Genomic DNA, 60948 nt, shown 5'->3' on the forward strand with positions numbered 1-60948 from the left:
CTTTGCGCAAAAGTTACGACGGCGTCGAGTTAGTCAATCTTGCCAAATTAGCCCTCTTCGAGCCACCTCCCGCGATCATCCCCGCCGTATCCGGAATGAAATAAAGCGGAATAAACAAACCCTCATATAATCGTTTGTAACTTTAATGCTCCGTAATGAATTTAACGTGTCTTCGGTGGGGCCGAGTGCTCGGGAGAGCTCTTCGTCTTCATTTGGCGACTTCCAACGGCGCTTCTTAGCGGAAGTGTAGGCAGAGAGAACGGAAGTGATGTCATAAAGATTCCACTTACCCTTGCGAGGATAGCGACGAATAATTCTTCCAGAAACCGTCTGCTTAAATATATACCGACGATCTGCCGTGTTTGTATTGTTCTGTGGAGAGTTTTGCGTCCAAGGACTAAATTCAACGAAAGGTTAATAGAGGCAAGATTGCTGAGATAACATGTGTTTTACCTCTTTAAACGGACACACCGAGAAATTAATTGCGGCCACTAAATAACGAGGATTAAGCTAATCCGTGAATTATTATCCCTTTTCTAACGTCCACTTGACATCATTATACAACACTACGAAGGAGAAAAAGTCTACAGACAAATGTTACACTGTCAAATGCGACGAAAGTTAACACAGAAGAAGAAAATTATAAATTATGTAATTAATTCTTAATATTAATTCGATAGTATTCACTTTGTGATGAGTGGTAGTTTATCAATGTAGTAGATAATTTTTCCTAATAAACTTAAACACAAAACAAAATTTGTGAAAAGTGGTAGATATCTGTAATTGACGTGGATAATCAAGGTTTACGTAATCTACCACGATTTTTTTTTGTTCGATACCTCCCTAGAAAGTGAGTCTGTATCCATAGTAACCAGTGGGTGAAGATTCCTCTAAGGTTCACTTCACTTTCGCTCATCATTTTTCGCTCACTATCTTTCACTCACTAGTTTTCATTCACTCGTAAATTTTTCCATTTCTTTCTGATAACGTAATTTTGATTTTTTAGCCAACATTTGGTATCTCGCGGCACTTGCTTCTTTCAGGACATCACCAGAAACATATAACTCTTCATTATCCATTTCCACAATTTCCACAACGTGGACACAACCAACGTTATTGACGTTACAGAACTTTGTTCATTTTGTATTTTATTTTTTCCATAACAGCAGATCCGTCCAAAAATGTGATTCATTTGTATTTAAAATTTTGAATACAACGTTACAGATTTACTTTCTAAGGAGGTATCGAACAAAACCAAATACAGCACTCGAGAGTAAGGCCGCTTTCGTTCACGCGAATTGCGTGTTCGTCAAATTTGATTGAAAACGGACAAGAGAAAAATGTCAATTTTTCTGACTGATTATTTTTTCGTCAGCTATTATTTAACTTTGTTGCCTGTTGTATACTCGTGATACACCAAAAGCGTGGAGTAATAAGGTGCAGTTTATTTGTCATCGCAATATTAAAATAATATGCAGCAGGAATTTTACAGGAGTCGCGTTTATTTTTGTAAAACCTTTTAATTCGCCCCGCCTGATTAAAGGATATTTTTTGTGTAGGACTTGTTGCGATAATTAATTAAACACTGACATAACAACATGTCTGGCAAACAATTGCATCGAAAACACGGAACGGTAATTTATGCTCGCTGCAACTCCGGAACAGTATCCGATTTATCCGCAAACAATCGACGATTTAGAATTTTTATTTGTCCCAACCGCCATGACACGCAAATTATGTGCAAAAATCGACTCGACCGTAAACATTTACATAAATTCCGTTGTTCATACAATTTCATAAGCAAATAATTTTGTTGTCATGTATTTTTAATCGAAACCCGGCCTCGCAGGAGTTGCGACCGAATCAATCAATCCCCGTTGAATTTTGATTATTATTTAACATGAAACGGGTGGGTAGGCATTATTGATAAAGCTTCTGGTGAAGTGGAAGCAAGAAAATTCGCTCTGTATTGATTCGGATGTCATCAATGAACGCCAAAGATCCGAATCGGTAAATGAATTCATGTGAAACATTTAAAAGGCGACTTAAGAATTCGGGCAATAACTCGTCGGAGCAAATTCTCGAACTTTCTATTTTAAATTTCAGGATCTGGGGGCGTCTTAATTAACGTACAGGGAAACACCTGCGCGGCCTCTGATTAATAAAGAAGGATTTCCAATCCCGCTGTGTCTTTGGATGCGATAGACTGATGGCGTGTCAGAGTGAGTTAAATATTGTACCGTTGTTTAAAGTTTGACGACGAGCACCCAACAATAGCAATTTACACCACAACTTTTAAATCAAAATACGATTTTTGCAGGAAAGCGCTTGCGCCCGCAGGAGAAGAATTAAGCAACGTGGAATACAACAAACTTGAGAAAAGGGTAAGGTAGGAGCGAAGACGTTATGACTGGTACTTAAAAATATATAACTTTACATTGTAAACGTCTCCTAAGTAATAATAGTAAAGCTTTTTCGCTTCATAAAATACTTTTAGTTCTCTCTTTATTTCTCATTTCTTGTGTGAGTGGCACATTTGTAAACGGAGGTGTTTCACGGAGTTATGTTACTTCATTTCGTAACAAATTACATCTACAATTTTTTGCCGTAAATTACACGGGGGATTTGTGCATGCCTTTTGTAACCTGGCACAGGGGGGTGTTAAATTCCGGCACAATTTTTTTTATTGCCCAAAAAATGTAAAATGTTAGTTGGAAGATTAAACGGCGAGGTCAGAACAAAATTTTATTATGAAATTTATTACATGTTTAAATAATAATTCTACCAAAACTCGAAATGTAAAATTCATCTATTTATTAACTGATTTTACAATTACTTCTAAAAATTAACGCTTACTTTCCAAATCCAAACATTTATCCAAGCACCATTAAAACTGCACAAGCATGAAAATTTATATAAAATATTCATAAAGAATTTGTACTAAGACTGTTGAACAAATAAAAATCACATTTATACAGGGTGTATTAAAAATGACACAAGATTTAACTGGTGATCTTGCAAGTGGATTTGTGTTACTTTGAGAGCAGTAAGAGATCTATCAGTCTACCAAATTATTGACAATTTTATAAAGAACTTTATTACAAGTACTCACCAAATATACAGAGAGACTAGGTTAAACCTACTTTACAAAACATTATAATCAATCCTACCTAACCTTAGTGGATAAATAAATAAACCGAGTTTTCAAAATTTACGTTGAACGTAAAGACGAAGAATATGAACGTTGTAAATTGGATACCATACCACCGCACCATATTCCAATCTAAATCTGATTGATGAACAAAACAAGAGCAACGGAGTTGAGGAGTTCGAGAAATCTCTGCGGTTTCTATATATAAAACCACACGAAGTAAATGTTTTAGAAATAGTTTTATTAATGCAGTTCGTAAACTGGAAATTTTCGTAAAATATAATACCCAGAGATGTTTATAAAAGTTTCCAAACTAGTTACGACCACAGTATCAATACAGTTAATAATTTTTTATTTTCTGAATATGATACCACATAACATTTGGCTTTATTGATAAATAAGCAACTGCTGTCATACCAATCATATATCCGTATACGATCCCAATCATTTTGCAGATTGATAGAATCCTAATGAGTTAATGACGAAATGGATTTGACGAAAATGTTTTATTAAATCGTCTTCGTACAGTACTTTGTTACAAGATATTATTTGCACGGTTTCATTAATAAAAAAAAGCAATGGATCTAAATTTGCTTCCTGGGGACATCACATTTTGAAGGGAACGCATCCGAGAGGTGATTTCGACACCTTACAAACTACTCTATGTCTTGTAAATAAGACTTCAACAAAGTAAATCCTGGTACTTAAGAACCAAAACTATACAACTTTTGTAGCAATACAGAATTATCAGTTGCATCAAAATCTTTTTGTAAGTCGGTGTAAACATTGTCCACCTCATCCCGGTTCTCCAATACTTCCAATACGCATTGACTGAAGCAAAACAGATTAGTAATGCTTGATCTTTTCTAACAAATCCCTGCTGAAAAGGGGTGATAACACTAGTAACTCCAGAGTAAATTCTTTTGAAAAGAAATGATTCAGAAACCCTCACAAAGTGGAAAAGATGAATGTCGCTCTGTAATTTTCTATTAGCTTAGTTAGGGTCTTCTTTCGTAAAGAATGGAGTGACAGAAACATAAACAGTAAAGAAATTAATAAAGTAAATAATCATTTGACAGGGCTAGATGTACAATCTTTAAGAAGAAAATTATCATTTATCATCTATACTGGCAGTCGTATTGTCTTTTCGTTTCTTTTGATGATGAGGAACGTTTAAAATTTAGCTTCGTAGCTAGTTGAATTATTGCTCTTGTCAAAGAGCATCTTCTGACCTCTAACAGAAAAATGTGATAGTTGTCAAGTGCAGTAATATTTAAACTATCACTATAATGTCAAAAGTTCGTATGTTCTTCCTAGATAACTCTACAGAGACACGCACTCTTCAATTTGAATGTTGATAATACATTTTTCCCGATAACGTTTTTATGGATCAGTCGATTTAGATAATTTTTGAGTCAACGTATTATCATTTGAAGCTATTTGGAACATTGCGCCTTTAGAAAGTCTGAAGCAGAGCATTTCTATCACGTTCGTTTTCAAATTCTTTAATCTTTTTCGTGCGAAAAAGGTATACTCGCAACAGCAATACTACCTCCTCCTCTCAAACACGTGGCTCATTAATTATGCCCTTAAGGGTCTTTGGTTCGGGGATGATTTTCAGCACAGGTAAGACAATGAGGCTTGCTAGTGGGAACCGAAATTTAGGCCCTTGGCAAAACCCTGTGCAAAAATGTATTCCTACATTTGATGTCAATAAAATTAACCATTTTCAAGATAAACACACTTAAAGAACAACTTTATAATTTTGTTTGTCCACTCTTATATCCAATTACGCGATGCCGTGATGATACACATTGGATGTTAATCCCGAAGAACCAAGCTATCTAACACTGAAATAATTAACAAAATCGGTCAAGTGGTTCTCGAGTTTACCAGAAATATGGTGAGAGACGCACTAGTAATTTTATTTATTTATTATTTTTTGAAAAACTTTTGGCCCTATTTTCTCGAAAAATATCAAGATTTGTATAAGGCATTATGAACTCAATTGTTACTTTTTATGAGGTTCTATCACAGGTTAAAATATCTGCACTACTTTCAAAATCACCCTGTACATACAGGGTGTTATTGAAAGTTGTACAGATATTTTAACCACGAGCTACTGGCTTCATGTAGAACTCGGAAAAAATATTTAAAACATTCTATGTCAAAAAATAAAACGACATTAATTTTTTGAGCTACAATTTTTTAAAATTGCTTTTAGTTTTCTACGTTGTCCTATAACCTCGTAGGTAAAATTTCGGCACATTTTAAAAATACACCCTGTATATCAGGTTTTATAAAATGTACGCCAATGCGAAGTAACCTATAGGAAAGATGCTTTAAAACAAGGAAACCGCATTGGTGTACGTTTTATAAAATATGATATACAGGGTGTATTTTTAAAATGTGCCGAAATTTTACCTACGAGGTTGTTTGACAACGTAGAAGACTAAAAGCAATTAAAAAAATTGTAGCTCAAAAAATAAATGTCATTTTATTTTTTGACATAGAATTTTTTAGATATTTTTTCCGAGTTCTACATGAAGCCAGTAGCTCGTGGTTAAAATATCTGTACAACTTTCAATAACACCCTGTATAGATCAGTTGTTAGAGTTATTGTTAGAAACTGTCAACAAATTATTGTAATTTAAAATCTCAATACGCTCCTTGGTAAACATATTCCCGTTCTGTCTGCTGTGTTTGTTAAAGAGCCGGAGTTTGCTGAAGTAATATTAAAAAAAAAAAAACAAGAATCGATTTATTTTTGGATATATTGCCGAGACAGCGTAAAGCTTCTTGCGTCGTACACAGTTCTTCTCACTAGAAAAATCCAATCCATCAAACTTATCTTTATAGCGTGCCATCTAGAAAGTATATATTTTCAAATTTCAATTATATTACTTGCTGACGTAAAGACAAGTCGGAATATGTCATGAAACAATAAAGATTATGTTTGAAAATCTTGCGATCTGCTCGAATTCCCCGAGGCCGTGATTGCAACATCGCCCATCTAATATATTTCCTGTGGCCGGGATTTCAGACTTATTCGTCTAATACAATCGACTGTTGCCGCAGATGGCAAATAATAAAAATAAATGAGGTCGCAGACATAATTTCTCGACTGGTACATTTAGACAAACTAATTAAAACGGTATCATCATGGACCGTGGGGTGTTGATTTAGTGTGATCGCCCTGCGTTGTTGTGTGATTTTTATGCCCCCATTTGGGGCCATTTAAATCGAGAAGCTCGTTAAATAAGCCGCGAAACGAATTTATTTCGGCCGGGGGTGGCAAAAAATAAAATGTGCGAGATATATATAAAATTCCGTATCTTTATGGACAATATTCATGTTTAATGAGGGTCCGCCCTGTCTCGAATATATCTAAATTTATTCATGGTGTAGCTGTGCTACTACATATTTGAGCATCGAGGAACGCTTAGTCCAATCTTTCGTATCAAAAGCAATAAGGCGGGTCTCCAAATCCGATTGGAAACCTCAGCAGATTATTGGGATTCGTTCAGTCGTCCTCTGGGCAGGAGCCGAAGCGACAGGGCCAGAGGTAAATCCTTCCCATGGGACAGGGGAAGATTTCAAAGAACTTCCAAGCGCCGTCGACAGAGTTCACTCGACGCTATCTTCAAATATGATGCTCTTCTTAATATGTTCCTTGAAGGATTTGGAGTTTGAATGGACTCCCCGTTCAATCAATAAAATTCTACGCGAGGGTAATTCCGCCACTGGAATAGACTCGGTCATATTTTTTTCAATCGTTGTTTTTCGTTGAGGGTCATTGGCAAAAAAGTACTCAATTAAAAATTTTATCCACACGAAATGGAAGACGAGGTTGAGTTGACTACTTTTTCGAGTTGTAATTTAAAACTGATTTTCAAATCCTTCAACGATCTTTTTTTTTATGCATAAATATTGACGAAAACAATATAAGAAAAAAAGATGTAACGAGATGAAAAGCTAAAAATCAGTCGTTTTCATTTTAAGTTGGTTTCAGTTTTACACATTGCCATCAGTGTGATTGATTGATGACAGTAATACTGAGTTGATAAGAAAATAAAATAAATTGAAATTTCTAATAGGTACATCGAAGGTTATTTTGCAGCATTGTCAATGAAAAGAAACTTTTAATTAGGTAATCGGTTACACTTTTCTTGAAATTTATAAGCAATAAAATAGTTAAGGTAACAATAGTTGCATTAATATAAAAAATTGAGAGACTCTACTGCAAGTGTGGAAAGGAATTTATTACAAAACGAGCATGAAACTTATCATACGAGTTTTGTAATGGCCATTTCCCACGTGTATTACATACTACATATGTATTTTCTGTTTTCTGTTCTTCCGTTCCGTCTAACATTTGCTAGCATTCAGTTACTCTCATTTAACTATTGTCGATTGTTACTGAATGTCCAGATAAAACCATATAACATATAACAAATTATATTTTATGAAATATTACTGTCGGTTTTCCAACTCCTCGCGGTAGATACTGTTTATACAGGGTGTCCCAGAGTTGCGAAAAAGCTCCATAACTTGTTTGTTATTAAAGATATCAACTTTTTCTTTATTCTAGATGATAGCTAAGCTTCTACTGCATATTCGGAAAATATTGCGGTATATATACAGAGTGTCCCAATATTATAAAAACACTAAAGTTATGTTTTTTTAAATGGAAACTACCCAGTTTGATTTTATTTTTGAACTCTATGCTAAATTATGAATAAAATTTATACAGGTCGTTTTTACTTACCTGCCATCGTTTTTGATCAGTGGCGCTTTTTTTACCAGAATTTCGAATTGCAGGGGTCCCTTCGAAAATTCGTACCTTCCAAATCGTTGCACACAAATTAAAATGAATGACGCTGTTTGATTTCTGAATGTTTGCTGCATCTGCTGAGTGTTTACTCAACAACCTGCTTAGTCTGCGATTTTTTAAACATAACGAACTAAAAATGTCAAAAATTCATTTTTTTCAAATGGCACCCCGTATTTATTATTGCACTGGTGGAAAGCTTTTTTGACAAGCTTTTGAACAATATAAAGTTTGTATAGTCGAATCTGAAAATCTAGGGTGCTATCCTAAAATCGCTAAATTTGATGCAATTTTTCCGTTAAAAAGACAATACAAAAATCTAGTAGGCCTAACAAAAGATAATCACACAATATGGTCACTCCATAAAGATGAATCAACCAACAAAACAGTGTTTAACAATTAAACGTTTAATTATTTTAGTGATTTTTAGTGTTTTTAGTATTTTTAAGATAGCACCCTAGATTTTCACATTCGGCATACAAACCCTATACAGTTGGAAAGCTTGTCAAAAAAGCTTTCGACCAGTGCAATAATAAATGCAGGGTGCCATTTGAAAACAATGAGTTTTTGACATTTTTAGTTTGTTATATTTAAAAAATCGCAGTAGGCATATGCGACCAAGCACATTATTGAGTAAACACTTAACAGATGCGGCAAACATTCAGGAATCAGTTGTCAATTATTTTAATTTATGTGCAACGATTTGGATGGTACGAATTTTCGAAGGGACCCCTGCACTATTTAGGGTGCTATCTTAAAATCACTAATAACAAATAAGTTGTGGAGCTTTTTCGCAACTCTGGGACACCTGTATGTAATAATTAAATTTAGAATTAATTTATTAGAGGCACATTTACTTTAAGGCAAGCTCAGCTTGATAATTTCGTCATAAATTAAATTTTAATAGTTAACATGCAGCACATCCGCATATTTTTTTTACGTAACGCAACACTTCCACAGCAGCGAATATAGGAAATTACCCTCGGCGAAGTCCAATAACACGGTACATCATTCAGTCTCTATATTACCGTAACAACAACGTACCACTTAGTTTTATTTTATTTTCTAGCAGTTTCCTATATTTGCAAGTCATTAATTTGTAGTTAAAAGCCCTTAGCTCATGAAAATACGTTAAACGACATATGAGCTCGTCGCCCTACGAGACTAACGAGAAAATTTATATTATGCCATGAATCTGACGCTATATTACAACTTTACTGCTTAAATGAAAATTTTAATAATGCGAATTTTACGGTGCCTTGCAATTAGGTGAACGTACCCGGAAAACTTAATACAACGTAATTCCCTCTATTTTTCCTTTAACTGCAAATGTGAAGTGCTTCCTTTAAGATGCAATATTAAACGTTCATAATACTGATCATAATAATTTCATTAAAGGAGGATACTAAAATGAGAAAAATAGAATACTAGCAACATACCGCATACGTGGAATAAACTTTGACATCATACAGGGTGTAATGGCACTCCAAGTAACCAATTTATCTATGATTTTTTCCGAAAGCTTTCCGTCTCAAAGTTAAAAACCCCTATTTGGCTGTGTTTACATGATTCGTCATAATGAACCATAACAAAGTTACTCGATTAAAAAAAAAAAAACACGATTCTTTGATGGTGTTAATCAAACATGCCTGCACCTACTGCTTCATATGTCTTCACACGACAAGTCATCTATACTTAATTCCGGTCAATGATCTGGCCACAGCATGAGTCAGTAACGTTCTGTTCATTTTTTCAAAATTTTGTTTAACTATTTTTCATAGTGCGGTGGAGCTCCATCATTTAGAATATCAGATAGTCAAGAGCATCTTCCACAACTCGTTTCAAAGACAATCTAAATAGGCTGCAGCAACTAAACACCGCAGTAAAATATGCATTAAACCCTTCAACTATCTTGTGTAAACGTTAATTGAAGAGAATTCCTGGAAAGCACGTTAGATTAAATGATGATTTTCATCACATTATACATGTGTTATGGATCATAGTGTATGGTTTGTCTGTAGTTAAAATCAACTCAAAAAGTTTGGTTCTTCATCCATTTTCCACTGACAAAATGGTATTCGGCGAAGCTTCAAGCTTCAAGATTCAACCTGAAGAATATAAACACGTTGGACATAATATGAAGGTAATCCTCGTTCATACAGAGTGTGATAAAACTGATACATAATAAATGAGGAAATTGCAGAATTTCACGTTCTGCTTCCTAAACGTGGATGTCTCATATTGTGAATTGTAGAACTAAATTTCTATTCGTGAAGTAGCCTTTGAACAATAGAAATACCGAGTACTGTGGCCAAGCGCATAGCGCGCCACTTTACATTCAGGAGGTCCCGGGTTCTAACCCCGGAGTCGCCTGACCAGATGTGGGTTTTTTTCAGAGGTTTCCCCACACCATCACATCATGGTATGTCTCATATCACAGATAATGCGAATGCTGGATCACTATCAACCTCTCAGTGCCTAGCACCTTCCTTCCGCACCCATCCTCATCGTATCCATCCCGAATCTTCCCGTCAATGTGGCTGAAAAGGCTCTGGAAAGCCTCAGCAGCCCCGCCCCCTTTCGGGGGGAATGGAAGATGTATCCTTTCCTTTTAGAAATGTACGCGAATCAGCAATTTCGCGGTGTAGAAATCATTCCATCTAGAAACATGGCGCTTGCGCTGCACTACGAGTATGCGAGTATAAGTCACAATGGTGAAGCAAACTAAAATATTTTTATTATCCATAACAACTGATTTTTTTTCCAAATTTCTATCCACTACCTACCACAGTTTTCGTAATCGTTGTAAGTTGTTTGTCACCATACTAAGGAGTTTTTTCATTTTTTATTACATGATAGTTCTATCTCCTTCCACTCCACATTCGATTCTCAAAAGTCTTGATAACGTTGTAAATTGTGAAAAGAGACCTCTCCTTCCTAAGAAATGCTCTACGACAACTTTCCCGTTACTTCTGTCAATAAGTTTGACCCAAGGTAATGGAAGGAGATGAACACTTTCTAATAGAAGTGAATGTGTCAACTAAATTTTTTTGCGCTATCGATTTATTTTCACTCGTTTCCCATTTTGTTCCCAAGTACAATAAGATCAGCTTATCTACGTCGGTTGTTATGGAAATAACGAAATAACAGAACTGTTATGGATGGCAGTAGACCTGTTACAACGGTCCAGGGTGCTGTCATGGAAACAATTTTGCCAGTTGATGGCCAAAGAATTTCTTTTATCTTGAGTGACAAGTTTCTAAACTTCTTTTTGCTGCAACGACTTTATTGGGTTGTTTATTATACTCAATCAATGATCAATATTAGCCACTAAGAATTTACTAATTACGCTAATTATGAAGAGAAATAATATAAATATGTTCCAAATAGCTTTCAGATTCAGATGATCTTGAAAAAGTTACCACTTTACAACAATCACATCACCATTTCCACTTCAAGTTTTATTTGTTTATAAAAATAAAATACAGCCCCCGTCCTGTGACTTATTGGTCCAACGAGATATCTTGCGTTAGACGTGATTCACTTAGATTAATAAGATTTGGATCAGAGAAAATAAACCTATTTATTCTTTTTCGTTCAGAAATTTCGCACAGTTCGAATAAATTATTATTGCAGAGCTCCTTTGCCTACTCAGTAATTGCTATGCCAATTCTTTTTCTTTACTTTTTTTTTTAATTATTTCGATTTAATTCTTTTAATTGCATACTAACACATTAGTCACTCATTACTAACCACAATTTGTAATTGCTTAAGTGTGGCCCTCCCTAATCGATAAAAATTAACGATTTGCGTTAGAGTGTTGTGGACCTGTTTCAAACAACTACAAATTCGAAAAGTTTTTCCATTAGATAAAATCACGGATGCCGTTTCCTCGTTATTGGACTTTTCAACGCAAACAGATATACTGTCCCGCACACTCAATTATAACATTCGGTTATAACCTGCTCTGCGAGGTCTAATAAGCAAGAGGCTGTAATATAATCTCTAGCCGAGGACTCGTTCTATGGCTAACTGTTATTTCATGCATTGTTCTCAGGACGCTATCATGCGTATCGCTCCAATATAGAGGAGGCCCCGGGCCAGAGACCTGATTAAGATGAGGCAAATTGAGGCTGTTCCATCTTGAATTGTGGTTGGCGAAGGCTGATAAAGAACTCGGAACGCGAATAAAGTTGTTATTCTTTAGACTACGGGACGTGTTTAATTATTGAATGAGCCAATCGGTCCTTTGCACCCCTCTTAGCTCACTTATTTTCTTGTTATGAAACACTCGCAGTTATGCCCGGCCTTTATTATCCTTATAATTGCGGGGATTACGCTCAGATAACATCGCCAAGTTTCAAATTAAACCACTTTCGACCAGACCACTTACGCTCAAACGAAAAATTTCGAATCGATGCCGGTGCCGTTTGCCACGGTTAGGGTTAATCAGAAATTGCTACTTCTAATCCTGACTTCTCTTTAGAATTTGCCAGTGTTAGTCATATGGGCCCCAGTCGTGAAACTAAAATGGAATTGCTATAAGAGAGAAACAAATTCACCATGTGGAGTTATTAACTTCCTGAAGTAAACGTGTTAGGTGTTTTTAATAGAATCAGATCTTGTTTCTAATGCAACATAAATTATTATTGTGCTGCAATATACTGTCAAATGCGTGTTTCCATCCGTGCTCATAATGCAATAATGAACACGCCATAAACTCAACTGCACTAGAATAATAAGGAATTGTAGTGGAAGCGAATCTTATTATTAAAATCTACAACTCGCTTTGTATTTCAACTCGCACTTATTTGAGGTAATTGAACATCTTGTATTTCATGTCATAACAGCGAAAGAGTCGGCAACCGAACAATAAACACAAATAAAATAACTTACTAGATGAGAAATGAAAAGTTAATTGATTTAGGTATAACAGTATTAAAAATAACTATCTTAGCTTAAAACATCCTTCCTTTGTGATTATTAACAAATAGTTCTGGTAATAGTGGACATAACGTTAGATGTAATAATAGTAGATTATATCATTAAGAGTAGAAGTGAGCCTTTTTGTGCTAAGACCAGAGATTGAAGACCGAGACGAACTGGAGGTCGGCAACTGGGCGAATAACAAAAAGACCTTTTCCTCTGAATGATATATACTATTTTTGCTTCAAACGTCCGTAAAATATGACATTGCACTGCTGCATTGATAATGCTAAAGTGTCACTTCATTGTCATGGCATCTAACGAGCTGACCAGAGTCCGTGAAATTGTTATCTCCGCTGAGGAGCGTCCGTGAAGTTATTATCTTCGCTGAGGGCGTCCGTGAAGTTATTATCTCCGCTGATGAGCGGCTGTAAAGTAAACTAGCTAAATTATTTGAAATTCCTACCTGGTTTCTTAACATGTCTTAAATAATTTGTTATGAAGGTTTGAAGAAAAAATAGTACTTACATGTTATTCTCACAAAAAATAATCTGACATGACCTCATTTATTTTCTTTTGCTGCAGTTACAGTAAAATGACAATTTTCAAACTTACAATTTTCAAATTTTAAGGCACCAGTAATTCCTAGTTCTCTTGCTATTATTAGTACTTGAAGGTTCAATAATATTAGCAAAATCTACTAAAGTGTAAAGTTTACTTTTTAACGTTGAACGGCCATCTTGCTATTTTGGATTTTGACATCTGCCATCGTGCACTTGGGCGACTCGGTCGAGAGCCGCCTGTAGACGTTTCAAGTCCGATTACAAAAAAAAAAGCCACTTCAACCATTTCTATAGAGATACGCAAAGTCACGATTTTCTACATATTTATGAAAATTTGATGGAAATGTACACAATTTTTTATTCATTAGATATTGATGGGGATTGACTAGTTGTTTTTGGTCGATGACGATAATGAAACAGAAAAGCTTAGTGGACAATTTTTCCCCTTTGTTAATGTCCCCCTGACTGAAAAAAAAATACTCCGGTACATTTTCACTTTTCCAGCAAGCACTTTCCCACACCCTCTAAGTCAACAAAGCATTTGTTGCTTCCGAAATTCGACCAGAATTTATCGTTTATATAAAATATCTGGCCGCAATTTGGATACAATTTGGTTACATTAATTTCATTTATCGTCCAAATTAATATATTTGTATCATTTCATTAAATTTCAGCAACAGCCGAGCGTAATTTTAGGGTCGCCAGTTTTAAGTTTAATGCAAATATTTGCGGCTATTGAACCAATTGCAAATTCATTTGTCGACATTAAAACATAATGGCTCGATCGTTTTATAATTTTGATTAATATTTTCGCAAACGTTCGTAGCCATTGTTTACACTTTAATATTTTATAGCATGCCGCTAGTAATGGCCGATGTTGATTATTTAAAGTGACTGCGATTGCGAGCACCGAACAGATTGTTTTAAACGGTTAAATTGGCGAGAAGTCGCGACCTCGCGGGCTAAATTTCAAGATCATCCCCCAATTATATTAATCCGGAAGTTTCCTTAACTCGGGGAAATCAAGCTAAAGCAATTTTAGATGCCCCCAGAGACGCGGGAGCATGTAGGGATACTTAAGGTTCTTACCCCCGCAGACAAGGCGCGAAGCACATACATTTACGCGGTTTCCCCCTGAAATATCGTGCCCCTACGTTATAATTGAAATTTTAACACGAATTCCATTTGTGTTTATATTTTATGGGGATTTATATTTTTGAATTAAGTTTCTGGACAATTTATTACGTTTTCGACCTCAGTAAACTAGATTCCTGGGGATTATGTATGAAAAGGAGTAATCGTCTGGCTGTAATGAGGGGTTGTCAGTGGCCGGTGAATTATTTTGTTGAGTAATAATAGAGCAAGTAGCTACAAAGCCTCTCTTTCCCTGATACATTGCCAAGCGAAATTGGGCTTTCGTGATGGGTAAACATAACCCACATGGTCAGATTTTAATTGAACAGCAATTTCAACAAGTTTATTGTTTTATACGTGATAGTGAATTTTTTTTAGTAATGTTACAATATACAAGGGTGTCTCGGCAAAATGAAAAATTCACACAACGATTCAAGTTCAACGATTCAACTTGGAAATCAAAACATTTAAACATAAATGAGCAAAAATAATTTTGGAAAAAAAAAAATGACTTCATGGAAATCGTAACACCTTGAAGATGTGAACGGATTCTATTCAAGTTTTCCTAAAATGTAAAATGGAGATTGGGCGTCCTACATCTTCTTTCAACTCATGACAAGTATCCTGTGTTGTAGATAACCTGTCTCTTGAAGTTAGCTCTAAGACGGCGTTCTTCACTACCTGAAAAAACTATCTTATCTAAAATTTCCCAAAGGGAAAAAGACCGGGTTTACTCCATACAATCAGGGAGTAAAGTTGATCAGGTCGCAAAAAATCATTTCGAGCCCGTTTAGTTTATTAAAATCACGTAATTTATTTCATTTCTTTCTTTTTCAGTTTTCTTGTTACACAACTGTTATTATCTAGAATCAGAAGTTTTGAGTTCTTTTCAGATTTATCTAACAACAAATTGTGTAAATTCGATTTGATCCTAACAAAATTAAAATTTGAAAATTTCTATGTAGCTGTGATGAAATTAGCTGTAACATAGAAAGTTCTGATTTAAAATAACGAATTTTGAATTTAATAAAACTGATTGTGCATTTTAGTCAAGAAGGAGGGGAGAAAGATGGCGGAGAGAATGATCTAAGAAAAAATAACAGCGGTAAACTTGGGTTTTGAATTGTGAAGTAGCTGCAGATTATACCTTTCACGATGTTTTGGCATAAGGGAAGGCTATGATTTCATTTTTTAACGTTGGATACATGTTTGATTTCTATCATCTCTGCTGTCACTAAAGTAGGTGAGTACAAGATAAATATGTAGCACGGATAGCAAAGGAAGAAACAACGACCCAATTGAAATGGCACAGGGGAAAACCCCTGTGCCACCTATTATAACTTCGAGATATACCTAGTTGTGAATTTATGGCTTGAGTCTATTTTGAAATATACTCCTGAAATTTGCCAACATTTTTGTAAATATTGTGAAGAACTTATTTCGGAAGATTGGGCAAAATTAATGTGAAATCTTTTATTTGAAAACGTTCTTCCTTTAATAATTTCATTAGGAAAATGTGACTCGGAATTTGATTGGGAGTTTGATGCAGGTAATGATGATTCAGAATTTTCTAATGAAATTATGGAAGTTGAATAGTTTTGTTCTTTTTTGTTATAGACGATGGGTGTGTAAATATTTTGCAGAAAGATTCGAATAAAGTAAGGCTTTTATTCATTATTTGCTCCTTTGGCCTTCCTGTTATCTAGGGCGGGGGACTACCCAGTGCCTATCGTGCTCAACTATCTGGGAACCCAGTCGTAGAGCATAAAGAGTTAAATCAAGGTGTAAAATTCAAATCCACGATCCCATGACTCGCATCTTATATTTATTTTAAGGTTCTTTCAGTGTTTACAAATTTATTTGTTTAGTTCGTTCATTTATTATTATCTAACCAAATTTCAGTAGAAAACTTAAATAAAAAATACATCAAAATCATTGATTAAATTGATCTATTTTTGAAACTAAAGACCACTAAATAAAGCACGATTGCTTGCTAAATAAAATTTAAGTTCAATAATTTCCTTTAAATAACTGTTCAAACAGTGCAGCTTCTAGAAGAACCTTAATAAAAGATAAAAAAAAACACAACGTAATATGAATAGATTTCTTTTCTCAAAAATTTTGTTTCGTTTATGCAAGAATATCATTCGAAAAGTAAATGAGCAGAAGATGTCCTCGAAACCGGAAATATTTTTGTTTTCACATTTTGTGATAGTGTCGTTATCCATTAAATTTTAAGGTGATATTTATTTCAACCAGTAAAATAATTTACTAATTTAAGGCAAAATAGTTTTCGAAAATTAAAGCATCTCTTTTTCTGATTACAATAAAACATAGAAACAATTATGAACTGAAGAAATTCATTGTGGATGATATAAAAACAGTAAGTGTAATATTTTTCCCCAGAATGGCAGTTTGTATAGTGTCACAGGAGAGGTATTAAACCATTTCAGATAAAAAGAAAACACACTGTGTCCTGGGGTGCACACAATCATTTTTCCGTTGGCTCTGAAAGTAAAAAAAAACTTAATTTAAATGTTCGTTGAATATTATTTTTCTTATGTATTATTGACTCTCTCGGGGGGATTTTTACAACGTTTTTGCTATGACTACAAGTACATGCAAGTAAGTGATTGTAGAAATGGCCCAGTTACGAAGCTGGTAGCAGAAAAGAAACTATAATGTGCTTAGGTAATATGCTCACAATGATGTTCCAGATGAATGACCTGGTCAAATATACATTTGAAAACATTGAAATAGTATATTATGATACAAGTTTATAAGGAAGCCTTTAAAGCACGCGCTACGAGTTTAAGAGCACGACGCGTAGCGGAGTGCTTTTAACGTCGCAAGCTAACTTTAGCCCGTGAGTTAAAAGCCTGTTGCTAAATTCACCTCGTGACTAAAGCGCACAAAGTTACAGCTTGTCAAGGGGTATTTAAAAAATCACTTAGCGTCATGAAAACATATGCGATAAATGGCATTTTAAACATGGGAGTAGAAAAAATTTTATGGACAAAATAGTCTCTAAAAAGATAATATGGTATAATTTAGTGTAATACTTAGATGAAATTTGCGGATATGCTAAAATTTTATCTAAAGATTTGATTTAAAAAAAAGTTGTATTTAATGAAATCCAACAATAAAGAATGAAGTTTGGGTTTTTGTTTGCAAGGCAGGATGTATAAAATAAAAAAAAAAACAGTAATCGATGGTTCAATATTTTTAATGCTCTTGATTTTACAAATCTAAACATTATCACATAACATTACATATCAAAAATTTGCTAGGTAGGTATGAACAAAATTCTATTAATACTAATAATAATAATGTAATTGAAAATAAAATAAAATTATAAATGCATAACTAAAAATTAATAAAATGCTCACCTAACTCTTTCAACCTAATTGTTTCCTTTTTCAAATATTTATAATGGGTGGAAATTAAACACTTTTGTAACAATCCTATTGACTTGGGGAACCTCCTTCTAGGCGTGGACTTTTCTTCGGTTTTCTTCTTCCATGTAGTCTTCTCCAATCGTTTCCTGGCAATTATTTTCTTCTGTACCATTTGTTTTTCTATTTTTGTCACCACCATCTGCATCAGTATTAATTTCTCTTCAAAAGTTAATTTCCTCTTTAAGTAGTCTTGTTGTTGTGTTGTAGACAGTTTAAATTTGTCTTGTATTGATTTCACAACTTCTGCATCGATCACAATAATTACTTTGTAGGTAGACGTGGCCATCTTTCCAATAGTTCTGATCAACTGAGTCAATGCAAATAGGACGTCCTGTTTTATAGGTTCACCCCTCCAACTTTATTTACAAAAGGACCGTAGTTTTTAAATCCACATAATGACAAAAATTACACGAAATTGAAGAGCAATAAGCACTTCTTGGATGATGGAATAACTTACAGGAACTGAAATATTTTTTAAAATTATTTAAAAATAATTTTTGCAAAATCCCTGACTATCTTACTTTGACAAAATTAGTAACTGCTTATTTTTAGAATAATGTTTTTTAAATTCTTGATTTAAATGACTTCAAAAACGTTTATTTAAACATTACTTGAGCATATGACAAAAATTTCTTTAAACATTGGATCAAATCTCCTCGTTAAGTGGTTTAAGATTCTAACGTACAACTAACACAGTGGACATCTAAAAAGTCTGATAGATAAGATTATGAAGAAGAAAAGATTTCTAAAATCTACATTCTGAGTTTTGGCTAATTGATTTTTGTCTTCCAAAAAGGACATACGCTTTGCAACTTGGCATACAAGGTATTCCAAAGCTCTCCCAAAGCGGCCCAAGAAGAGAGAATAGACATCCCTTCAGGTAGCACAACCTTAAGAAATCATCATTATACTGGATTTTAATCAAGGTCATCCTCATCACACAGCTGGCATTATTGTTTAATATTACATGCATCGAACTTTACATTAGTTTTGGAAATAGTAGTTTATTTAACGAGTTCGTGTAGAAATTTGGCTTTTTTTTTGGCACGCGTGGGCCTTTAAAACGCTCGTTTCACTCGCGTTTTAAAGGCCCACGAGTGCCAAAAAAAGCCCAATTTACACAGCAACGAGTTGAATACAACGTTTTTTTGTCCAATGAGCCCCTTAAAGGCTCCAAATCGCTTAAAATCTTTAAAATTAGCTTGACGTTTCGTTCTGACAAGTTGTGACATTCTGACAGTGTCGAACAAAAACATAATTTGTTTGCATCAGACAATATTTTATTTTTTCCTGTTATTCCATTTATCTCATATTAATATTTGACCATCTTACCGCGAATCGGTAAGAAAGATCAGGAGCAGGTGCTTCTTTTTACCTGGACAGGGTTATTAAAGGCACCACAGATTGTAGTTATATAAGTAGGTGTTGATTGTAAACACCCATAAAATCTCACTACGTAGTAAATAATAAAAAAAAAACAAATTAATTAAATAAATAACATCTTGTCAACGAAGGATGTCCTTCATTTTCCTCTGCAGGTTTTACCTCAATCTTATCTTCTATTATACAGTGTGGAAATTACTTATGGAGTAAATTCAGTAATTTCAAAACTAATGACGTTTGTCGAAAAGGCTGAAACACGTCAATTTCTGTTTTTTCTTATGCTTATTTTAAGTTGCTTCACTTGTTCATGACGTCATCCATTTTTGAGCTATGACGTCATCACTATTTTTTTCAAATGACAACCTCCACTTTTTTCTTCTCTTTCTGATAGACCTTCCCACTATTTAAACGAAGAATTAAAAACTTTGATACCTTAAATAACAATTTTTTTGAGAAAATGACAAATTTTACTTCACAAATTTTATTTCATTTTTTATGTACCTGATTTGTTTTCTACGTGGTTATTTAAAACAGATGTCACCTTTTAATATTGAGCAACTTAGAGAAATCAAATGTTGTCCCATAGATCTTTGATATGAAGACCATAGATTTGATGAATCATTTTCAAAACAAATTAGAACTGTCAACAATTGTAAATTTCTATAGATTTGTGAAAATCTAGAAACAACTAGAAATTAAAATGTAACTATAAATACGGACAGTCCATCGGTCCCCCTCCTCCACCTTCACCCTTCTTTAGTCCATTAAACACCAACAGAGGAAAAGCGAACAGGAACATGGTAGGGATTCAGCGAATATTACTTAAGGTAGTTTAGATCAATTTTACTTTAGTTTTTGTATCGTCATTCTGATGACGACAGCATTACCCGTAGTAGTCCATTAATTTCATTATCATAAAAATAATGTGAATATTTTAAGTCGTTCATGGTATTTGATAAAAGTTACATAACTATGGGATCGTGTAGCGAAACTCTGAAAGCCATTAGGGAGCAGCTGAAATCTATTCCGAAGCACGAAAACTTACGAAAACGGAGAGTGGCGAAAGAAAAATTGTTGCTGGCGCTAAAAATTGTAGAGCTGGAAAGAGTTTACTGAAAAGATGCCTACTTGGGTCCCACAATAAACAAGTAAAAAAAGAATGCCAAAAATTAAACGAACAAGGTAAGCTTCCCTTTGTGTTACTAATTAATAAATTAACGATTTTGGTTCTATTTATTTTCAGTTAACCAGTTGCGAATGATCGAGTCAGCTAAGCAAGATTTGTGACCGCATTCAAGTATTTTAATTCAAATTAATATTAAAATGTGCTGCAACAAATGTATAATTATAAAGTCCTCGTCGAAAAATAGTCAATTTTGACTTAAATTGTAAATCATTTTACAATAGGAGAGAAAATCGTCTTTTGTAATTACCATAAATAAGTAGGGGTTGTTAATTTACCTGATGTTTGCCCTTCCTTGAGTCGGCACTGTACAACAAAGAGGCAATAAAATTAGAGGGTATAACGGAATTATTCATGGTAGTTATAAGACGATTTTCTCTCCTATTGTAAAATGATTTACAATTTAAGTCAAGATTGACTATTTTTCGACGAGGACTTTACACACAGCGTTCACATACAAGGATTTATTTAGATTTTTGTAGCTTAGTATTTTGCGGATCTATTAAAGACATTTTGTTATCTGCATATAAATATGTGTGTTTGTAGTTTTTCTTCTATCTATAGCTCTTTGCAGGAATTTCTAGTAGCAAAAAATCTTAAATTGAAATGTTGTTTCTGCTTATATTTTGTAGGAGCCTACTTGATAATCATCGTAAACTTCATAAACTATGTCAATCGATAAGCGCCAACAAATAACTATTAAAAAAAATAATAAAATAAAACAGAATAAATAATAAAAATAAATAAACTAAAAAAATATATACATAGTCTTTCAAACTTCATCAGGAACTGAAATATTTAGTTCCATATTTTGTACTACAAATATTCCCGTTGGAGAAAATACTCCTTATGACACCTTCACAACATTCAAGAATTTTTAAACTAAAAACAAAAACAAAATCCTACATCAGAATGTCACACATTTTCCCATAGCAGATCAAATAGAAATGAAGCCTACCTATTTATAATTTCCGGTACGAAGGAAATCGTGGATCACAATCGCATGGGTACTTTCTTTCAGCAAAATATCAATTGGCACGAACAACCTGTAGCAAAATGCTTCAAGAGAAAGACTAGTACGGTCAGTATGACATTATGATGGGAAAGTTTTGCAACATATCGGAAGAATCCTGGAGTATTTCCTTTTGGAGTACATGGTCAGGTCTAGACTTAGGCTGGGTACAACCAGTATAAATGACTTTATCATTCCTGAAGTCGGATAAACCTCGTTTGTTAGATACCTGTACATAGGCTAGTTATAACGGGTGTTTTTTTTTTAAATTTGGCGTCGAAGTAGGCGTTAAAGTGTCGATTGTAAACGCACTATACAGGTTACGGATCACGGATCAGCTGTTTAAATCTTAGGCTTTTACACGAGTGGTGCGATCACAATCGACTCTCCAACGCCTACTTGGACGCCAAATTAAAAAAAAACAAACACCCTTTACTTATAGCTAGCTTATACAGAGTGTCCCACCTAAGACTTTTATGTCTTATGTCTCTATTATTTGTACATAGATAATAAAATTTAACAGATAGATAATTCAAAAGATGGAGATTAATATCGCGTTACTCAAGTACCTCCAGTCTTAAAAATGTCATTTGAACTCCTCCCTTTATTTGTGAATCGTTTAAGGTTTATACCAAACTGTAGAACAATGATAAACAATGACTTCCGCAAAAATTTGTCTCCTAAAGGCAGTCGTACTACAAGAAAAGGAGGAAAAACCGAGTTAATTTTCCAAAATGTTTTTAATAAACGCGCATATCAATGAAACAAATTATCATCATTGTGAAATTTTGGACATTCCTGCAATTTATGACACTTCTGTGACATTTTTGTCAACATTACCATTGATACACATACAGAACACGTAGGGAGTTATTAAATCACACTCCTATTAAACAATTCAAACGCAAATATTACATCGCTAACATCGCTAGATTTTACTGATCCTAAGGTTTGAATTTTTCTAAACCAGCATTGCGCTAGGTAACAGTAGCATTTGGCCAAGCACTACCAACTGCCTTGTGTACGGTAACTTCAATATTTGTGATCACTCTTTTAGGTTTAAAACATAGTTCGAACTCGTTACACTTTTCAACAATATATGAAGTACCTGGATATAACTATTCTGTGGATTAGTTTGGCAACAGACAAAAAAAATCAAAGGTACATAATGATCTTTTTTGTAGCCAGGCAATGTAAACATTTGATAAAAGGAAATTCTGGAATATTGGAATGTGCCATCAACGTAAATATTATCGACCTTACCAAGAAAATACAGGTTTGCAAAACAACTAAGTATGAAGGTTTAATCTCTTTGGCCTTCGGTCACTACCTGGAAGATCTTAATCCCTTTGGTAGCGACAGGTGGTCCAACTCGATCAGATTAACACAAATTCCAGATGGTGATCCAACTCTCTGATTTGTTATAGTATAAACATGGTTTTATATTATTTTTGGATGTTTGTGGTTTATCTAATCTAATGGTTAGTAGTAGCATACATTGGTCCGGAACCATGTTTCAGCTTGTAAGATTTTACATTATTCAGCTCTGTTTTGACAAACATATTGTTAATACAACTGCCCTTTGGAATATTGTTATTACTCGGTCTAGTGACATTACGAAAGAAAGGTCCTACCAGCCAGATTTTGTAGTTCTAAAAGACCCACATTAAAATCATCTAACATGATAGGTATAATTTTTCGTTGTGCAAGTTTTCAAAGTAGTTAAAAGTTGTTTTTGTCCACATCATGGCATTAATTTATACAGAGCTGTTGATATTGGGGTAAACGCCCAGTTTCAGAACATACGATTACATCAAGTTTTAAACTCTCAATAAAAACTAACAATTTGAAGTTAGTTGCTAATCCCCTTATATTTATATGAATTATTGGGAGCTCATTAATATTTAAGCTATTATTGAGTGATAATAGCTGTTCTTGCCTTTTGAAGTAACAATTCACTGTGCTATCATCAGGAATGTCTTTCCAAATGCTAAGTTAAAAAGATGTCGCTTCCATCTTGGGCAAGCATGGTAAGAAATGTGATAAAGCTAATGTCTCAATGTCATAATAGCAATGAAAATTCAGAAACCTAACACATACCTATTTTTGCACTGACTGCCTTTTCTCGGTCCAAAAAATGTTGGAGATTGCTTTGCCATCAAACTAGGTGCGATACAACCAGTGTAACGATTAACTATTTGACAGAAACTTACATAGCAGAAGATTCAACATTTCTTCCTCATTTATGTGGGCAGAACAGTAACAAGAACAACAAATGCATGGGAATCTCTTCATTCCATATTTAATGCAAGTTTCAATGTTTCGCATCCAAATATTTTTCTATTTATAGATATCCTAATTCATTTTCAAATAAACACTTACATCAAACAGAAAGGTGCAACCTAAGCTCCCAAAATATTTGATTGTAAAATAATAATAGGTAATAAAATATTACGGTTACTTCTTTATATTTTCTCCCAACTCCGTTTCTAGCGAGTGCGAGCAATTTTTGTTCATTTTATGAAGTGTCTTGTTTCTAATATATGACCAAATTTGAGCATGATAAAAAAGTCACTATGTAGTAAACATTAATTTGGTGTTTCTCTCTACCTGAAAGTTAACATATCACTTGCCGTAATTAAATTTTTCCCAAATTGAAATTCTCAAAAATGTTTTACTGCAACAGTCTTTTCTCTGGCCGTTTATTACCCATGTACCTACTTACCCACCTGTTTTATTTATCGGGCTGGTTACAATTTCCAAGAACAGCCCCAAATTTAATTTGAATAATAAATCAAGACTTTGTACTTATGCCCACAAAATATTTTTGGAAACCTAAGAATATAATTTACCAAATATAATTTTCCTAGCATTGTATTTTGAACTTTTTTGCAAAATAGAAAAAATATTGTATTACACTCGTTTTATAAGCCATTTTGTCGCACTTGTTTGCTTTAAAGCACTCCTCGCTGCGCTCCTCGTGCTCTAAAAAACGCGTGCGATAAAATGGTGTCTTATAAAACTCGTATAATGATTGATTGTATTGGTAGGAGACATTTTGCATGATGACTGAACCAAAGTAAATGGAGGAGCCATTTTTTATAAATTAACCCTGCTCACCATTAGAGCTTTTGTAGTTAGTTGTAAGGATAACGAACTGATAAATAGCTTTATTACTCCACAATCACAATAATATATAAATCATAATTTCTTGATTTATCTTCAGAACTTATTTTAATTTAAGCATACCTATATGATGAAGAAGAAAATAATTCTTGTAGAATTTAATTGTTAAAAATTAATACTTATGAGTTATGATAAATAACATAGTCCATTTTTTAATTATAGTCCGATGGATCAATTAATAAGCAGAGCAACTGTTATATTGCTATCTCTTTTCAACATAATGTAAAATGGTCGTTGAAAAATAGTCAATTTTGACTTAAATTGTAAATCATTTTACAAAAGGCAAGAAAATGGTCTTATAACCACCATAAATAATTCCATAAATAAGTAGGGGTTGTTAATTTACCTGATGCTTGTCCTTCCTTGAGTCGGCACTGCACAACAAAGGGGCAATAAAATTAGAGGGTCCAATGGAATTATTTATGGTAGTTATACGATTTTCTCTCCTATTGTAAAATGATTTATAATTTAAGTCAAAATTGACTATTTTTCGACGAGGACTTTAAACCAAACTATGTATTGGATTTTTGTACGTATTTTATTAAGTCCGTCCCACTATGCATCTCGCTTTAACATGAGTGCGATTAGAGCAAGACGCGAATTGTACGTTTATTCCACTCGCGACGTCAAATTTTTAGGTTAGGTCGTGACTACATTTGTGATAATTTTGTTTAATTTTGCTTGAAATTTCTGCCGTATGATGCCAAGGAAAAGCTACGCAACTCTTTCTTGAACAGCAGCCACTGGCAGAAGCGGACCATTAGATATTATTTCGTTCCTTTGTAAAATACATTAACAAATTTCTTATTAGCGTGTAAGGGCATTAGCTTACATGGCATTGCCGAAACAAAATCTAGGAAGAAAGAAAGACAGTCCAAACTTAGTTGTTTAGTGTCGTTTTCAACAACTTTTAATAATATACCTATTAGTTGATAAATAGTTATCAAATATTGGTAGCACCATGCACTGCTGTCAAATGTCGGAAGCAGACGCAGGTCATGTCGACTTCTTGATTCGGACTAAGCTCATCGGACTATAATAAAAAAAGGACTATATTTCAAGTTATCAAAGTTGAACAATTTTACTGTGGGAACATTTACATTCATATTACCTACCACATTCTCTCCCCTAAAGTTTTGCTTAATAGCAATTGTCTATTTTATGTTAACAGAGCAAGGTTTTTCGGGTCAACTGCCGTTGAATTATTTTAAATATTTAGAAAATTGAATTTAGTTGTTTTAAATAGTAACACTCCAAGAAAAAGAATAACTTGCAGGCTATTTATTTCAGATCGAGTGGTCTAGAGCAATCATTGTCAAAAATAAATATTAACAAAATATCAAGTAAAAATTTATAGTTTTAGACTATACCTAACGTCAAAATGTTATTTAAAATAATATTTGCCTTGTTCATGGAGGTGCTATAATCCCGTTAACCGTGGTCCGCTGCGGCAGTTCAACATATGCATCGTTATATCGTGCCTTCAAAAATAATTATATTTAGAGTAGGCGTTGACTACGTTTTAATTCTGTTAACAGTGTAGATAATTTCGTAGGCAACCAATTATTCTCCGAAGTTACACAGGTTGCATAGTAAGTTTTGTCCCAATTTCATATTAAAATTTTGACATTTGACATTCGTTCTCTTTCCCGTTTTCAAATTGAGTTGTGTTTGTGATTTTATTCGTTTTATTCCTCGTCTTGCGTACAAAAAATCAGTTCTTGTCAGAACTAAAACGAAATCTGCGTCAGTGTTTTACTGTTTTTCGACATTTTTGTGAACAATGGCTTTCACTGAACAACATAAAGTCTTCATGGTAATCTGATGGTAATATCTTACTTTCGAAATGGTATGAAAATCGATGGAGTTTGGCAGTATTCCCTTGCGTTACGTATGGAACAGTTTGGAGAAGAATTCCCAGACATTGCAGTGGAATATACGCAGTTTCGACAAACATTAAACATTTCCTTAAAGAATTTTCAAGAAAATGGATCTGTGGGATGAAAACCTGGAAGCGGCAGGCCAAAGAAAAGAACTCCACAAGTGATTGAAGAGGCGAGACAAGCATTGGAAGAAGCCCCAGGCACTTCAATTGAGCATTTATCACAACAACTTGGTGTGTCTATTGGTACCTGTCATTCAATTGTGAAAAAGGATCTTCACCTATTTCCCTACCGTCTCACATCTGTTCAAGAATTACATCCAGTTGATCTCCCCCAAAGATTAGAATATTATCAATGGTTTCTGAATACTTTAGATGTTCACCTTGATAAAACCTTTTACACTGATGAAGCCTACTTCCATCTTAGTGGATATGTCAACTCTCAAAATACAAGAATGTGGAGTTCAGAAAATCCACATTTTTTCATTGAAACACCCCAGTACCCCCAGAAAGTAGGCGTTTGGGCTGCTATTAGCCAACACAGAATTATTGGTCCAATCTTTCTTGAAGGTAACAATTGTAATAATGTTTTAGTAATTAAATAATAATCAATGTTTTTTAGAAAATATCAATGCTGCAAGATACAGAAATGAAATTTTGACTCCATTTTTATAACAACAGAATTATAAGCCGTAATACACCAAACAACTGGCCCCCTACATCATGTGATTTCTTCTTGTGGCCACACATCAAAAATTCAATTTACACAACACCCATAAATGATTTGGCAGAACTACGAAATAGGATAACACAGAAAATTAATGAAATTAATAATAATCCTATTGTTTTAGAAAATGTAACTAATGCAATTAGATGAAGGACTAGGTTGTGTTTACAAGAACAGGGTGCACATTTTCAACACTTACTCTAAATTATGTATAAAATTGTTATCTCCTGTTCTGTGAGGTTATGTGCAATACTTAATTTACAATTCTTATTAGTGTTCACAGCAATGTTAATGTTATGTTTTCTTTTATGGTTTAAAGAAATAAATGAATTGATACGACTAAACTATTTGTCACTTTGCTTAAGGTGGGTACTTTCAGACTGTCTGTTTAGTTCCATGTTCAGTTTCAGTTTTCATTCAATATAAATACTGAAACTGAATGGAGAATATGAACTAACCGTGTAACATCCCATTTACTTGTTCCCTTCATGTTAACAGTTACTTGACTTTGGTGCTTTTGAAATTTTGCGATCTTATTCGACTTTCCATTCGAATTTGGGGTATTTTTCTGCTGAAGATTAACTAAAATTTGCAGCAATGCCTCACAAAAATTTCGAAAGCTAAAACATCATCTTCCGTATATTGGCGAAAAGCCATTAGTTAGCAAATAATTTGTGATTGGAATGATGTTTGGATTATTTATTAATGTGAATTTCAATAATCTGAGATGAATGCACTACAAAAATTAAAAATATTTTCTAACCTAATTTTATTTCGTTAAATGTCAGACCAGACGATTCTTGTGTCATTTTCTACGCTGTAAAAATGTTGCAAACAATTGAACTTCCATAGGTTGCTCTAAATATAAATTTATTTGAAGGCACGTTATGAGCCACGTCCTTCTCAACAAAGAATCCACAAAAAAAACACAGTGTATCTCCAACAATTCTTGTTGTTGTTTTCTATTATCTAGAATTTTTTCTTTTTCCTTAATTGACAGTGATAATAAGGTTCATAGTTTGCCAGTACGACTGGCAGTACTATAAACCATCAGATATTCATGATCATGAGTTCACTAAGAATCTCTAGTGTTCTACATTTTTGATGAAGGGTATATGACATGGAAACTTATTCTCCTATTAGGGATAGTTCCTTCAATAAAATTACCAAACCTCGTTTCCAATCAGTTACGAACCTGCCACATACACGTCATCTGCAGATATTATTGCGTTGTTGTTGCCATCAAAAAACTAATGTCAGAAAGTGATTGTCAATATTTTTTCGCAAATTAAGGTTGTAGTTTGAGGTTGAGACTCATTGCCATCGTAGTTTGGGGCTGAGATCTACAGCCTCATTAAACTCCCTTGGCCTTCGTTCAGTAGAGATACTTCGATAAAGGCGATATTCGGCTGTTCACTTGAGACACCTTGGGGAGCACCGTAAAAAATGGAACCTGGAAGAAAAACCCGCTCTGTTCACAGATAAGAGTATCTTAATGATAACCCTTGATTTGTTAGTCATCTGTGATTCCTGTTGTTTAATGTTTTTAATGATTTTACCAATTCATTTTGTTTTCATCATTCCTTTCTGAGTAGTCTTCAAAATTTAATTTTTGTTACTAACATGCCTAATTTACGTAGTTTATTGTGGGATTACAAATCTGAAAATTACTTTCAATTTCTGACTACACAATAATAATTGTGCAAAACAAAAACAAAGAGAAATAAAAGAAAACAAATTTATATTATACATTTTGAATCTTTTTTGTTTCTTTAAATTTTCGAGAACCTGTTCAATTAGTTTGAAACCTTCTTAAGCTCTCTCTCGCTCACACATTTAGTTTCTACGAAACCATTTTCTGCTTCTCTGAGTTCTCTGTATTCCTCTTTTACTTTGTTTTGTTACTTTTCTAACCACAAGTGCTACGATTTTTGTTATTATCAACGATCAAGAATTTTGTTTGTAATTTGCAGTTTTCGCCCTTTAACCACATAAGAATTTAACAAAAATTTGAGAATGAGACAAAGAGTCACTTAATGTAGCGAAAATTGATTTGATGTTTCTCTCAAACTGCTTGCTTAATTTGCTAACCTCAAATTCAGTAATATCGGGTGTTTTTTTTTAATTTCACCTCAAAGTAGACGTTGAAGAGTCGACTGTGAACGGTACCACTCGTGTAAAAATGTAAGATTTAAACAGCTGATCCGTGATCCGTAATCCGTATAGTGATTTCACAATCGACTCTTCAACACCTACTTTGAGGTGAAATTTAAAAAAAACACCCGATACAGATATTTCCTCATATATCTAAAATTGACAGAAATGTGGAACAATGGTCTCATTGCAATCTTTTTCTCCATGAACATTTATAACCCTTATGGGTTTTTCCTACGGACACGTGTTCTATCACCAGTTTTATGGATTATTGTGCCGACAGAGATATTGGGAAACATAAAAATGTTCAATTAACAAAAATCCGCCTCTAATAATAAATGGTGCTTAAGGAAGTTTCGGTGAAATTAGCAGAAATTTAAAAAATCTTAATTTAACGAACATCATCGGACCATTACAATAGGGATGATAAAAGGAATTCTGTTATTTCCAGTTCTAAAACCATACATCAATTACTACGTTTTTAAGATTATGAAGATAGTAGAAATAGAATAATAACAAAATTACCATTTAAAATATTATTTATTTCGTACTGTTGATTAGTTCGTCTTAGCTGACATCCTCAATAAAGTTAATTTAAATAAATATAAAACTGGATGTACAGAATTATTTTTTGTTAACAAAAATAAACATAATTACTCTTGTTATGCCCACATTAAACTATTTATTTTTTTAAGCAAATAACTGTGTAAATAATATAAAATTCACCTGCTCTTCTTTTAGTAATTTAAATATCACTTTTTGTAAGATTTTTTGACGTAAATATACAAATTTATTAATATTGGAACAGGAGATACAGCATGAGGCCAAATTTACTTATCAATCATTCATTACGAATATTTCTATCTAGCAATTAATTATTTATTTTTTTATACTGGGTGTCCCAAAATTCTCGGAACAGCTTAGCAGTATAGTCCAGTTTTCACCCTTTTGCGATGACGTCATTATCTAGTAACTTCACGTATGTTTGAGCTAGGAAATGTTTCTATGGAAATAATCGAAAGGAGTAATGTCATAGGAGGTAAATATTAAAATTTGTGACTGACGGCATGGCCAGCTCCATTAAACCTATGATTATGGCCATCCCAATTTCCCTAAATTAACGACATTTCAAAGAATGCCGTGGAGTGCGGTCAACTAGCCCCCTCTATCTAATTTCACAAAAACAACAATTAACCGCTAACTTTCAAAAATTTATCAAGCTAACATTTTCACTTACTTTTGAGTTTAAAATGAGCAAAAAGAAGGGTTTTGTTTGTGGAAACATTAATAAATCATTAAAATTTAAATTTATATTTAAAATTTACGGCCAAAAGTACATAACGTGCATCAGATTCCTTTTACAAGAATCAGGGTTTTATTACGTTCTGACACGATCTTTCAGCTCAGATGCTGTAGAGGCTACTTTTTCGCACGTAAGGCTAAGAGGTGGTTCTAATGATGCTATGGATGCTAGAACAGCTGAGTATGCAATGCGCCAAATTTTGCGCTGTGGCATTGTCAAAGCATCGAAATTCTCGAATACGACAGAAAATATAAATTTGGTCAGTTTTGCAAGAATACAAAATTTAATTAGTAGAGACAGAACCAAAAATTTGTTAATACCATTGGAAATACGAATTCAAATTCAAGCATTCCGTCAAATTACTCTCCCTGTCGAAAACATTTCTTCTGCATCAGTGGCTTTTTTAGCAGGATATATTTAAAAAAAAATAAATGACAAATTCCATTGCGACGGCTGTCTTGCACCACTAATTTCAAGGGATATTCCTGGACCATTGCTTCGGCTCATTTTTTTTCAAGATCGAGGAGGTTTAACGTATCCTAATAAAATATTTATGGGACTTGTAAAACAGATCGCTGTCATAACCCAAAAGTTTATAGTGTTGAGGAGGGTTGTGGCTAAGACAGAAAAAGCCATAGCCAGGAAGAAGTTATCAAAATCATCAAAGAACAAAAAATGTGGTAAGAAATCTTCACGTTTTTGAAAACCGAAGAGTTCACTCAAAATTTGACTGTCTGTATTGCACTACCGACGTGTCAAAGAAGAAGATAATAAACTGAAAGAATTGGGTAAGTTCCTTGTAAGTTGTTGATGATAGAAAATAACTGTATAACTGTTTTCAGTTCGTGGCCTTGCTAGGATTGAAGAAGAACAAGTTTTTCATTAAAATTTATTAATCGTGAAAATTAAGAAAATATTTAATTTAGTTTCTAAGTATGTGTATGTAAATGTATAGAAAATACATACCTAAGAAATTTTGTATAATATGTATATAACTACTTGAAGCAAAGTACATATTATTTAAAAATTATTTTAGAATTTTTTGAATGTTTAAGTTTAAAATATTTAATTTTGTAAATCGATATGTGTGCATGAATAACTAAAACAAAAGTAGTTCATTAAAGATATTTCTTTAAGATACGCGATAATGTTTATAATTTACTACCAGGGTAGCTGAAATCTTGATAGTTGCCAAATGTTTTTAAAGATACTATTAATTCGTCAAATTTATTAATTTAAGTTCTTTGTGCAAATCCCCTGACCTGACCCAACTATAATAAAATTTTATCAACTGGATCAAAAAGAATCGTACTTATTAGATTCCTGTTTTTTGCGTTAACTATAAACGTAGCAAACAAATAACCCCAGATTGCGAATTTAATGGCTTAGAAATTTATGAGCAGTGTAGGCGGAGGAGCTAAGTTACCCTGGTCCCAGTGGAACCCACAACCACCCCATCTACCCGAATAACGAGGATCAACATCGACACCCCAACAACGCCATCAACCAGATCGAAGACCCAATCCGCGAAAACCGGTGATCCGAAACCTGGTTCTAACAAACCCAAAACCCCTTCAAAATGCCCCCTGCAAGAAATCCACGAAGTCCCCAATAACCCCCACTTCGATGACGCAAGTAAAAAAACGCGTCAACAACTTCCGTCGCAACCCCGCAATCATCTCTTCCTCCCCTACCCGAAAAACGACTCTCTCGTTATCGAGGTTGTTCCGGACGAGGTGAAAGCCCTCATTGTTGAAAAAGAAAAAGGCATCGGAATCTGACGAACTCAGAGCCCTTGTATTGAAAAACCCCCCTCAGTCCGCCATTACTGCAATCTTTAATAACTGTACCATGGTCATCTTGCCCAAGCTGGGTAAAGACCCAAGCAACCCCTTTCATACCGCTTAATTTTCCTCTTGAATATTGCAGGGAAAATTTTTTAGAGAATCCTCTCTAACCCCCTGAAAAACTTCCTTAAAACCAACAACCTCTTTCACTCTCCTTTCCATTGTATGCTATAGATTTTCCTGTTACAGATAACCCCAAGACGAAGACTAGACTATTCGCCGACGACACAAGTCCTAATCCATCCTGATAACTAGGGCCCGGATTTTAGGCAATTAAAAAGTCGGAAATAGGTGCCTAAAATAGTCCCTTAAACTACTGCAAATAGTCCCTTAAAAACTGAAAATAAGCCATACTAGGTCCTTAAAGTTGTGGTTAATTAAATTAAAAAATGTGTTTTTAAAGTTTTAAGTAGGTACACACAACAAGATATTTACTAATTATTTTTTATTAATTAATATACAATACTACAAGTTTGTTAGTTATTTACATTGTTACGTATTTACATTGCATACAAGATATTGCTCTAAATTTTCTACTTTAAAACATTGTCGGTTATCCACCAAAATGGACTTATATTTTGAAAAACTTCTTTCTACCTCGCAAGAGGTAATGGGCGCAAATTTGTAATAAATTTCTTCCATTTTGGTGTCATGTTCCGGCACATCTTCACCTCTAAAAATTCTTGCCAATTCTAGAAGAAATTTGTATCCAGGATTTTTTTCAGTAACATCTTCAAGTTTTTTTAATGCTACTGCTGCTACAGGGCCTGGAGATTTTTTTAGGGAGGTAAATACGTTTTCAACAATTTTGATTGAATCGGTTAAAGGTAACCCATTTTTTTCCAATTGAGTAATACTTTCGCAGATTATTTTAAAATTACTGCGAACATAAATTAATTGGTTTTTTATTCCGGGTTTCTTCATTATAGACTGTGCTTTTTGAATAGCAACAGCAGAACTTCCATCAAAGGACATGACAACCTGTGAGTAGTTAAAAACACTTTAACAATCAATTAATTTGCTTATCTTTTATATACTTACTTCTTTAATGGAATCAAAGTGTTCGCTGTAAAACATAGCAGCCTGAAGCCATGTTCCCCATCGTGTTAAAATTGGCTGTGGAGGCAGTGGCATTTCTTTTAGTTTTTCTTTGTACATTTCAACTCTCAAAGGTGCCTTAACGAAAATTTTTTTCACGTTCGAAATTAAATTATCCACATCTTCATATTGATAGCGAATTTTTTCAGCCACTAGATTTAAAGCATGCGCTAAGCATGTGACATGCACAATTTTTGGATAAAACACCTTAAGGTGTCTACCAGATTTTATCATATATGGTGCTCCATCCGTTACAAACAAAAGAAACTTTTCAGCAACAACTCTGGTACTCCACAAGATTTCTACGCATAGAAATTTTAAATCAAAATAAATTTAAAAAAGTGAAAAACCCTTACCTAAAGATTGATTTACGAATCTAGCTATTGTCTCATGATTTGTTCTTTCTAATTGTTTAGACGCCAAAAGATAAGATTTTCCAGGTTCATCTTCTGAAAGTTTCCCAACCAGACAATTCGCCACATATCGCCCAAGTGCATCTGTTGTTTCGTCAACTGAAACCCATATGTTAAAAGGATCCAGCTCATTCCGAATGCGGTCAATAGTCTAAAAGTGAAAATAATTTTAAATTAAATATTAAAAGATAGTATGTTCATACATCTTTGTAGCATTTTGGTAAATAATTTTTCCGTAAAGTAGACTCATCCGGAATTTTTCTACCACAATATTTTGTCAGAAAATTCTGAAACGCAGGATTTTGTAGTTTGTGCCATGGTATATTGGCAGCTAAAAAGACGTTACAAAGTTCCATATTGAATGTACTATTTGCCGATTCCTCCAAGTTCTGTGTCAGCAACGTTTGCCGAAGCGGTGTCATAATGTTCTCTTTATGGATGGCCGTTTGCTCATGCTGTTGCAAGTGACATTTTTTTTCGCATATAAACTACAAAAAATAAAATTTTCAAATAAGTAAAAAATATAAAATGACATATTTTTAATTATGCTTAACTTACCAGTTTACCACAAGCTTTACAAAACATTTCTCGGGTTGATTTTATTTCATATAAATCTTTCTTGCTTGTCCACTGTAATATTTTTTCGCGTAAACTAATTTTTTGTTTCGGCATTATGTTCACTTTAAACAGGTTCACAAGAAACACGACCACTGCACGGAGATAAAGTAAACGAGAAATGACAAATTTGTAATGCTTATATTTACGTCTCCCACCAAATTTCAGAGGAGATGGTTAATTTTATATTTCTTAAATTTTTAGAAAATGACACCCTTAAGGTTTCTCTTATTGTTTCACTTCGGGATTTTAATTTTCGTTTTTATGGCAAGGACCATTTTATAAACGTTAAAGCTTCTAACAATACCTAAGTATCAGAAAACATTAGACCGCGTATACCTGCACCCCTTCGAACAGAGGCAAACAGATAAACTCTGTAATTTATGCCAGTCCAGTCTAATGGTTTGTGGTACTTAGGTATTGTCGGAGTATTTACCGCTGACATCATGGTCCCAACCGTAAAAGCGAAAAAGTAATTCCTGTATTGTACTGCACTTTGTACATTTCAGTAATTACATCTCCTTAAATTTTAAAATCATAAAGCATTGTAAATTTTATTGAGGTACCACTTTTACATTTTCAATACCGTAAACTTCCCAGAATTCGAAAATTGGGAAAAAACCGCAAAAATGAAATTGATTTTTGGTCATTTTAGGCATGTTCAGGCAGTTAAAAGGTAAAATAGGTATTTAAAGGGCATTTTAGGCCGAATAGGCAGAATCAAATATGGCTCTAATTACTCTAATTAAGCCAGAAATCATTTATAGACAAGTTTCATACATGTGCCTTAAAAAATAAAAATAGTCCATTTTGCCTAAAATCCGGGCCCTAATTATCACTTACCTATTAGTCTAAGTACAACATGACATGTAATACATAAAATCTAGAAATAAATATTTTTTTATTTGATTTGATTTGAATTGTCTATGTAACCGTTTTTTTTCACTATAATTTTGAATGTTTAAAATTAGATTTCTGTTAGGATTCATTTATTTAACATTTTAATTTCCATCCTTCACCCCTTTCTATTCCTCTTCCATATCTCTTTTGTCCATTTAATCTCTTCTTTCCTGCCCTTCCATCCAATAGGCGAAACAAATGACCGATGGTGGGGCTGCAATCGTTTGACCAATATGGCCGTCGTAAGAAGTATATTACGTTATTTCGTTTCTGTTTTTGTTATTGTGTACGATGGTGTTCCTTATTTCAATGTATTAACAAACCTGGTAAAATGAAATCATTTTGATGAAAATGCAGCGAACAAACTTTCGAAAATTTACTTGCCGGTTTTCCCATTTTCACCTTAAGCATCCATGCTTTATGTCTATCAACTTTTTCTTTTAATCCAAATGTGTTAAAATGTACCAATTTAATGAAAAATTAAGGAAGATTAAACATTCACATTGAATAAATTTTTGAGGTTATAAACCTTCTTGTTAGTTATTAGCCGTTCACGATTGTTTTAAACACGCAGCAGGCCAAGATATGTTTTTGTTGGATTGCCGTCAGGTCCTGTCATATAACGTTTCGTTTTTAAATATTCAATATTCGCCTTGTTGTCAATTCCGTCATGTGTTGTATTGATAACATAATTACATAACATTTTTGATTTACAATGCAAAAAAAATTTCCGATAATAATGCGGAATCTGGAAAAGTGCCCCGAATGCTTGCAGCGTTTCCACGTTGAATAGCAAGGGAAATCCTCTCGAAAAGGAATTTCTTTAATTTTGAATCGCCTGATTCCGCAATAAGTCGGTTTCCGATGACATTAATGAAATCTATGGCTTCTTTGCACCAAGAGCCTAAAGTTTCCGTCATTAATACATTAGGAATGTTCTTAAACGAGAACTGCGATACAAATATATAAATATGTTTCATTTCAATTAAAGTTTTGTATTATTGTTCTTAATGCGTTCACTTATTTAAAAAATGTGGCAAACTGGCAGCGATGCTCGCGCTCGGTTCAATATAACCTAAAATAGATTTATTATGGCAAATCATAATATTGCCAACTAAAATGTCAGATTTTCAATAGTAATACAACGAGTGGGTACGAAATTGCCGGAAATTTTCGATCTCAGATACGAGTATTTGTTTCGGCGACAATTTTCACGAGTGAGCGAAGCGAACAAGTGAAAATTGTCTTAAGAAACAAATACGAGTGGTCTGAGGAGAAAAATTCCGGCAATTTCGTACCCACGAGTTTGTATTCGGCGTGACAATTCACCGAGCGAAGATTGAAAAATTCAATAAAATAGAAAATAAAATATCCTAGTGGAAACATTTTGTTGGAAATTTTTGGTGGCAATTTTCACTAGTGAAAATTTCCGCGGCAATTTTTTTAAAACAAACGTGATTGGTCCGTACTGATCAATTTCGTAAATCTGATTGGTCGAGAGAATGCGAGTTGAATTGTCATAGATATAGTCCGAATTTGAAACAATTTAAATGGTATATGTAGGCGGATAATTTGTTTTTTACTGGAAATGAGTGGAATGATAAATCTCGATTCCTTCCCTTTTTACTATGGCACCCATAAATACAACAGTTAGAAAAAAAAATTTGTTACACAGTCTAGGACTGGTTTACAAATCTATGAGGGTCATGATGACAAACTCAATAGACCGGGACCAATGGCTTAACGTGACTTCCGAATTACGAGACAGAATATATTAACACTCATTTTTCACAATAACAATAAAGTAAAAATACAACTAAATAGTCAATACACATGTAACAACCACGAGGTATACTTCACAAAGTAATTCACCCAGGTTCCGACAGAGGTCACTTTAGAACATTTCGTTCGCCTATACCTGTTGTCTCCTCGTTCCTGCATCTAAATCTCGCCATCATTTTTCTTTCTCTCACACTTTTTCCCCAGATACTCCCCAATTTCCTCTGTCATACACCTTTCACACCTCCTGTTGTATCTGGACTCTTTGATTCTGTCCCTCCTTTCTTGCTTGTCTGTGTCTTGGTACCTACCTTTCACACAGTTGTACATTCATCCATCTTCCTTTTGCTCTTAATCTTTCCAATTCTTCACTGGCATACCCGTTTCTCTGATAGTATTTCTCTCTCTCCTTCTTCTTTGTGTTTTTCTCTTTTCTCTCCAGCATTCCGTTAGTATCCTGCACTCTTTCCTTCCATCCATTTTGCCGTCAAACTTTGCCGCTCTCTTTCCGGCTTTCACTCTCAGCCTATTCCTCTTAGACTTTGCCCTCACTATGTAATCTGGCGTTACTCTGTCCACTCCTAGCACACCTCTCAAATATTTTTCTTGCAGTTTCACCAGCTCTTCTTGTTCCTTCTATCCCCAAGTCTCTGCCCCGTACATCAATAGGTATACTCTCTCTCATGCTGTCAACCATCATCATTCTCCTCCTGAAATCACCTCTCCACTTTCTCTCTCCTATTGCCCAAACATATCTCATTACCTTACTTGCTTTCCTCACTATCTCTCTGATATATGTCTTATCCGTGGCTCTTTCATTGAATGTGTAACCCTAGTATTTGCACTTCTTTATTTGTTCTGGTTTACTTCCTTCCCAGTTTCACTCACTCTCTTCACTCTTTCTCTTTCTCTTATTGAACAGCATCATTTTCGTCTTCTCACATTCACTCCTAGCCTTTTTTTCCTGACATACTTTCCCTGACTCTTCATCATTTCCTTCATTTCTCTTTCAATCTGTGCCAGTATTACCAAGTCATCCGCAAATGCCAGTCTCCAAACTTTCTCTATACCTACCATACTCTCCCTCGCTTGTGCTTTCCTTAATATTTCATTCGTATCTACCACATACGAGTATATCGTAAATAGCAGGACGCTAAGCGGACAGCCCTGTCTCACTCCCTTTGTCGTCTCAAGCCATTCGCCTTGTTTCTCTTCCACCTTCACTTTGTTTTTTGTTCTTCTCCTCAATCTTCTGTTTAAAAAACAGATTCTAAAACTAACGTGCGGTGTTACCACACCATTTCGAATTAGTTTGTTTATTCATCCATTTTATCCAATTTTTATCTATGAAATTAGACCGTGATTTATGTTCAAATTTTTGGTGTGGAATGGTTGAACATTTTTCTACTTTAGTGTCGTTTTTTATCAAAATACATAGTAAATAGTGTTTTTCGGCTATGGTCAAAATTGTGAATTAACTTTTAATTGCCGTAGGTGACCAGTCGGTCAAAAGAATTGAAAAAAAAATACAGAAGATTGATGAATTTAAGTAAAGGAAATACTGACAGAACTACCTTAATGAGGAAGGTATTACGGCTGTGTTTAAATTTCTAAAATGACAAGAAAGTATTAGGAGAAGTGGTTTCCTATTTCGATAAAAAATAATCTAAACAAACCCAGAATCACATTCAAATTAAAACATTTGCCGAACAGAATTCAAAAATGGCTCAAGATTAAACCTGTAGCGTGGCAAATTCAGAAAATTGAGACAAATTCGGTTTCATAGAGAACAAAATGTGCAGCATTATTTTACAGAATATTTATGATATACCGGGTATCAACCACCAAACCTGGCCATAGGCACATTACACATATTAAAATAATATATGAGTTGCTATGAAACATATTCTTGTTTCGTCAAATTTGCCCAATAACTGAGCGTAATACTGCTCCGTGATCGTTCTTCCCTTTTCCAAATTTCAAAAGTATTTCTACTTTCTACGTTACCTACATCAAAAGTTTCCTGATGGCATTGTTTGTACGGATGATAATTATAGCTGTCAATATGACATTACACAATAATATATTTCATAGCAACTCATATATTATTTTAATATGTGTAATGTGCCTATGGCCAGGTTTGGTGGTTGATACCCGGTATAAATATTTCATATTAAAATTGAGTTAATTATTTTATCCAACACCTGTTTATTATGAAGTCATAATAATGCCGATTTTGAATATATTATCAGGTCTATAAAACACTAGTGGACTTATGAACCCATGATTAAACTGTTTTTACAATTAATGAGTTTAGAGAGAAGTGAACAGTTTATTGAACATCAAAAGGAATAAAATTTGTTACAGAAGGAGGTGTTGCATAAAACTATGTATTGCACTCGTGCCTTAACACTTAACAGCAAATATGTCACTCAAGAACTCGAGCAATCTCTCGTGGCTAAGCATTTCTTTCGTCGATTATTTGCCTTATAAGACACTTGTATAATAAATAGCTATTATGTAATTAGATATTCTATGCATTTTACATTGAAGCATATTGATCTTTGCTATTAAATTAATTAGTAATTTATGTCAAGTATCATCATGTCTTATCACGGCATTAAGCAAGCAGGTATTAATTAGGTAATTATTACTTAATTATATCCACTACTCAATTTATTAAAAGCTATACAAGCATACATCTTTGCTTTTTAGTGCTTTGTTAAATAATAAAAGGACTGCTAAAATTTTGTGCAAGCGTTTAATAACGAATTATTATTATTAAAACATTTTTAGTACCAAAAGGTGGCAAAAGTACAAGAAAGAAAAATTTGAATACACAGTTAATTTAATTATTAAAAGTAAACAAGGAAAACAATTAAACACATCGATTTTTTTACCAAAATTCGCTCTGAGACGTTTTAAAATCCCCTATGAAAGAGAATTTTCCACTAAATCTGTTATAAAATGTTTGCAACTTACATTTCCTTCTATGTTAAAATTGAAGCGGTCGACGGCCACTTTTACAAAATGTTCTATTACAGCAAACCCGTCCACTTCACTCGTAGGTTTTCACCATTCAGTTGCACATTGAACCAGGATTTTTTTTGTATTGCACCACTTTTCAGTATATATTTAATCTCCTTTTTCTCATCGTACAACCTATCCATCACCATGCCCTTCTTCTTCTTCTTCTTAGCGTCACACTCTATTTTCGTGGAGATTTCTTGAAAATAATTTTTCACGAACTGCAGAGGATGCAGAGGGACCATGTTCTTCAATGCCACAAAACAACAACTGAAACAAAAAAATTAACCTTATCTTCGAGATAAATTTGTACTCGTCAGTGTCGGTTTCACTCCGCAATGGATTTAGAAGTGTTCAATGTGCAAGCGACAAGTTGGTCGATTTGTAGCCACAGCAACTTTGTCATCGACCATTTAATAGATAATGAGACAAAAACCAACTTCGACAAAAAGATGCAGTATGTGGAGCCCACGATAAGAAAATTACATCCGAATGCTGACGAAGAGACGATTCAAGGCCTCTCGCGACTGTACATTTTTGAAGAAAAGGAAGAGAGAAAGTTAGAGTTGAAAAAGGAAAGGGCCCGGTTTAAGAACAGAATTGGAAAACAAAATCTCGAACAATATCTTCGAATTGATCCAGTGATGGATAAGGTACGAAGGAACCGGTGCACTTTGCTAAAGATATGTTTTGTAAGAAATGCCCAAAAACAGAAAAAAGACAAATCTGTAAGTGTTTTTTGCTATGTATTTTTGGTTTTTATTTAAAATTACTTGAAGGTTGCAGATTTAAAGGAAGAGTGACGGTTGAGAACAACACAATGATTTGGATCGGAGGAAATGAAGGCAAGGCTGTCTTAATTTTTTCTAATTAATTGTTTTAATTCATAATTGACTAGCGGGTGTAACACTGTATATATGTTTACAAATAACAGAATGTTGTAATGTCAAGTATAGGTCTAGTTTATTAAATATGTATATATATGTGTGTAAATATTTCGTAAGCACAAATGTTATATTTTAGTGTTAAGTTCATTTTTGTTGGCAATTTCTTGTTAGTCTGTTAAATGAAATATCTTTTGTAACAGTTCCAGTTCCTATTTTTAGGTCTGAGATAATTAAAATTTCAGTGAATATCCTGTAAAATTTATTATTAACTTAATTAAGGAGATTAGTCCGCCATAATCGCGGACCAGATTTTATGTAAAATGCATGTTTTAAATGAAACTTTAATAACTACACCAACTACATTAATTAAAACAGATTGGAGCTTTTATATGGTGGGGTCATAAAAACATTGTAAATTATGGTGGTCAGCTTTAATGTGGACACAATACTTATGGAACACAAAAAATATTTATTACGAGCTTTTTGTGTTCGAAGCTCTTAACATGATTAAATTCACATTTGAAAACCTTACAATTCATAAAGCATTTAGTTTAATTAATTTATTATTACATATTATTCTAGACGAATCTGAAATTAAAGGAAAAGGTGAATTTCTTTGAAGTCAGTTGTTTTCGTGGATATAAAATAAATGTTTGGCTAAATCTAGTCTTGCATCCCGAAACAATCAAAAATATAAACGCAAGAAAGTATTGAAAATTCGGAAATATGAAGAAAAATTTCTGAACTAGTGACAGATAAGGAACGTAATGAAGTACATAAATAAGTGAGCCGCCCCACCAGCACCCAGAAGCTGACGTAATCTTAAGCAATATTCCTGGGGCAGGACTAAGTGTCCCGATTTTGATGGCGGATGTGAGTGTGGCGAATAGCAAAATTGTGGCGAAGGAATGGCATTTCCGGGATTAAATAAAAGCTGCTTATTTCCATCCTATATCTCCCCGGTTTCCCAGACCTTTCATAAGGCGCAATTCATAGAAGGTAATCATATCATATCGGGATATTAAAGTCGTTCGATAACTGATTTATGAAGTCGGAGTCTGGCCTGTTCTCGCTTCAGCCCGACCTTCCAGAAATGCAACGATAAATTTCCCGGTCCCGTTACCGGAATTGTAGATTTCCCGTTACAGTTTTATTGCGAGACTCGGACAGGGCGTGAAATTGAAAAACTTTCTTACAAAAATGGTCCGCAGAGAGATGATATCTCTCACATGAAACAATTACTGACTGCATTCGCTGACATTGGCATCTGTTCATGCTCAGGACCTCACCAGGATGCACCGGGGGTGGGGCCAATTGATTGCTCTTTCAGCGAGGACTTGCAACTTTCACAAGGATAACTCTGCTAATAATACGGTGACAGCGCCATTCCCGGCTCAAGTTGTTACATGACCCCCAGTCGATAAAGACAAAACAATACGGACTATTTCATCGAGGTTTCTTTGGTTCCTGTTTAATGGCCTCGTAAAATCGTCAGTGAACGGTGCTGTCTTGGCTCAAGGATGGGAAGTAATTATGTTAAACTGTAATTACGAAGAGGATTTCGTTGACACTTTAGCATTTTCATGAAAACAACTTTGAATGATTATCAAATGAAGAATATTAATATTCAATAATAATTAGACAGGAAGGCACATCTCAAACCGACACAATTATGCAAATTTATTTAAAGTCGGAGATAAAATGTCGCAGCATTAGGGGAGAGTGGGCAAAGCAAATCATTCCATCAAATTCTTAACCAAAAACTAGTTTACTCCAACATTTTGGATCGATCAGAAATCATAAATCGTTAGGTGGTATCCTAAAATTAAAAAAATAATTCAAGGTTAGTTGTAATTCTCTTCATCAGTTTCTTTAACGAGGGTTAAAAATGATGACTTAGGAATATCGAAGAGATCATTCTTAAGGACTTGTAGGGATTCTTAAATTATTTCATTGCTCATTTAAAATACGCCTGAGCGTGTATAAATAGAACTTTTAAAAACGCGCGTTTTTTAAAGTTTGCATGGCATCATCAACAATCCGAGAGGACCGGAGAAACGTGAAGTCTAAATATTAACTTATTAATGATTGATCTGACAGGAGTACCCTGTAACGTCGAATAAAATACTACTAACAAACGTTTCAAAAGCTTTAATAAAATATTCAACAATCTTAATCTTTTAAATGAATGTGAATAATATAGTTGAGATTAAGTGACAGATTGGAAATTAATTTTGGTTTTTTTCATTTTCCATGTCAACGAAAGATACAGTGTGGAGTAAAATGATTTACATCTGGTTACCTTTGCATTACCCTTGTAAAAATACAAAATGCCGCTCTAAAAAAAAAAAGAAAGCCAAACCTCGAAATATATATCCAAATTCCAAATGTGATTTATTGCGAAGGGATGATAAGAATGCAAAGTTGAGAATGAAATTAAAAAGGAGCTAACAAAAGCAAGTCACAGCTAGTGTTGAAAGTGGCCACCAACGTTTGTTAATTCAATTTAATAAATTGTAACAATTGTCAATTCGATTGATGACATTTATTGACAGAACAATAGTTCGGCACTCCGAAAAAAAAGGTAGAGCGGTACAGGAAAATTTACATGTGCAAAAATTCTAAAGGTAACTAGGTGTAAATCATTTTATTCTACACTGTATATTCATGTCACATCAGTAACATCACTAATGTTTTCACGTTTTTATTTCCATTTTTTGTAATATTTGTAATATTTTCAAAGTGTACCAATAAAAAAAAAAGCGTAAAGTATTCGTGGATAACTGGTCTTTAAAACACTCTATTTCGAACACTCCGGCTGCGCCGTCGTGCCCGAAAAATCGCGCGTGTTTTAAAGACCTTTTTATCCACTTATACTTTAATATACTAAGTATACCTTGTAAATGTAAAGCACGTGGTCACAAAATGGCTGCTGGAGGTACCGAACGTACCTCCGGCTACTTTGGAAATCAAATTCCGAGTGAATCAAAAAAGCCTTGTTTCCCGTCCCGCATTCGGTTTTGTCATTTCTGGCGCACCCCACTTTCGCAACCCCTACTTGACCAAAGTGACCAATCAGCTCGGTTCTACTTTACGCCGATCGCGACATCTTTTCGATATCTCCAGAACTTTTGAAATTACAGCTTCCGTTTTTCCACCATTATTTTAAATGTTTAAATTTAGACTTTTTGTAGGACCCACAGACAATTAAACTATAGTAAGACTGTCAAGAGGGATTACATTTTTGGTGACGCGCTCAAGTGGCGCTGCCCGAGCGTTAGGCCAAACTAATGTATAACAAGTTGCATATCTGACTAGTTTCTGTATACCTAGTTGCCTATTTTTTTTCAATTTATTTAAATTGATACTTATCTAAAAAAAATAAAAACGACTAATTAAGTATTAAACATTTTAATACAAATTCTAACATATACAACAAATTAGTAGTTCATTAAACGAGTTTGTGTGTAAATTGGGATTTTTTGGGCATGAGTGGGCTAGTTTAAAAGGCGAGTGAAACTGAATTGAAGGGTAGAATTAGTTCAATAATTTGATTTTGCGTTAACTTTTAAAATTTCTGGAGATAATGTTAGGATCGTGCAAAAGATTTTTTAATTTTGAAATTGTTTTTTGCTGATATCGGTCCATATAATAAATGTTTCTACCTTTTGCAGTAAGACTACTAACTTTCTTGCATTCAAGTACTTACAACACACTAGAAGATTTTGTTGGGTGTCTATTTTGGGCCTTGGGCATAACAGGAAGGATTAGATTCTCTACAGTGGGATTTTCAGTAATCGTAGAATTTTCAATTTGTACAGCTGGTCTAACATTGTTTATTGAAGTTTGTTTTGTCTTCACGAAGAAAAATCGACGGTAGGGCGTATTTATGGAGTTTTGCTTTTTGAGTAAAGAAATTGTTGCTAAAATGTTTCTCGCAAGTAAAGACATTATCTGTTTTAAAGGGTGGTGCAACATTTACCTAAAGCTTCTATCCATCGTTTCTTTTGTTCTTCTAATTGTTGAAATTTAAAATGTTTATTTTTTATCGCCGATCTTGTTGTTTACAAAGCATTTATGTTTCATTTTTCACGAAATTGCGATCTGAAAAACCATATTTCGTACTTTTTCAAAAAGAAAAAGATAACTTACCAAATAAAAAAAGATTACGAAAAATTATCTCAAGATACTGGTTTGGAGTAATTTATTTTGTAGAACAATTTATAAAATTTATTGACTAAACCTTGACAGAAATTAGAAAATTCAAAATTACTGATGACATTATTAATTAATATTCAAATCAACCTTCTTTTTAAACGGAAATTCCCGATCGGATTAACGAGTAAATTCGGTAATTTAGTTTGGCCTAACATATAGTACCTTAGGCCTAACGCTAGAGCAGCGCTAGTGTTGTCAGTGTCTCCCATGTTTTATACGGGTTTTGAAAGTCTTAATTCTGTTGATGGTCTGTGGTAGGACCAGACTGAATGTACACTGGCGGCCATTAATTTGGAAGCACCAAGATTTTTTTATTGTAAATTGTTTGTCACTTTGACAATATTATTGACATATCAATTTCGGCTGTGACAGTCTGTTGAATGTGCTCAACGATGACATGGGTGACATGAGTTCATGACATAACGCTTACACTATCAAATATTAGAAATATCCAGTAAACTAGATTAGGCATGTGTTTCCAAATTAAAGGCCGCCACTGTACATAATTTGTTGTTGAATTAGAACTCTGAAGAAGAACACTAAATTACTGACTCTATACAATAATAAAAATCAGCACCAAGAATTAAACAGAATTAAAATGAAACAAACAGAATTAAAATGAAACAAATTCACATTATTTTGAAATCTAAATTGAACTTGAAACGCTGTTACGCAAGTGCCATGTCATGCAACTAAATTCCGTTGATCTGCTACTTCTAAAATTGTTCTACATTGGTCTGATTCCCCAAAACTGTTCTAATTAATTCGTAATTTTCATTCTCTCTCTCTCTCACTCATACCTCTGATTTCTACAACTACCTGCCTTTACCGTTACCTTGTTGTCTGTTTTCTACCGACTCCCTTTCTACTTTGCTTTGTTACTTTTCTAACTAAAAGTGCAAACGATTCTAGTTCTTTTCTACGATAAAGCGCTCTGTTTCTAATTTGCCATTCTCGCCCTTTGATTACAAATATGCCCCAAATTTGAGAATGTTAAAAAAAGTAAATTAACCTAATGAACATTGATTTGGTGGTTCTCTCAATTTGAAACCTGCTAACATCAAATTGATTAATTCAATTATCCCCTGATTTTAACTGGACTCCCCAAATTGTCGAACGAGTAAATTTTGCAATGTTTCTTTTCCCATGAAAACTGTTATCTTTGTATTGTGTTCGGACCGGGTGCGTACCTGCATTTTCAAAGAAAGGTTGGCAGATTTCACTTGAGGAATGTGGTACCGCTCTTGCCGACAAAGGCATCAATAAAATTTACAACAGACGAGCATTTCCGTCGCAAATGAACGGTATTTAAAACATTTCGTTGAAATTATTTAAAAAATTAAAATTCTTAATTTATCGAACCTATTCGGACCGTTACAGTACGTTTCTCTTTTTCAACTTTCTTATCTGCCTTACCATGTCTTCCGCTGTGATTTCTGTTTCCTCGGGCGCCATCTGCTTCCCTTTCATTTGTGTTCCTGCCGTTCCCTCTTCCTTTCTCCCTTCCAGCACTGATTCCTTTTGCTTTTTCTCTTGGTTTATGTATTTCCATACCTCCCTGTCTGTTCTTATTTCCTTTATCTCTTCTGCTCCCTCTCCCCCCTCTGCTTCTTCTTTTCTCTACATCTTTCTCCCTGTATCTTCTTTCGCTTCTAGAATCCTGCTTCTGTCGATCTTGTTCCTCATTCATTCTCTCAATGCCTTCTTTTTCAATCATTCACATTCTCTGTCCCACCATCCATTTTTCCTTCCTGCCCCTTTTGTTCCCCTGACTGTCACCTCCTTTTTCGTCGTCGCTTTCTCGATTACTTCCTTCAGTTCTGCCGCCATCTTCTCCACATCCTGCTCCACAAATGTTGCTGTTTCTAGTCTCCCGCTGTACTCTTCTACTCTTTGTTCATCCCATACCTTTATTATCACCTTCTTCTGCTCCTCCCTTGCTTTTCCTTGTCCCCTTTCTTCGTGGTCCGACTCTACTTTCTCTTCTATTCTGAATTCTTCTACCCTTTCCCATGCTTCTTTGTTCATTATTCCGTAATCTATCACTGTTTCCACTCTGCTACCTATGTATGTCCATTTCCCTCCTTCCTCCCCTTGTTTGTTCCTGTTCAACACTTCCCATCCATTTTCTTCGATCCATTCCATCAGTCTCTTCCCCTCTGCATTTTACACCTTGTCTTTGGATTTTCTTTTACCATCCCCCCTCTCCTCTTCCCAGTTTCATATTCTCCTATGAGCTTACATTCTTCCCTGTTTTCTTTCATTGCGTCTGCGACACGTCTTCTTGTTTTCTTCACCTCTGTATATATATATTCGTATGAAGGAAAATACAATTAAAATTCGAAATTTACAAAATAATTATGTTAAATTATATGTTTTTAATTTGTTGTAGCCAATTTAGGGCGTCTTCGGTAAGTAGATGGAGTTTGGAGAAACCTTGCTGAATTTAGTAAGGGGACATTCTTCCACAATGTGTTGGATGGTTTCTTTTTCTGCAGCGCATACTGTATACTTTTGTCATTATTTTTCACCATTTATTGCCTATATGAACGTTTCATTCCATGCATCCTTCTTCTTCTCCCTTTTTTTGTCGCTTTTTTTTAATTTCTAATTTCACCCCTGTTGCCAGCTTTCTTGTTTTTTATTTTTGCCACTTGACATTCCCATTCTTGATGTTTATAAAAGATGTTTTTGTAGTCGTTTTTAAAATTCATGAAGGAAACAATTGTTTGAGTGAGTTAAGAAGTACAGAGCGCCCAGAAATGTGGTAGCAAGTTTTTCGATTGGTTCCGCAAGATGACACTTTTTTAAAGAGACCTTTTTTATGCATGGCAACGCCGCTATCTAAATTGAGATAAATAAATGTCAAGAATTGTCAAACGTAAAACACTCAAATTTAAATTTTATTGAAAATGTTCAAATTGACCACCATTATGCTCAATGCATAACTGAACCCTTCGAGGAACATTTCGATAAATTTTAGTGCACAAGTCGGGGGTAAAAATTGTTCGGAAAACCTCCTTAACATATTCTTTTGAAAAAATTCAAAAATTGAATGTTGCAAGATTGAACAAATTTGGCTTTTCGAAAGTGCCCTCTTGTGACACTTTGTGTAAAAGTTGCTACCACATTTCTGGGCGCTCTGTACTAGTATTACCAATTTTTTAGTTAAGTAAATAAAACAAAAACAATATAACAAAAGAAATGCTTATTGAATTTTTAACTTGTGAAAAATATTTTAAAAAAAATCTGTAGTTTAATTTTCAGTTCTATTTCTGTGAGAAAATGTTTTTGTTTTTTTCTATTTCTGTCGTTTCAATAAAGAGAAAGCAAGGAAGGAAAACCCTCAAAAGGGTAAAAATTGGACTATACTTCATTTAATGCCTACCACTTTTTGGTAAGAACCGTGAACTGTTTTCCAGGATTGTTTTTTTAAATTCTTTGCTAATGAACGAAAACATCCATAAATGAGGTCAGAAGGCCAATTATTAGCAAATAAGAGCACGAGACGAAGTCGAGGGCTTTTATTTGATAATAATTGGTCTTCTGACCGAATAATTTATGGATGTTTGAGTTCATTAGCAAAAAAATTGCCGATATTAAAATTTTGCACGAGGGGTATACGGCATACGCATTATTTACAGTCCTTTTTATTCAAAATAATTTAAAAAAAATCAGGTACCGATATTTTTTATCAGATTATTGCACATGTGCATTTTAGAGAAATTTTATCGGGTTATTTTTTGTTTTCTCGTTTTGATTGGTCAATATTTGTCACGCAATTGGTTGCTAAACACATGAAGGAAATAATCATTTGAAATATCTATTTAGAGATTCACTCTAGGTCTCAACACTTCTTTGTAAACTGTAAACTGTAAAAGATAATACTGAAATAAGTATTTATAATTAAACTCCATTTCTATATCTACAACTCAATGAACTAGCTAGCACAAAGAAGAAAATTATTATATTAAGAGTATATTAAATCAAGGTGCTGGTAACTTAAAATATAAACTTTAGAAATTATTATTTTATAGACTAAATTTGAAATCAATGTCTCTGTTTAAATCAATAACGAACACTAAAACTACTATTAAGAAGAAATTAACTACCTATATTCATTTGATCATAAATGCCACAATCCATTAAGAACAAACAGAATTAACATTACAATTTAATTAATTCAATAAAGTAAGCATGGCTAACTGGAATCTAAAATATTTCATTAGAAATGTTTCTGGCCGATTCTTTATTTTAAAATATATGATACCTATTTGAAAATTCATTTTAATGAAGACTTTCAACTTGGCTTTTTATTTCGGAAGAGCCTTCCTGACATAGTTATTCTCAGATATGGGTTAAGACAAATAAATCAATTATCATTACTCATTGCTTTGATAAAACATTTATTTAAAAAAGATCATTAAATGGAAAATTACCAACTGTCTCAAAAACATCATTAAAGTAATGGTCTGTTGAGACTCAGTTGAGTGTCTATGTACTAGTCACGCATTGCATCGAAAAAGATGAATACGTCCAGTCGTAAACAAAAAACCTTCCTCAGTGGTAAATTTTTATAAACAACTCTATTCTTATTACTAGAATTTGTAATTTTAGAACTGGATGATCCCTTCATCAATCTAAGAAATTTGTTTGTAATTTGGCCATTTAACAAGCCTGGCAAATATTTCAACACATTCTGCATTGTTGTATATTTTTTAACTATATCTTTTTCATTGGTTTACTTGATCAATAATTTCTCTACTTATTTGATCGTAAGGTATGCTACTGGAATCAAGATTCTTGGATACGTAAGTAGATTACTTTATTACTAAATCGTCAATAACCATGTAGTTTGATCATTTAGATGTTGGTAGTAATGGTCATCGCCATCATTTTCGAGGAAACCATGTTAAAATTGGCCAATAAATTCTATTGTTCTTTTCTACCTATAGACAGTGCGGGCTCAGAAGCAGAAAAAATTATCATTAAAAGAGCGAAGTGGATTAATGGTGGCATGTACTTGGTTTTAGCAAATATCACGTTAATGTGCATTTTGATTTCACCAATTTTCGGTAGTAATCGAGAATGGCTTATTCAGGATTTACTTGTTGAAGAATATTTGCCTTCATGGTCTATGGTTTTAACTTTATTTGAAATCTTAGTTATTCCTTTCAGCATTTACTCACTGTTTCGCCTTCCGGGTGTTATAGTTTATGCAATAATGGAAGTATACTTGCAAGTTTTTTTGATTAATCAGCACATACTAAAAATAGTAGATGACGATATTTCTTTCAAGAAAATGACACCTGATGAAAGAATTCTTTATAATCATAGACTTTTCAAAAAATTGTGTTTTTGCATTCAGCACCATTCTGCTTTGGGAAGGTAATATCGACATATTTTTTGAAAATATAGTTATTCTATGTTTCAACAGAACAATTAAAGAAATTCTAGAGGGTGCCACACAAGTTCTACCAGTACTAGTCGTAATAGGTGTATTGGTTTCAATCGGATTATTATCTTTGTGTGACCTGGTAAGTCACCGTCAATAAACCAAATCTACTGCCATAACATTCCTGAATCTAGGTTTTGCCAAGCTCCAGTACAATTTTGAAAATTCGCGTTGGTTGGTCTATTATCACCAATATTCTTCTTCTTCTCATTTTTTGCGAAACCGGCCAAATACTTTTTGACGAGGTACAGGATTCGATGATCTCAGAACCCCAATCTTAAAACATGATTTTCTTTAATTCTAGACAAGTTGCGTTTTCGATACTTTGACGAAATGTTCATGGTACAACTGGGATTCCAAAAATAAAAATATTTTGCTCATCTTTCTCGCCAACTCCTACAAACCCTTTAAGATACAGTTTGCTTCATTGATTTTGGATTACAAGTTTGCACTTGCTGTAAGTAGACGAGAAAACTTTAAAACCAACATTAAATATTTTTATTTACGCTGCAGTCAACGAGGACAGCTATCAGTTATGCTTTAATTCTCCATAACTTAAGATACCAAAAATAAATTTTCACCCAACTCAGTAGGTACTACTCTTAATAACTGAATATACGAGTATGCAATCGGATAAGAATTTGTGTAAGAGCTCATATCTTTTTTGACTTGCATCTTTAATATTATATACAGGGTCGCTACAACGTATGCCAACAGTTAAATATCTCGAGAATGGTTTCTTGGAAATCCTTGAGATTTGGTATGGAGTTGAGAGCATTTAAATTCTATTCTTTGCAATTTTTTCAGTTTTATACCATCATTTGTTTTCGAGATACAAAGCTAATTAGAATTTTTTTAAATAGCAACAGGGGTTAATTTTATTATTTTTGAAAAGAGGTTTTTTTTCTGAATTCAACGATGTATCACATGTAATAATAGTTTACATAACAACTCTAAAAATTTTTTTTTAAATTTAATTCAAAAATAAATAAACGTAGCTACTGTTTGAGGCTCTTTTTATTAAACCTATCAAACCGTTTGTTGGAATTCTTTGAAATTTGCTACGGAGTTATGGGCATTTAAATTCTATAATTTGTAATTTTTTTTCAGTTTAATACCTTCATTTGTTTTCGAGATACAAAGCTAACTTGAATTTTTTTAAATGGCAACAGGGGTTAATTTCATGATAAAGAGTGTTTTTTTTTATTTAACACTGTATCACATAATGACCGTTTCATTTTTTGTGTATCATCAAAAGTGTCATCACTTCAGCACAGCTTCGTCTCCTATCACCATATCCAATCATCATTAGAACTTCTATCCGCTCGGTTTCACTTAAATAAGACATTTTTATAATAAATAAATAAGTAATAAATAAATTAATAATAGAAACTGTTTTCAAAGATAACTGTTTATTTATTTTTGAATTAAAATAAAAAAAATTTTTTGACAATTCTTATGTAAACTATTATTACATGTGACACATCGTTGAATTCAGAAAAAAAACCTATTTTCTAAAATCATAAAATTAACCCCTGTTGCTATTTAAAAAAAATCAATTTAGCCTTGTATCTCGAAAACAAATGAACATATAAAACTGAAAAAATTGGAAAGAATAGAATTTAAATGCTCTTAACTCCTTACCAAATCTCAAGGATTTCCGAGAAACCATTCTCGAGATATTTATCTGTTGCCATACTTTGTAGCGACCCTGTATATTAACAGTAGTAAGATTTTTCACTCTACATGCAAAAAGCAAATGTTTAACTTAATGTTATGCTTCTTCAGATTCTAATGATGTAATAACAAAACTATTTTTTTTTAAATAATTCTAACAATTTATGTATATTGATCAATTGATCATAAATGTTTTGTCAATCTAAGTTTAAGGACCGCTTGACACTTATGTTATTCGTCCACCCAGGTTCGATTTGAGTACAAAATCACTACAGATAATAGTTATTTGTATTACAAGGCCAGAAACTGCACGTTTGCGAGCATGAGTACGGTTTTGTACTACGAGTCGATAGACGAGTATTGCAAGTACGAATGCTCGCAAAACAGTTTCTGGACGTGTGATACACACAATTTTTCGTGCCGACTTCTGCGGATTTTTGTTAAATGGAAGTTAAAGCACTTGTTTTAATAATTGGTATTAGGGACTTTTTTTGTGTTGGCAACACTTACATTTAAACATTTAAATTTTAAAATCAACATCGCTCTTGTTTTCTGACATTTATTAAATTTAATTAATTTGTTTTGTTTTTGACATTTTCCTGAAACATTTCTTGTAATAAATACACCAGCCCATATTCAAGAAGTGGCTCGAAACCATTCTCGAGATATTTATCTGTTGCCATACTTTGTAGCGACCCTGTATATTAACAGTAGTAAGATTTTTCACTCTACATGCAAAAAGCAAATGTTTAACTTAATGTTATGCTTCTTCAGATTCTAATGATGTAATAACAAAACTATTTTTTTTTAAATAATTCTAACAATTTATGTATATTGATCAATTGATCATAAATGTTTTGTCAATCTAAGTTTAAGGACCGCTTGACACTTATGTTATTCGTCCACCCAGGTTCGATTTGAGTACAAAATCACTACAGATAATAGTTATTTGTATTACAAGGCCAGAAACTGCACGTTTGCGAGCATGAGTACGGTTTTGTACTACGAGTCGATAGACGAGTATTGCAAGTACGAATGCTCGCAAAACAGTTTCTGGACGTGTGATACACACAATTTTTCGTGCCGACTTCTGCGGATTTTTGTTAAATGGAAGTTAAAGCACTTGTTTTAATAATTGGTATTAGGGACTTTTTTTGTGTTGGCAACACTTACATTTAAACATTTAAATTTTAAAATCAACATCGCTCTTGTTTTCTGACATTTATTAAATTTAATTAATTTGTTTTGTTTTTGACATTTTCCTGAAACATTTCTTGTAATAAATACACCAGCCCATATTCAAGAAGTGGCTCGAAACGTAATTTTAATTAATTAATTTTAGTTAAATATTGCTTCTTTGTAGTTTGTACGTTGTTATAAATACAAAAACATTTTTAACGAGCCATCCACAGAACAAACATTGACGTTTGATAGAATTCTGATAACAAATGTCAACCGAAACCGATGACAACTCGAAATCCCCACTTTTAGCCGGACTAGGCCGGCAATGCATGTGTTTCTGGACGATTTCGAGATCTGTAATTTAGCAAATTCCGGCCGGAGGCACGAAAACATATAAATTTACAACTTACAAGTACTCCGCTCCCAATAAATGCCCATTAAGGACGTTTCCTTAAAATTTTCTTCATTTATTCATGGATTAAACATGTGCCAATGATGTACACTACAAAAGCAAGACGAGTGTTTAAGATGTTGAGGTGTGATTCCTTAAATGTAAGACCCTTGGGAGGTCAATTTGTGTTTCTAAATAAGCACAAAATGTTAAATAATTCAACTTTTTTGCGTATTACGAATAATAGGATGCGAAAAGCCGCAATAGTAAAAGACAAAATAAATATTGTCGTGTTGAGCCCTGCCCACATTCAGACCAAGTTGTGGATCATGAACAGAAGAGTTAACAAATTACAAATTTCAAATAATTATGTATTCAAATTATGACGGAAAAAGCCGTAATATTGGAAAAGCTATCGCAATTGGTTAAAATAACGAATTTGGAATCAAACAGAACTGATCAAGAATGGAGTGAGAAAGCAGAGTGTTCGAGAATGATTGAAGAAAGCGGAACTATGACAGAGAATTCGGGTGTTGAACTCTGAAGTAGCTGGAGGATTCTTCCGTACCGAAAGCAGTTATTTTTTATGTCCACATGTAAATTAAAAAATGAAAATTTTTCCAATTTTTAACTTAATTTGTTTTAAATTTAGTAGGTACCGCAAATTATGTGATCTTCATATCGGGTGTTCTTTTAAATTTCACCTCATAGTAGGCGTTAAAGAATCGATTGTGAACGCATTGTACAGGCTACGGATCACCGATCAGCTGTTTAAATCTTACGTTTTACACGAGCGGTGTGTTCACAATCGACTCTTCAACGCCTACTTTGAGGTGAAATTTAAAAAAACGCCCAATACATTTACCGATTGGGTAAATGCGTTCGCACCAACATGACCTTCTCCAAAATAGATTTTAAAAGATTCTTTCATTCATATTTCGTTCCTTGGAGCTCTCGTGATTGGAGAGGCTTCGCCAGTGTCCATCGTACTCAAGAAGCTGTGATCCAGCGCAGAGCCCAAAATGCAGCCACACCACCCTAAATGGGAGAAGGATCGTTGACAAACACCTGACACATGAACAGAGTTTTTCGTATATCTCATGACATCTCTTTTTATCCTTTTTGTTATTATTCTAGACCGAAGGGTCGGATCACATCGCATCTCAAATTCCTTTGGTGTTGTTTTATGTTAAAAATTTATTTATTTAGCTTACTCGCTTATCTATTATTCAAATTCCAATTCACTGGCCGCAAGTAAAATTTTATTCAATCATAATTTAATTAAAATATCCGCCCGAAAATCATTTATTAATAATTATTTTATTTATAAGTTTTGTTGAGTCAAACATCAAAACACGATTCTTTGTAAAATCAAAAATAAGTGAAGTTTGCTTAACCGTTTCATTTAAAACATTTACAAAAACCTATTTCTCCTAGAACTCTCTTAGAATCTTATTTAAATAAAAATAAGTAACACGGCATGGCATCACGTGCTGTGTGAGTACGTAAATTGGGGATTCTTTTCCAATAAGTTTTTGCTTCGTATTTTTTGCAAAAACACCATTCGGGGAAAGGAAGAGAACAATACTCAAACATCACCCAAAACGAGAATCGTTAGAGCATCTACAGACAATAAATACCGTCTTTCAAGATTAGTTATCAAAAATAATATCAGTAATCAGCAAAACCTCCATATTTGGAAAAAAAGTTAAATTACATTTTTTGAGTTATATACATAGTTCAATAAGTTATTATTTACATATTTCATTAAGAGAAACGCAAAAAATCGCCAGTTAAAATGGTAATTATGCTTATTAACCAAGATTACGGCTAGACGTTCAGAATTTTTCTCACTTTACAATAAATGTTGTAACATGCAGATACGCCGATTTGGCTATTCACGGCTGTAATGACGTGATACCTTTCCCAATCCGTTGATACAATTTCTCTACTTAAAGATATTTTTTCCATATCAATGATTAAATAATAACTGTCAAAATATACAATTCACAATAATCCAATTTTATTACATATAGTTTTTCATTACAATTAATTGCGTTTGGTTCTCATGTAATTTACACACCGGAATTAGTTCGTATCCAGTCTCTGTAAGCAGCAGTTCTTGTAAATCCAGTAGGATGCCCAGATTCACAACCGTCGGTGCTGATAAAACTAACAAGACCAACGAGTACAGGACTGATGCCAGCATCAATGACTAATGGCGAACCACCGTCACCCTGAAATACCACAACTGCATTCAAATCAAAAATTTTATTAAGAACTTACCTTGCAAACGCTCTTCAAGAGAGCCGTTGCTGATTGTGCGCAAACGATTGAATCCACAATGGTATTTCCGTAAACTGCTATACATTCACTGTTGCGAATCGTTACTAGATCCACATAGCTCAAAAATTCGCTTACACCACCGACTAAAGTGAAAATATCAGCATTCGATTTAATACTTACAACAAGAAATTTAATTACCGTCGCTTGTTGCGCCCCATCCACTTACTCTAACATCGATTCCGTCTTCAAGAAGGGTTTCCGCAAGAGCTATTGGGGCTACGTTGACTGTTGACAAAAATTATAACAGATAATAGATGTTAATTTGTTTGAAACATTGAATTTCATAGGTACCATTAAATGTAATTGGTGTCGATAGTTTAATAAGACCAATATCGTTATTAAAAGCATCGGGATCATAATCCCCGTGAAGGACGATTTCAGTACCCCGTGCCACCGTACCAGAGCCATTCAAATCTATCAATCCTGCCAGAACATCAATAGAATCGGCTCTTAAAAGTACAAGTGAATACACAAAGTCTATATTTCATGGTTGTGTTATTACCCAATAATACATTGGGCAACGGTAAGGATCCATTCTTCGCTTATTATGTTACCACTACAAAAATACGTAGTGGTCCCTATATTTACGTATAGAGCTGCTTCCCAAGGAAATTGACCTAAGGCCGCTTGAGCACCATTGAGAATTCTGGAATCTAAGACACACCTTTTTTAGTTACTTAATTTAAAAAAAAAAAACTTACCTATGTCCTTTACAGATACCTCTTTCAATAGGCTTTTCTGCAAGGGCGTAGCCCACACTAGCACAAAGCATAGACAAAAAATGGCGATACGTTTCATTTTGGAACTGATGTAGACTTGCTTGGTGGTGGTGTTTTATACTTTTGTTGCAAGTGGGTGATGTCATATTTTTTTATGATAAACAAGAAATAAACAACTCATACACTCAAAATTTGCGAAATAAATGATAAATTTAATCAATGTAATTAACAAATGTTTTAATTCTGAACTTTATGCCCTGTATGATTATTGGTTGGTACCTGAAGTGAACGAAACCAACTGAAGAAAGATTAACATTTTGGAAATCTTTGAAAAACCTCCAAAATTATAGACAATTCATTACTTTTCTAGCATATTTTTTCTGTTATTTTGAGTTTCGCAAATAACGATAAAATCAGATATGCATCTCTGATAAAAAAAGTTCTTGGAACCAAATGCTTAAAAGCTGCAACTTCCTTTGAATACTTGTGATCGGAGAGATAATAGTATATTATGCAACAAGGTTTATAAGCGCCTTTCTAGTCACGAGTTTTATTAGGCAGGAGTCTAGCGAGTGTTTATCTAAATGCTTGACTAAAAGTTTATAAACGAGTTGCATATATTGGGTGATTCAAAATGATTGTGGATAAGTATGGTAACTTATATGTATGTACGAAAAATTTTTGTGGGTAGGATAGAGTTGACATTTCTTAGTTTATAGTCGCGCAATTTTTAAAATTGCCAAGTCAACGTGCAATGATATAAAAAAAATCAAATGCACGCTTATGAAATGTCATACAAATGTCAACTCTACCCCACCCACACAGTTGCCACATAAATGTTCGTACATAGTTGCCATACTTATCCATAAACATTTTGAATCACCCAATACTATACTTATTCTACGAAACTTCTAAAATAAGTAAATATCTTGATGGCTACTTCTGTGGTTTTCTACCAAGTCCGTTTCTACTTTGCTTTGTTACTTTTCTATCTACAAGTGCAAACGATTTTAGTGATTTTCTACTATAAAGCGTTTTGTTTCTAATTTGCAATTCTCGCCTTTTAATCCACCTATTCAATGTGCGTAAAATGCTTTTCCATACATGCGCAGTTGTCAGGAGTGTTGCCTATGTGACTTTAACCACTTCCAGAAATTAGTAACATTTTTGGTGCAATTTTTAGTAATATTTAACGTTTCATGGTTTGAAGCAAGCAAGTTTGACTTTGTCGATCCTCTATATTTTTCTTTACAACCAGGTACACAGCAATTCGCAACCATGATAGCACTTTAAAGAATTAACTAATATTTTCTCTTATTTTAACCTCAATAACCGACATTCAGCTGTGAATGAATGTTATGACTGTTTGTAGCTTTAGCCACTTCTAAGCAGTGACAGCGCGCGATATACAAAAAGAGGTTAATAACGCTTTCCATACCGACTCCTGCGCAATCGTCTGTCTTATTTTAACATTGGGAGTTTTATTTCTTCTATCTTTTTCCCACTCATTGCCTTCTTCCGTTGAATAGGTGGATTTCACATTTGACAAAAATCTGAGAAAAAAGATAATTAACCTAGTAAACATTAATTTGATGGTTCTCTCAATTTGAAATCTTTTAGAATCAAATTCATTTAATTTAATTATCCCCTGATTTTAACTGGACTTTATTGAGCGAGTGACTTATTGCATTGTTGCTTTTCCCGTGTACATCCGTTACCTTTGTGTTGGGCTTGGCTCCGACGCGTATCTACAATTTCCAAGAAAGTTCGGCAAATTTCGCTACTTGAGTAATGCAGTACGACTTTTAAGGATTATTTTGCCGACAAAGGCCCGTATTCACCAACGCCAGTTAAAGTTACCTGTAGGTTAAAATATACGGAAACATTGTTATAACAATAGGTAACTAAAGTAACGAAGTATTTTAACCTACAGTTAACGTTAACTGGCGTTGGTGAATACGGCCGAAAGACATCGAGAAACATAAAATTTACAACTGATAAGAATCTCCGCCCTCAATGAACGGTTCTTAGGAAATTCCGTTGAAATTATTTTTTCGAATTTGCGTCTCTAATAGGTCTATTATTGTATTCAAGTTGGAGGCGTTTATGATTATCTATTAAAGCACTCGTGGTTTAATAGACCTCTAAGAAAATTTTTATCAATATTTCAGTGTATTATTGTCATTTACACCAAAAAACTTCCAATATTAATGTTCAAACTCTACTTTTTAATATCTGTTACAGATGTAGTTACCTTAAATTACCAATTAATACAAAATTCCCTAGAATTTGAGATTTAAATTTTTTTATTTAAAAATTAAAACAAGGGTGCTAATTCGAAAAAATAACATAAAAAACATGTTTTATATGGGCATTGGCGCAGTCGTCCCATAGAAAACTCCCCTACGGCTCGTTTTCTACACCTGGGACTCGTGCGCCAAATCAACTCTTATAAAACTTGTTCTTTAATATACTATTAAACATTAAAATTCTTAATTTAGTGAAATAGGTTTATTCGGACCGTCACAGTATGCTGCACTATGTTTTTGTAATTATTATAGTAACCTTCCTTAATCAGGTTGATTATTTTCTGTGGTGTTCCCCTGTTCTTTAGTACTATCCAGATTGCCATGATATCATGATATTATTTATAAAATAATATTAGATGTGTATCTTATTGTTAGATTAAAAAAAATTCTCCGAATCACATTTCCAAATTTTATATATCAATCATGATGATTTAAATGATAAAAAAAAATATAAATTCGATAAAATTTGTAAGTGTTTTTGTTTGTCGACATCATCACGAAGGACTTTGATAGTTCTGATGTTATTCGTTGCAGCTTTCTCGGGTTGTCTGGTGCAACCATGAGGTCGTCAACATAGATCACGACGATGACGATGTTTCCGTCTTCTTTATTAATACGGAGTGTCCCAAAATTGGCGTACAAACAACTTACTACCTTATCGAGGATGCTTAGATGTACTATTCCGGACACGGAATCTTGGCCACAACTGACATTTAACTGACAAATATGTGTGAACTGGGCTTTACTGAATATAACCCAACTTTTGACTCGATAATCCCATTTCCATGCTTTTTTGATGTCACAAGAAAAACTTCAAAGTGATTTTTAATAATTGTCATTTATTAATGACGCTAATGGTTGGTTTACATCATTTTTTTTTAGAAATGTCTATAAAATGTTGGCCAAGATTCCGTGTCCGGAATAGTAAGTACATGAAAAAAATATGGAAAAATGTTTCCGACAAAAAAATCAATTATTTTTATTATTATTATTATTAACGGTAATACAATGTAAACAAAGATATATTCGTACATGATTACCTTGCAATGTTACCGTAGTGGATTTAAAATATTTTTTTCGATTTACAAAGCTCCTAAATTCTCTATTATGCAGGATCGAGTCGCCGACATGACGAAAGAGTCGAAAGTAAAACCACTCTGCTTTATATGTGCTAATTCTACAGTTAAAAAGC

General features: G+C 33.8%; 2 protein-coding genes and 2 long non-coding RNA genes across 4 annotated transcripts; 1 reads left to right on the top strand and 3 right to left on the bottom strand.

Annotated features, from left to right (window-relative positions):
- Nucleotides 1–26304: 26304 nt before the first annotated feature.
- On the top strand, nt 26305–27780 carry LOC138124461 (uncharacterized). Its single transcript, XR_011157152.1, has 2 exons — nt 26305–27279; nt 27332–27780. It is a non-coding gene; the product is annotated as an uncharacterized lncRNA (long non-coding RNA).
- A 5388-nt stretch (nt 27781–33168) lies between these two features.
- Nucleotides 33169–35702, bottom strand: LOC138124262 (uncharacterized). The gene is made up of 5 exons (XM_069039250.1): nt 34810–35702; nt 34455–34739; nt 34195–34402; nt 33782–34140; nt 33169–33721 (listed from the first exon to the last, which is right to left on the bottom strand). Exons 1-5 carry the CDS (start codon nt 34921–34923, stop codon nt 33233–33235), a joined length of 1455 nt encoding a protein of 484 aa, XP_068895351.1. The 5' UTR covers nt 34924–35702; the 3' UTR covers nt 33169–33232.
- A 4838-nt stretch (nt 35703–40540) lies between these two features.
- LOC138124396 (uncharacterized) lies at nt 40541–40976 on the bottom strand. Its single transcript, XR_011157130.1, has 2 exons — nt 40886–40976; nt 40541–40842 (listed from the first exon to the last, which is right to left on the bottom strand). It is a non-coding gene; the product is annotated as an uncharacterized lncRNA (long non-coding RNA).
- Nucleotides 40977–56383: 15407 nt separating this feature from the next.
- LOC138123860 (brachyurin-like) lies at nt 56384–57587 on the bottom strand. The gene is made up of 6 exons (XM_069038694.1): nt 57430–57587; nt 57231–57381; nt 57020–57177; nt 56867–56953; nt 56669–56811; nt 56384–56619 (listed from the first exon to the last, which is right to left on the bottom strand). Exons 1-6 carry the CDS (start codon nt 57524–57526, stop codon nt 56458–56460), a joined length of 798 nt encoding a protein of 265 aa, XP_068894795.1. The 5' UTR covers nt 57527–57587; the 3' UTR covers nt 56384–56457.
- Between the last annotated feature and the right edge of the window lie 3361 nt (nt 57588–60948).

Source organism: Tenebrio molitor, chromosome 2 (assembly GCF_963966145.1).
Source record: "Tenebrio molitor chromosome 2, icTenMoli1.1, whole genome shotgun sequence".
Lineage (NCBI taxonomy): Eukaryota > Metazoa > Arthropoda > Insecta > Coleoptera > Tenebrionidae > Tenebrio > Tenebrio molitor.

Excerpts from the sequence above, each read along its gene's own strand:
- LOC138124262 (XM_069039250.1), bottom strand. The coding sequence starts at position 34,923 with ATGCCGAAACAAAAAATTAGTTTACGCGAAAAAATATTACAGTGGACA. Across the intron at positions 34,740-34,809 it reads GTAAAGCTTGTGGTAAACTG|TTTATATGCGAAAAAAAATG; the intron begins GTAAGTTAAGCA and ends TATTTTTTGTAG. Across the intron at positions 34,403-34,454 it reads TACCAAAATGCTACAAAGAT|ACTATTGACCGCATTCGGAA; the intron begins GTATGAACATAC and ends TTTCACTTTTAG.
- LOC138123860 (XM_069038694.1), bottom strand. The coding sequence starts at position 57,526 with ATGAAACGTATCGCCATTTTTTGTCTATGCTTTGTGCTAGTGTGGGCT. Across the intron at positions 57,178-57,230 it reads GTTGCCCAATGTATTATTGG|AGCCGATTCTATTGATGTTC; the intron begins GTAATAACACAA and ends TGTACTTTTAAG. Across the intron at positions 56,954-57,019 it reads GACACCAATTACATTTAATG|TCAACGTAGCCCCAATAGCT; the intron begins GTACCTATGAAA and ends TTTTGTCAACAG.